Source organism: Mustela lutreola, chromosome 1 (genome assembly GCF_030435805.1).
Source record: "Mustela lutreola isolate mMusLut2 chromosome 1, mMusLut2.pri, whole genome shotgun sequence".
In the NCBI taxonomy this organism is placed as follows: Eukaryota; Metazoa; Chordata; class Mammalia; order Carnivora; family Mustelidae; genus Mustela; species Mustela lutreola.
Window position 1 is genome coordinate 275,629,397 of NC_081290.1, and position 72,089 is coordinate 275,701,485.

The window sequence follows — 72,089 nt, forward strand, 5'->3', positions numbered from 1 at the left end:
CAATGTCCATAATCCCACCCCCTTCTCCCCATGGAGGTTCCTCAAAATGTTGAAAATAGAACTGCCCTATGACCCAGCAATTGCACTATTGGGTATTTACCCTAAAGATACAAATGTAGTGATCCAAAGGGACACATGCACCCGAATGTTTATAGCAGCAATGTCCACAATAGCCAAACTATGGAGACTTTTCTAATTTTTTAAGAAAGGCTTGTATTGCTATGTACTTCCCTGTTAGGACTGCCTTTGATGCAACCCAAATGTTTTGAATAGTGTGTTTTCATTTTCACTTGTTTCCATAATTTTTTAAATTCTTCTTTAATTTTCTGGTTGACTCATTCATTCTTCAGTAGGATGCTCTTTAACCTTCAAGTGTTTGAGTTTCTTCCAAATTTCCCCTTGCGATTGAGTTCGTTTCATTCTTTTAAACTTTTTATAAATGAAACTATATAGAACATGTCTTTTTATTTTATTTAAGTTTTTGTATCTAACTTCCTTCAATCAGCATTGTATATAACATTTATTCATCTTGTTGTTTGCAAATTCCTTTATTCTCTTTGTAGTATAATACTCACTAAATAAATATACCTCAAATTTTATTCATAAAAATATTGAGGGCTTTCTAAGTTTTATAAGTACTATTAATAATGACATTATGAAGAATCTTGCCATATTGTTTGGTGAACATAAATATATTTCTGTGGGTTATATAGTTTGATAAATTTTCTGGTAAATGTTGCGTGTGTTCATATATTTTAAATGTTTTAGAAATGTATACAAAGTAAACTATCTAAGGAAAGCTCATGCAATTATAATAATATAAGACATTATAAGTTTTAAGTAAAATAAAATTACTAAAAATAGAGGATTATTTCACAATGATATAGGTATTTGCCTAGTAAGAAGAGATTACAATTGAGTGTCCATACACTCAAGAACAGGTCTTCAAAATAAGTAAAGAAAAAAAATCCAGAACTAGAAGAAGAAATAGAAAAGCCCTCCATCATTGTGTGGGATTTTAACATATTTTTTCAATTAGGGAATAAACAAGAAAACATGATGTCTAAGAATATAGAAGTTCTAAATGACATAATTTGCATATTTGACTCAGTTAACTTTTACAGAATATGACTCCCAATAAAAATAAAACACACACGTGTTTCTCAGTGCACATAGAGAATTTATCACAATTGATTGTTTGCTGGATTATAAAGCATACCACAACAAATTTCAAAGGCCTCAAATCAGTCCAAATGTTTTCTGTGAGAACAAAGAAACTAATTTAGAAATCACTAATTTATTTCTTAATTTTAACTTTGCTGAATCTTTCTGCTTGTGAGTTTCTCTGGTATATAGAATAGTGTTGGATTTAACTTGGTCGTTAAATCTATTAATATAATCAATATGTTCTGTTTCCACTTCATAATGTATTATGTCAAACTTGATATTTTACATCATATACATGCATATATATATATGTGGATATGACACTCATGTGTATATATTAATGGATAAATGTTTATTTCACCATTTAGTTTGTTTTGTTTGCTCTGTTTTTAGGAAGGTTTGTATTTTTGTAAGGATTTTTACCCTTATGCTAAAATCCTTAAATATTATTAATACTTCTTTGATTTATGCATTTACTTATTACAAGTAAATTGCAATTGACTGATAACATTCTTTAGTCCCCAAATTCTGTGAGTGTGTAAGTGATCAAAAGCCAACACACAATTCCTCTAGCTCAAAATTAATAAATGTGAAAACAAGGATAAAGGTGAGTCAGAACTTACATATGGTCAAGTGATTTATCATCTTTGAACATTTGTTCCCTTATCTCCTAAGGTAAGGTATGTGGAATGAACAATCCTCAAGTTATATTCAAGCTATGAACATGTTTTCTATTTGTTTCTCTTCCTGTCTTTAGAGCAAATACAGAGGTTTTATTGTCTTTATTTGCTTATTTTTTAAATTAACATGTAATGTATTATTTGTTTTGGGGGACAGGTCTGTGATTCATCAGTCTTACACAGTTCACAGTGCCTACCACAGCACAGACCCTCCCCAATGTGTATCAACCAGCCACCCTATCCCTCACACCCTTGTCCTCTCCAGCAGCCCTCAGTTTGTTTCCTGAGATTAAGAGTCTCTTAAGGTTTGTCTCCCTCCCTTGTTTCCTCTTGTTTCATTTTTCCCCCCTTTCCCCTATGATCCTGGTCTAGTTTCTCTAATTCTTTACTGTCTTGATTTAAATTATGGTATCATCCTGCCATCTAGTGGCTATTCTCTTTGTTTCACTTGTAAGGAAAAGAAACGCTTTTTTTTCCACCATAGAAGATTAAGATGTTGATATGTTAAGACAAGGCAACACCTTAATTAATATATCATTCTCTCCATACACACAGATTATAAAATGAAAAATAGACTAATAGCTTTTTTTCAGTTTCAATAATAAATGTAAACATTGAAGAGTACCGTGGTCCCATTTGTAAGAAGGAGGCAAACTGTTATTAGCTTAAAAAAATCAACAGTTTTCATAGAAAGTGAAATATAATTACTTTTATAATGAATGTTATAAATATGATGTTAAATTTTAAGAGGATAATAAATAATATAATTATACAATATGGTACTTACTGTATAAATTTTATATCCAGATACACACTGATAAATATATACATAACCTTATGGAGAGGGAAATCCACAAATACAACAAAGATTAAGAGTATTTATCTCTGGATTGTTGCACAAAAGCTGGCTTTTCCTTTGTACATTTCTGTATTTTACAGATATTTCAGGATACATTGTCTGGTTCAACATTTTTTTTTTCTTTTAGATTTTATTTATTTATTTGACAGACAGAGATCACAAGTAGGCAGAGAGGCAGGCAGAGAGAGGAGGAAACAGGCTCCCCGCTGAGCAGACAGACAGATGTGGGACTTGATTCCAGGACACTATGACCTAAGCGGAAGGCAGAGGCTTTAACCCACTGAGCCACCCAGGCGCCCCTGGTTCAACATTTTTAAAAGACCAATGGAGGGGCTTCTGGGTGATTCGGTCGATTAAGGATCTTGATCTCCATTGTGAGTTCAAGCCCTGTGTTGGGTTACATGCTGAGTGTGGGAACATACTTAAAAAAACAAAAACAAAAAACAAAGAAACACAACCATATGATCAATGGATAAAATGATCAACACAGCCATATGATCAATGGGTAAAAGTTCATGATGAAATGACTCTCCAGTCTTCATAACAAATATATATCACCAAAATATCACATGGGACATTACCTCATCTAATTGCTGTGTTTGTGCCCTCCAGGGCAGTATCAGTGATATTCTCAAGGGGTTGACACCCCTAAGGTCCTAGTGGCATATATGTAGGATAAGTTTGGTCTTAGGATTCAGCTTTTTGGTCTTTCTTTCTGTCTTCTGAGTTTATTTTTAATAGACTAGAGGGGAAAAAAACATTTCCGTGAAATATTAATTACAATATACTGTAGACTTTTTTTTACTAATTTTTTCATGTTTGTTGCTATCTGTTTTTAAGTTGAATTCTCAGCAAGAAGTTTCCTGGAGTCCTTTAATCACAGTGAAATAAGCATCAGTAAATGAATAAGCCAAATTATTCTGCATTCAGGTGAGTTGATTCATTCTTATTTTATTTTATTTTAGAAAGAAAATAATGTGTTCCAATAATCTTTGCAGAAGACAAACACAACGTGTAAATTCAACTATATCCCTGAGACTTAGTTCAGCTAAGTAGAAATACTCAGTTCTTTATCTTTAACCACCTTTATTATTATTCACCAAATTGTTATCACTAAAAAGTACTTTTCAGTTTTTCTGGATCATGATATTATCTGTCTTTATAAACACAAATTAAATTTTAATAACAATAAGAATCATATGTTGTAATATATCATTTGTGATATGTATCATTCCTCAGAAAAATTCCCAGGAGAAAAACAATTTTGAAGCTAAGGCCTCTATTTTGTAATTTTATAGTTTTTAAACTGTCCCTTACGGTGCTAAGTACACATGAGAAAGCATGACAGATGTCCCTGGAAAGGAGGGAGCAAGTGTGCACAGCATGTTGTGCTGTCAGTCAGCTGAACATGGTGCACACTTCTTAGAGCTAAATGGGGGACTGTGAACTTTGACCCGAAGTCTATTAGTATAAATACAAAGTGAGGAAGTGGAGTGGAAAGCCATATGTGTGGGAAAGAGATGCCCTAAAAAATAAATAAGAAAATAATAATAATAATAATAATAATAATAGAGAATGAGCTAAATATACATTAGAAATTATATTTATCTTTCTCTTTTAATGTTTTTTTTTTTAAGATTTTATTTATTTACCTGACAGAGAGAGATCACAAGTAGGCAGAGAGGCAGGCAGAGAGAGAGAGAGGAGGAAGCAGGCTCCCCGCTGAGCAGAGAGCCCTATACGGGACTCGATCCCAGGACCCTGAGATCATGACCTGAGCCGAAGGCAGCGGCTTAACCCACTGAGCCACCCAGGCGCCCTTTTAATGTTTTTTTTAATTTCAGTATAGTTGACCTACCATGTTGCATTGGCTTAGTTTCAGGTGTACAATACAGTCAACACCTCTGTGCTATGCTGTACTCACCACGAGCATATCAGAATATCATACATGAATGGGGCTAGAGTGTATGATGCTGAGTGGAAGAAGTCAGACTGAGAAAGATAAATACCACATGATGTCCCTCATATGTGGGATCCAAAAAAACAAAGCAAATGAGTAAACAAACAAAAAGCAGAATCAGACCTATCAATGCAGAAAACAAACTGATGTTTGCCAGAGTGAAAGGCTGGGGGTATAGACAGAATGGGTGAGGGGAGTGGGAGATAACAGACTTCCACTAATACTTATCTTTGATGGTGATGATTTCCCCTTCCATCCTGAAGTGCTCAGACTTTCTTGCCACGGCCATATGGAACTAATACAGATTTTGGAAGAGGTATATTTGGTTATGGAATTTGCACTTAACCAGTTTTATATTAAATTGAAAAATATATCCAGGAAGTGATGCTTACTGTGTTGGAAGATGAAGTCACGAATATCAAAGGACTCCTAAAAGAGCAATTGGAGAAAAAAGTGCAGGGGTGTGGGAATGATATCTTTATATATGCTTTCCCACACACTTTTAAGTGCAGAGGAGGATAAAGTCATAACAACTGAGTGAAAACTACAGAGACTTTAATTTCAGCTCATAATAAGACGTAGAATTTTCACAGAATTCTATGTGGAATGGTCTACCCTTCTATGCTGTGTGCTATTTCATATTTCCGGAAGTGGTCAGAAAGTGGCTTTGAGAATAATTGCATTGGCAGAAAAAGGCAGTTCAGTCATTTTGGAGTAATATGGTACGATTTAAGAAAAGAATTCAGCGCTTCCTTCCCCCAAGTCCCCATTTTATGCTAATTAAGGAAGTTTCAGTCCCTTGGGGTTTCACTGTTTGTACTTGTTTTGTAGAACTCAAGATGTGTCCCAGTGTATTGTGTATGATGCTGATTTAATAGACAAGCCTAAGTTCTTTAGCATTATTATAAGCTTTCACCTCAATGCATGTATATTATGTCTAGAGTTCGCTCATTCACATGATTGTGTTTTCTTTATTCAGTAAATGTTATTGAATACTCAGTCTTGCTTTAGTGTCCCAAATTTGCTTTCACAAATTTATTTTGCTGTGAAACAGACAGTGTTCAAATGGTAAATGATTTAAAAAGAAGCAAAATACAAGTATGTTACAGATGAAGATGAAATTTGTATTTTTGAGGACTTACACTTTTTGATAATGGCATGAAGAGTATGACTATGGCTATGGCTAAAGGATCACGTGGAGGTAAAATTATTGTAAAAGATCAAGAAATTAAGAGAATAGGGCATTAGAAAGATTATCTTTATGTTTATGAAACCATCTCAAAGCCAAAAAGAAAATCCCTAGCCAAATAATAATCACACTGTATACTTCAGGAAGCAGTGGCCCATCTTTGGAGGTTTTATGGTAGACTAAGTTTGATGATAATGTGATAAAAAGATCTCCGCCATAATAAAAATAGTCTGTACCTATTATAAGTAAGTTTGTTTCTTCACACATTTTGCTAAATACCTGATATTGTAATACACCAAGAAAGGGTAATACATTTTTTTTTAATTTCTTTTCAGGGTTCCAGAATTCATTGTTTATGCACCACACCCAGTGCTCCATGCAATACGTAACCTACATAATACCCACCACCAGGGTCACCCAAGCCCCCACCCCTCACCCCTCCTAAACCCTCAGATTGTTTTCCAGAGTAATAGATTTTTTACAATTTTCCATAACTAGGTAAATGTGGCTGATCAAGTATGTTATTCCTCTGCAGGACATAGCTAAAATATGGGGAGATAATGTGTGACCGAGTAGAAATTCACTGGAAAGGGAATTCAAAAATAATTACAGCAACAATAGTTAAAAAAAAAAAAAAGTCAGTTCCCGGATCATTAATTTTCTTTTGAGTTCTAAGTTTTCACAGTTTTACAGGTTAGGGAGGGAAGAGCTCATAGAAACTTAGGATATGTATTTCCTCCAAGACAAGGGATTCAACACTTACCTACCACACTGGATCTCTTCACAACTCTCCTTAATCTCCATAATCTCCATCGTTTATCTACCCCGTCCTCCTACTCACCTCCCCTCTGCTAACCATCAGTTTGTCCTCTGTAGTTGCGAGTCTCTTTCTTGGTTTGCCCCTCTCCTTTTTTTCCCTGTGATCATTTGTTCTGTTCCTTAAATTCCACGTATGAGTGAAATCATTTGTCTTTCTCTGGTTGACTTATGTCACTTAGAATAATACTCTTTAGCTTCATCCATGTTGTTGCAAATGGCAAGATTTCATTCTTTTTTTAGCCAACTAATATTTAATTGTATATAGATCACATCTTCTTTAACCATTCATCAGTCAATGGACATCTGGGCTTCTTTCATAATTTGGCTCTTCTTAATAATACTGATATAAGCATCAGATCAGGGGGGGTATGAATCCCTTCAAATTAGTATTTATGAATCCCTTGGGTAAATACCTAGTGCTGCAATCACTGGATCAGAGGTTAGTTTTATTTTTTTAAATCTTTGAGGAACCTCCATATTGTTTTCCAGAGTGGCCACAATGGTTGGCATTCCCATCAATGATGCAAGAGGTCTCCCCTTTCTCTGTTGTTTCCTGCATTGTTAATTTTAGCCATTCTGATTGGTATATATTTTTGTAGTTTTGATTTGTATTTCCCTGATGAAGAGTGATGTTGAGGATATTTTCATGTGTCTGTTGGTCATCTGTATGTCTTCCTTGGAGAAATATCCATGTCTTTTACCATTTTTAAAATTAGATTGTTTGTTTTTCTTTGGGGGGGGGCAGTGAGTTTTATCAGTTCTTTATGTTTTTTGGATACTAACCTTTTATCTGATATGTCATTTTTCTAACTTTAAAACTAAAGGTTGAAATCAAGTATTTTCTACAATATTATTTATGGATAATCACTAAGTTTCTCATCATTTACTCATTTTAATCTGTCTTATCCAGATTTTGCTTCTCATTTCTCTGAATCAGTTTTCTTGTTTTGTCCACAGGAACCAAGAAAATGAGAGTGCTGAAGCCACTTTCATTCTCTTGGGCTTCTCAGAATACCCGGAACTCCAGATGCCACTTTTCCTGATATTCCTGACAATCTATACAGTCACTGTGCTGGGAAATCTGGGCATGATCATGATTATCCAGATCAATCCCACACTTCACACCCCCATGTACTACTTCCTCAGCCATCTGTCCTTTGTTGATTTCTGTTACTCTACAGTAGTTACACCCAAACTATTAGAAAACTTGGTTGTGGAAGACAGAACCATCTCTTTCATAGGATGCATCATGCAATTCTTCTTTGCATGTGTATTTGTGGTGACAGAAACATTCATGTTGGCTGTGATGGCCTATGACCGATTTGTGGCCATTTGTAAACCTCTTCTCTATATGATTGTCATGTCTCAGAAGCTTTGTTCCTTGTTGGTGGGCACATCATACTTCTGGGGTATTGCCTGCTCCTTAACATACACATATTTTTTGTTGACCTTATCCTTTTGTGGGACTAACTTCATAAATAACTTTCTCTGTGAGCATGCTGCGATCGTCTCTGTGTCCTGCTCTGACCCCTACATGAGCCAGAAGATCATTTTAGTCTCTGCCACGTTCAATGAAATAAGCAGCTTGGTGATCATTCTTACTTCCTATGTCTTCATTTTTGTCACTGTCATGAGGATGACTTCAACAGGGGGACGCCACAAAGCCTTCTCCACGTGTGCCTCCCACCTGGCTGCTATTACAATCTTCCATGGGACCATCCTCTTCCTCTATTGTGTTCCTGATTCCAAAAGTTCATGGCTCATGGTCAAGGTGGCTTCTGTGTTTTACACTGTGGTCATACCCATGCTGAACCCACTGATCTACAGCCTCAGGAACAAAGATGTGAAGGAGACAGTCAAGAAGTTAATCAATGTTAAATTGTTCTGGGATACAATGTAAAGCCAGAAATGTTCATTAGTTCTTTTTTAGAGTACTGATGAGTTGTTCAATAGTAGTATCACATATAAGTCTATGATAATCTGTCAATTGGCAGTCTGTGATCTGTTCACTCTAATGTTTAATAAAATAACTTTAAAATTGCATATATCTGGGATAAAAGATCAAACTATTTAAACAAAGTTTTTGATTCATAAATTGGAATACAAAGGTTTCTGTGTCAATATACATGACCACATGATTGCTCAGGCCAAATTTCAGTTTAAGTCATGTGAAGTCTGAAATTTTTGAGATGGTTTGAAGAGTTAGGGCTTATCACAATGGAGCTTAATTCTTCTTATAAAAGTAGAACATTAAAAGCTGTTCAACATAAAAATCTAAATTTCTAAAAACAAAAGTTATATTTAATTACACAAGAACTATCTTTGTATTGAAAGATTCCAAGGAAAACAAACATAAATAGGAGCTATAGCTCCCTTAAAATATACATAATACAATGTAAATTATACTGGTAATATAACCAATTAGAAAATATTTTCTATGTACTGCACAAGAAAATAATATACATTTTAGAAATGTATATTTGAAATGTAGCCCATAATGCTAGTTTTTCTAGTTATGTCATTGTGGTTGTACTTACTCATTTTTTCAAAATTATGATGGAATGGTTTTTGATTCATTTTGAGTTGTAAGAAATGATATGGAGAGATCCCAAGATTTTTTTACCCAGCTTCCCCTATGATCATATACAACAACAACCAGGTTATGAGTAATGATATAACATATAGATGCTACCCAGGCATCAATTAGTTATTGATGAAAAGAAACAATTGTAAATTCCAGAGGGTTGTAACAATAGCAATCCTTTAGAAGCAGTGACTTGAGTAAAATGACTCTGCTAAGACCAGAGATACTAAGTGAGGGTCACTAGAGCATCAACGTTGAGCTAACCAGATCAGCCAAACTTGAGTCTACAGGCCTGTATGTAGGTCATTTTTGTTGGACTAGGTGGCTAATGGTCAATGTTGTAAGTAGAGTCACAATAAAGTATGTAAAAAGAAAGCATATTTTAAGTATCTATTTGAGTCTCACCTGTTAAAATTTTATGAGGTAAACAAATCACATGGCTAAGCCCAAAGTCAAGGTAAGAGAATGGTATCTGCCTCTTGTGAGACTATTAGGAGATAAGTCAACAGTCAGGGTATGGGGAGAAGTGAATAATCTGGCTCAAAATCTACAAAGACTGATTAAAACATTTACCTCAATGAACACATTCTTCCTTGATAATGCCAGTAACTTGATGGCTTCTAACAGATAACCCATGACTAGGGTATGTTTCACCCAAGTTTTCTAACAGCTGAGAAGTTTGAGTCACTAGATTGTTTTAAGCAAATAACTAATGGAGAACAAATAAAAGAACTTCCCTTTTCTTTTATGTCTTACTAATCGTGATTAAGGTTTACAAGCAAAGAGAAAGGAGATGTCCATGTGTGGTTGGTCTCATTCAACCATTTAAACATTACTTGTTTCGCTCCATTTTTTAGAGTTTTATTTTCACTTGGAAATTATATGCTCTTTACCATAATGTTTTATGCTGAATCAGGTATCTTATGTAATCAAAGATATATAACAAACTTATCAATACTCATGGTTTAGCGCAACAGTAAAAAAGGATTTACTTTACTTTTTAACTGTCAATCTGGGATCATAAATAAATAATCCCATCTGGTACTTTTAAAGTGTGTGTGCCTGTGTGTGCGTGTGTGTGTGTATCATGGAATATTTGGTATATTCAGCAAGGTCTCTAAGATTAAAAATTAGAATATATTATTTTAAAATGCTGATTTTGAGGTTCTGTAATCTTCCTAGGAACAACACCAAAGGCAAGGGAAGCAAGGGCAAAAATGAACTATTGGGATTTCATCAAGATCAAAAGCTTTTGCACAGCAAAGGAAACAGTTAACAAAATCAAAAGACAACTGACAGAATGGGAGAAGATATTTGCAAACGACATATCAGATAAAGGACTAGTGTCCAGAATCTATAAAGAACTTAGCAAACTCAACACCCAAAGAACAAATAATCCAATCAAAAAATGGGCAGAGGACATGAACAGACATTTCTGCAAAGAAGACATCCAGATGACCAACAGACACATGAAAAAGTGCTCCATATCACTCGGCATCAGGGAAATACAAATCAAAACCACAATGAGATATCACCTCACACCAGTCAGAATGGCTAAAATCAACAAGTCAGGAAATGACAGATGCTGGTGAGGCTGCGGAGAAAGGGGAACCCTCCTACACTGTTGGTGGGAATGCAAGCTGGTGCAGCCACTCTGGAAAACAGCATGGAGGTTCCTCAAAATGTTGAAAATAGAACTGCCCTATGACCCAGCAATTGCACTATTGGGTATTTACCCTAAAGATACAAACGTAGTGATCCAAAGGGGCACGTGCACCCGAATGTTTATAGCAGCAATGTCCACAATAGCGAAACTATGGAAAGAACTTAGATGTCCATCAACAGATGGATGGATCATGGAGTTTGGTATTTTAATTAGTTTTCTGTCTTTTAGTAGATAACAAAACAAAAACAAGAAAAAGGGAAGAGTTGCAAAATCCTTTTAGAACAAGATGTTCTTTTATTTTGTAAACTATCTTGCATATGCAGTTTATTTACATAAATATAATGCAAAATCCTTTTCAAAAAGCCTCAGGTTGTACTTTGAGTCTGAAAGTTGACATTCTAACCATGAAGCTAAAGGTATGTTAGGTAATATGCTAGTTCACTAATGGTTGTGTTAAGTGATGGTTATGGGCTATTGTTTTTTTTTTTTTTTCCAGTGGATTTACATGTTATTCTTCTTTTAAATTTTGGATGCAGTAGGAGGCATAAATGTGACTTTCTCTCCTCCAATGTCTGTAGCAGAATAGGTTAACATTTAATGCTAGTTCCCTCCTTTCTTAATATGTGGCTTAGAAAAGGAACTACAGGAATGACGTAGATGGACTTAGAATATCAGCATTATGAACTTTGTGATGAACTAAAGAATACGGCTGGACCTATAGCCAAAATCAGGATAACTAACATAGCCCCACTCTCCCAAACCTCTGCTGAGGCAAGCATATCAGCATATCACAAACAATAAGTCTTAATGGTTGAATGTAAAAACATACATAGTATAATGCTAAGTATGCTTCTGTATAAACCCATGTAGGAGAAAATATGTAGAACTAGGAAACTAAAAAACCATATCATAGCAACTATAATTATTCTGGGGTCATTGGGATAGATAGGACTATAACTTTTTTCATGATTCTAATAAGTATAACATCTATGGGGTGAATTATTATTATTATATTTTACTTTTGAGAGAGAGTGCAAGCAGGGAGGGGCAGAGGAACAGGGAGAAAGATAATTTTTTTTAAAGATTTTATTTATTTATTTGATAGAGATCCCAAGTAGGCAGAGAGGCAGGCAGAGAGGAGGAAGGGAAGCAAGCTCCCTGAGCATCAATGCGGGCCTTGATTCCAGGACTCTGGGATCATGGCCTGAGCCGAAGGCAGAGGCTTTAACCCACTGAGCCACCCAGGTGCTACGAGAGAGACAATCTTAAGCATGCTCCATGCAAAGCACAGAGCCCAGTTAGGGGATGATCTTAGAATCCTGAGATCATGACCTGAGTAGAAATCCACAGCTGTACACATAACTGACTGAGCCACCCAGGTGGCCCCAGCACAAATTATTTTTTAAGGTATGAAGATCAACATGTCAATGATTTAGAAGAAATTATAGTCCAAGTTGCAGAAAAGTCCCCCCTGATTATTTTGCTTGTAGCTCATGACAACACATGTCATCAGGATTCTCTGGGGTCTGTTTCCCCAAGGTTCAGTACTTAGAATAAAACAAACACCATCATGGAGTATAGTTTCCAGGTCTGTCTAGTCCTGAAGGATATCTCTATACTCCCTCTAAAGTTTCTTGACCATAGCAAAAATGAAATGTCTTGATATCTTTATTAAATGATATTTTATAAGAATCATCAACCCTCTGATCATAGAACTGAAACATTTAAAAAGAAATTTTGAGACATAAAGTATATACAGCTTATTCATACAAGCAAGGAAAATCTGGCTTTTGGTGAGTTGATTGAACTTACACCAACATCATTCTGATGTGAGGGATGCTGGAATCCAGCACATGGTGGGCAGGAACAACCTACCTGAGCTGAGTAACAGCAATGTCTACTTGGTTTATGTTTCTGTTCAGCTGGCTGCATTCTGCTTGCCTTATACCCAGGACCATTGTCCTGAACTTGAAAATGTGTCTCCAATTGCTAAACTAACCACGTTAGGGGATCATAGAAATGTTAAATGTAAGTGTCCTCTTACAGTAGTGATATTCTTTAGGGAAAAAGCTAATGCACACACACACACATGCACACACATACACATTTATATAGCAAATGTGCAAATGTTTAGCATTGCACAAATATTGTTGTGATGTAATTGGAAAGAACATAGAATAAGAGAAAAACGTGCAGATTAACTAGCAGTTTTCTTGGAAGAGCTCCGTGGTACCTCATGAAATGGTGACACAATATAAAATGAGGGTAAAGGAGCCATTTCAGAGGGATGAATGGTGGAAGATTAGAAGACACAAATGCTTGTTTTTGTACAATAAAGATTTAAAACCTTACAATGAATGAAGTGGTATCATAGTGGAAGAAGGATGTAGTTATACAGTGCCTGGAGATATTAAATACATTTGGGCAGCAGTGTTTCAATTTGATTCATTTAGTATAAAATGCCCTCCAAAATATTTACAGTGTTGCATTCCAGGCTAAGTGAGAGTCAACAAAAAGTAATCTTACAGATTGGACTGCAGTTTGACGCACAGTTAGAAATCTTATATCCAGAGGAATAGATAGTGAATATAGTGGAAATGAAGAGGGAGGTACGCTTCGACTATTTCTCTCTTTCCACCTTCCACTGATTGCCTTTCCCACAGTCACAGATATGACATGGCAGAAGAGTCAGAAAGAGCAGACAGCGTTAGGAAAGCAAAGGCAAATTAAGATTATATGTTGCTGGGTTACAAATAGACACAATTGGGAATCCCAGATTCAGAGAAAAATCTAAAATTAAAAGGAGCCCAGGATATACAATTATTTTCCAAATATGCACTGCAAAAGCATCTAAGAACTCAAAATCTAGACTATTCTCATGGAGAATAATTAACAGCATTAGACAATTAAGATGAAAAGAAGCTGGTTTTTGTGGATGCCTTAACCAAGCGCAGGATTTGTTCCCAGATATTTTAAAGTCAGACCTCAGTTAAGACATTCACACTAAACCCTAAATGAACTAACATCGTATTATTAACCACATTTTATAAATGATAGAATTGAGGCTCACAAAACTAGACAATTTGCTAAAGTTGCTTGTCTGATACATGACACAGGCTGAACCTGAACTAATGAGACTGCTCTTTCTCCACTCATTCAAATTAGCTCCTTCTTCTGAATGAGGAAACAAAAAAGGTAGATCATAGAGTTTTGTAAGAAAAGTTTCTGATAAGAAATGGGAAGTAGGAGATGCCTGCCTGGATCAGTCAGTTGGGAGAATGCCTTCAGCTCTGGTCATGATCTAGGGTCCTGGGGTAGAGCCCTGTGTCCACCTCCTTGCTCAGCGGGGAGTCTGCTTCTCCTTTTGCCTCTGCCCCTACCCCTCCTCCTGCTCTTGCTCCCAAAAAAAAAAAAAAAAAAAAGGTAAGTGGGATATTTTATTTTCCCTTTTTTGTGCTGTAAACAACGGTATAGTTATTTTTTTTTAATTCAACACCAATCACACTCCCAGATACCAAGCTAAGTTGCTTAGAAACAATACCCAGACTGCTTTGACAAAATCATGGACATAACATTATCTCAACAATTATTATCTTGTTGATGCATTTTTGTATCTATATACTTTGTGAAATAACAAATATACAATGTGATCCTGACCCTCAAAAGGATTGTGGAATGGGTGAAGAAGTCTCACATTCATTGTAAGTGACCTTGAACTCTTCTAGGTCGTTAAGACATCCTGTGATTCTTTCATTTAAAATTTACGTGGACTATATGTTTAATACAACATGTGCACTCTTCAGAAGTGGAGGTGAAAGACTATTTACCAAAAATTTAACAAATAACCCCAATAATAACATGAATGGGATGGGCACTGGTGGTTGGTAATAAGAACCGAACAGAAAGTCATTCTGGGCAAACAGTGGCCTGAGGAAAGGCAAGAAGTAGTATCATCTTTAGCACAGTCTGTCATCTTTCAGTTAGGCTGAAAGTCCATGCCAGCAGTGGAAAGAAGAAAGGACTCAACAGTGCATGAAATTTAATAATAAATGCACAATCCTCAACTTTGAATATTCCAAGTCTGAGATTTGTTGTTTACTGGCAAATCCTGGACAGAGCTTGGCAAGTCAGTAAATTGACCTAACACAGTTCAACTATGTGACTACAGGACTCCAGCATTATTATTAGATATATACCAAATGAAAGAAGATTGCAGAGTTCATTACCTTTTGGCATGACAAGATATCCCTGAAAAGATTAGTTTAGTTCTTAGTTTCAATATTGGCTCAGACAGGTCAATGCTATACCCAGAATACTGAGAAAGTCCTCCAGAATATGTAGAAATCAGTGAGGAAGAAAATGAAAAGCAAACAAACAAACAAAGCACAACAAAACAAAAGACCAACACTAAAAATGTTTACCTAGAGAGTACAAGAACAAAAGATCTATTTTAATGTCTTCAGATACTTGAAAGTCTCTTTATTAGAGGGTTAGCCTTAATTTCTGTGAATTTTGGAAAGAGTCAGATCCATTTGAACCTTGAAAGCACAAGAAAATATAATAGGAAGAATACTACTCATGATAAACTTTCAAATATAGCATTGACTAGAATGGTTATTGCTTTGGTAAGTTCCACTGACAGACTTGGAAGAGAGATCATGAGGATAGGAGCTTTAATATGAGGAAGGGGCAGTGGAAATTATCCCTAAAGACAGCACATAATAACACATGGAAATAATCAGGCATCCTCTGCCTTTCAACTGCACCAAGTCTTGTCTTAATCTTGGTTTAGAGTCCTCAGAAAGATGATGTGATGATATCCTCTAATGTTCTAGCAGTAACAGCAGTTCATATCTCAGAATTCTTACCGGGCATGAATGTGACCTAATAAAAGCCATCTAAGTTCCTGAATAGAGAAGCTTTTTTTTTTTTTTTATAAATTAATATATATAACTAAATACATGACGCTCACAACAGGTCGACCCAGTTTTCTATGTAATGGAAAATGTGGTCACGTGACTGATGCACTATCCCTGGATTAGTGGTAGCTTTAATGATAAGCTGTTGCTTGTTACAGACAAAGCTAAAAGTTGTGTGGGTTCATGGATGTGTTCAAGGTGATGCTAGCATATTTACTATGTCTCCACTTCCAATTCTAGATTTAATCATGTGAAGACACTTTTTAGATTTAATTGTGTGAAATTTGTATTGTTTGAACTTCTGCTGGCTTACAGAAACAAAATGTTTGTATTTCTTTTTTTTCTTTTTTTTAAATTTTTTTTAATTTTTTATTTTTTATAAACATATATTTTTATCCCCAGGGGTACAGGTCTGTGAATCACCAGGTTTACACACTTCACAGCACTCACCAAAGCACATACCCTCCCCAATGTCCATAATCCCACTCCCTTCTCCCAACCCCCCTCCCCCCAGCAACCCTCAGTTTGTTTTGTGAGATTAAGAGTCACTTATGGTTTGTCTCGCTCCCGATCCCATCTTGTTTCATTTATTCTTCTCCTACCCACTTAAGCCCCCATGTTGCATCACCACTTCCTCATATCAGGGAGATCATATGATAGTTGTCTTTCTCTGCTTGACTTATTTCGCTAAGCATGATACGCTCTAGTTCCATCCATGTTGTCGCAAATGGCAAGATTTCATTTCTTTTGATGGCTGCATAGTATTCCATTGTGTATATATACCACATCTTCTTGATCCATTCATCTGTTGATGGACATCTAGGTTCTTTCCATAGTTTGGCTATTGTGGACATTGCTGCTATAAACATTTGGGTGCACGTGCCTCTTTGGATCACTACGTTTGTATCTTTAGGGTAAATACCCAATAGTGCAATTGCTGGGTCATAGGGCAGTCTAACTCATTGTTTCCATTTTTCTTGCCACATCAGAAAAAGGTTTTTGGTTGTTGTTCTAAGAGGTATTTCTCTTTCAGTACTCTCTCTCTCTCTCTCTCTCTCTCTCTCTCTGTGTGTGTGTGTGTGTGTTATGATCACTGATAAATAAGCAGACTTCTTTTTCCATTTCAATATAATATGCACTACAGATTGCATAACCGACAGATGATACTTGATGTGAAACATACAAAACTACTTTCAAAACACCCCCCCTCAGAAAACAATTTTAAATCATAGAGTATTTTGAGCCTTAAAAATGATGATATGGTGTGGATATAATTGGCAGAACGTAGTTATCTGTGGAATTTTTGACCACTCCACTTAGAGAGCCTCTTAAGTAGACGTTTTATGCATCCCTGATAATGGGATATACCTAGAATAGTAAACATTCTATATATCAAAACAGATTTGTGAGTGTCTAATGATATATTCCACCCCCAGAATTTCCTATTATGTTTTTCTTTATGTATTAAAAGTGTTTAATTTTCCCAAAGCCACTTCTGCCATGGTCATATGGCTACTAAGATATGCTCAGTGTTTTTCAGATTATGCTCTGTGTCTCCTTTGTTCTTATTGAATTGTATTTTATCTTGAGGGCATTGAACGCTCTAAGAATCATGTGTATTTACAGATCTTTTACAGCACATACTACTGGTAAGTCCTATGTTTTTTTTCTTATTTTCCAGATGAGGAAACTAAAGTACTGAAGGATACAGCTTATTGAACATAATCAAAAAGTCAGTAAAGTCATGAAGCAAGATTCCAAAGTGAAGCAGAAGACCCATGAGTACCCACTGACTGCATTGCCTTCCCTGTCCTGATTGTCTTTTACTCTTCCTTCTCAAGTTCTGCTGCTCGATTCTCTTTGCTTCTCCTTTGCTTATTTTTTAAAATCAAGAACCATGGCCCTTGGTGAGGGAAATCAGAGCTCTGTGACCACATTCATCCTCCTGGGTTTCTCAGAATACCCAAACCTCCAGATACCCCTCTTCCTGGTGTTCTTGATCATCTACACAGTCACTCTGGTGGGAAACCTGGGCATAATTGTGGTCATAAGGTTCAATCCCAAACTCCACACGCCTATGTACTTTTTCCTCAGCCATCTGTCCTTTTTGGATATTTGTTATTCCAGTGTCTTCACACCTAAACTGCTAGAAATCTTGGTCATGGAAGACAGAACCATCTCCTTCAAAGGGTGCATGGTTCAATTTTACTTTGTTTGTGCATTTGTGATAACGGAAATGTTCATGCTAGCAGTTATGGCCTATGACCGGTTTGTGGCTGTTTGTAACCCTCTGCTCTACACAGTTGCTATGTCTCAGAAACTCTGTGCCCTCTTGGTGGCTGGAACTTACGCGTGGGGTGGAATATGTTCCTTGACACTCACATATTCTCTTTTGGAACTATCCTACTGTGGTCCCAACGTTATAAATCACTTTGGCTGTGAATATTCTGCAATCCTCTCTTTATCCTGCTCTGACCCCTACTTCAGTCAGATGACGTGTTTGGTCATTTCTACATTCAATGAGGTTTGTAGCCTCCTGATTATCCTGGCTTCCTATTTATTCATAGTTGTCACCATCGTCAAGATGCCTTCTACTGGTGGACTCCAGAAAGCCTTCTCCACCTGTGCCTCCCACCTGACGGCCATCACCATCTTCCATGGGATCATCCTTCTTCTCTACTGTGTGCCCAACTCCAAAAGCTCATGGCTCCTGGTCAAAGTGGCTACTGTGTTTTTTACGGTCATGATTCCCATGTTGAACCCCCTCATTTACAGCCTGAGGAACAAAGATGTGAAAGACACGGCCAGGAAGTTAATCCATACCAAACTGCTTTCTCACTCAATGTAATTTTGATTTTTACACACACACACACACACACACACACACACACACACACTTTTAAATACTTTTTATTCATTGCATTTGCATTGATGGGTATTCATTTTTTTCTTCAAGTAATCCGAAAAATTTATTCAGAAAATTAGTTAATTTATATACAACTGTGATTATTATGTCTCATTGTACTTTAAGAAATCACTTTCAGGGACACCTGGGTGGCTCAGTCTGTTAAGTGTCTTCCTTCAGTTCAGGTCATGATCCCAGAATCCTGGGATCAAACCCCACAGCAGGCTCCTTGCTCCGTGGGGAGCAGGCTTCTCCCTCTGCCTCTGCCTCTCCTCTCGTTTGTGCTCTGTTTCTCTCTCTGACAAATAAATAAATAGAATCTAAAAGAGAGAGAGAGAAGAAATCTCTTGCAGATTAAAAGAAAAGAAAGAAGGAAAATTCTGCTCAAGTTCTACTCTCAGAGTATAGTATGTTAAATAATGGTCCTCTACAGAAGCCTTCATCCTAACTCCCAGAATCTATGAATATGTTACCTTTCCATGTTCCCTCCCTCCCCTTTCTCCTTATTCTTCTCTTCCTCTTTCTCAAATCATGAAATATGACAAACACATAAAGAAGTAATTTTGAATAATTTTTCCTTTCCATGTGTTCCCTTTTCCAAGAAAGTAAAGACAAAACATTATCAGCACTTTTCAAAATATCTATAAGTAGTCTCTAATCACTGCCTCTCTAGCACCACTAGGAGCAGACTTCGTTGTGGTGTTCAGAACTCTTTCTGTTTAGCGACAACTCCTACGAATTGGTTATGAGAGTATAAATGCTAATTTTGCCTCCTTTTGGAGTGCATATAAGTGTAATCTTAGAGTATATATTCAATTTTATCTGGCTTTGGCTCAACATTTGTTTTGAATGGATGTCGAAATTATTAGTTGTAACAGTAGTTCATTTTCATTAGTGAAGAATGTTCCATAAAAAAAAAGTCATAGTTGCTTTATTTATACTACTAATAAACTTTTGGTTATTTCATCTTCTTGACCTTTATGAAAATGCTGTTATGAACACTTTTTCACAGACATCTGCTTTTCTGCACATAAACAAGCTCTCATTCTATGAGATGTGTCCTGTATCTGAAAGTTCTGGATCACAAGGAGCTGATTTCTCCTCTTTTATCAGATGCCATCAAACAATATTCCAAAGTCAGTGGATTAATTTAAATTCTCCCTATATCATGGGTGACTTCTATTTCTTGCCCATTCTTACCAACATTCAATATTGTCACACTAGTTATGTTAATATCTTCAATGTTGATAGGTGAGTAGTGGTTATCTCACTTTGGTTATAATTTAAATTCCTCTTATTTTCAATGTGGTTAAATTTCCTTTATTTTATTTATTTATTTATTTATTTGAGAGAGAGAGAGAATAGGAGGAGAGACAGAGGGAGAGAATCTTCAAGGAAACTCCCTGCTGAGTGCAGAGCTGGACACAGGGCTCATTCTCACAACCCAGGGCTCATTCTTATGACCCAGGTCATAAGATCACAACCTGAGCCAATATCAGGGGCCCAGTGCTTAAGGAGGGCACATGAGGTGATAAGCACTGGATGTTATACACAACTAATGAATCATGGAACACTACATCAAAAACTAATGATAACCTATATGCTGGCTAACTGAACATAAAAATAATAAGAGTTCAATGCTTAACTGACTGAGCATCCCCGGTGAAAATTGAATTTCTTTTAATATGATTATTAGTAGTCATTTGGCTCTTTTTCGTTTGTGACAAACCAATTTTGTTTTTTTTGTCCATTTTTCTATAGGTTGTTTGTCTTCTGTCATAAATATGTAGTTCATTATACCTTTTAAATAAAAGCCCTTTGTTTGATAGATGTACCATGACTGCATTTTCTCCTAGACTGTGGCTGTCTGTCCACTCTCTTGATGATGTATGTAGTGACACAGATTTCTTAATGTTTACTGAAGCAGAGTGTTTATCAGAGTTTAGCAGAGTTTATCAGAGTGTTCCTTTACAGTGTTGTGCTTCTAATGTCCTATTCAGGATATATTTATTTCCTCTAAATGAATGAAGATATTCCCACATTTTATGTGCTAAGTTGTCCCAAATTTCATACATTATTATCTTTGATATTATATTCTATTTTCTCTTGGATTCTAGATCTTATTTTATTCCTTTTACGCTAATTTTTAAATTTATTCTAAGATCAAACTGGAATTAAATTTTGGTGTGATATGAAAAGTGGCTGATTTTATGTTTTAACCTATGGATGCATATTTTCCCAGAAATATTTATTTCAAAATCATTCCATTAGACTGACCTAAAGTGCAGTTTTTTTCACATGTAAATGTCACTATATGTATAGCATACAAACTTTCTATATGCTTCTCTGTTTCATAGTCCGAACTATATGTAACTAATAAGATACAGTACCTAGTAAAGTCACTCCTGAAAAGTTGCTCCCTTTCCTGCAGGATAATTGAGATGTCTTTTGAATCTTACCTTTTCAAGCAAATTTTAGAATCATTCTTCCTTAGTTTTAAGACAGAATTACATCAGAAATATAGATCCATTTTGAAGGAAATGACAATTTGCATTCTTAAGTCTTCATGAGAATCATGAGACTTAAAATCATGAGAATGCTATATCTATCTGTTTAGATTTGTTTTAATTTTTGCAATAGACATTTTACCACATTGTTTTTTTGTAAAGTTCTTGCAAATATTTTGTGAAATTAATCTCTGAGTGTGTGATCTTTTTCATACTATTTTAAATTTCATTTTTAAGATGTGTATCATTTTTAGATCAGAATCTAATTTACTGCCATATTAATTTTACTTTGGGACACTCTACTACATCTCATGAAAATTTTATAATTTTTGTAGATTAGTTTGGATTTTCAACATTTATATCATATAATCTCTGATTAAATATATTCTGATTTTGCTGTTTCCAATATTATTCCTTTTCATTATTTTTTGTTTTTGTCTAACTACCTAAGAAGTTCAGTGTAATTTTGAATAAACATAGTAAAAATGGCCATCCTTGATTTTCTCACTTCATAAGGAAAGCATTTAATATTTCATATTTAAGATGTTTTCTAGGGACACTTGGATGGCTCGGTCAGTTAAGTGTCTGCTTTCATCTCAGGTTGTGAATCCCAGGGTCCTGGGATGGAACCCTGCATCCGGCTGACTCCCTGCTTAGTGTGGAGTCTGCTTCTCCCTCTCCCTCTGCCCTTCCTCCCTGCTCCTGCATACTCTCTCTCAAGTAAAAAAATAAATAAGTAAAATCTTAAAAAAAGAACTATAATGCTGTTTCTGATAGGTTTCTCATACATTCCTCTTTTTTCCAGATTAACAACGTTATCTGCTTTATTTGTCCATGTTTTTGCAATGTTTTAGAGTATAGATGTGGAATGTCATTAAGCTGCTTTCTCTACATCTGAGTTCCTTTAATATTTTCATATGGAAACTTATATTTTTTGGATTCTTTAATGTTAAATCAAATGGTTATTGTCCTGAGAACATGAATTTTAAATGTTATATAATAAATTATTCTATTAGTTTATTAGTTTGTTCCCATATTCTTACATTGTTGTTGAGGATAGAAATTAGCAGAACTACTTTAGAGAGCAATTTGGTTAATACCTATCCTAAGAAAATGCACATAGCAATACCACTTCTGAAAAGTCCTCCTAGAATTACTTTGAAAAGAAAAAGAAAGAGATACACATATTTGTTTGGATATTTTTGAAGTATTATTTATAGTAGCAAAAGAATATAGAATTTGAAATACTCATTATTATGTGTTTGGCTTATAAATTGTAGTATTTTTTTTTTAGAAGGAACATACCATGTAGCCATTAAAAATGTTGTCATTTTATATGTACTCATTTGGACCAAATAAAGTGTTCCAGAAAAATTGAGCAAGAACCACACAGTCGTCCTAACTTAACATCATTGATGTAAGAAGTGCGTATGCATGTCTCTCTGTATATGAATATAGATATTCAGTATTATTTCTTGAGGATTCAAAAGAGTCAAAAAACAAGCAAAAATAGGTGGCAAGTGGAAAAGTTGATGGGATGACAGGCAGAGGGAGGGAAGGAGGGAGATTTTCCTTTTAAACTATCTTTGGAATCACATTAGGTAAATGTGTCATGTAAAGAAAGACCATTACATTTAATTTATCATAAATGGTTTTATTTATTTTTTTATTAATTTTTTATTTTCAGCATAACAGTATTCATTTTTTTTAATTTTTAAAAGATTTTATTTATTTGACAGAGAGAGAGAAATCACAAGTAGACAGAGAGGCAGGCAGAGAGAGAGAGGGGAGGAAGCAGGCTCCCTGCAGAGCAGAGAGCCCGATGCGGGGCTCGATCCCAGGACCCTGGGATCATGACCTGAGCTGAAGGCAGAGGCTTTAACCCACTGAGCCACCCAGGCACCCAACAGTATTCATTATTTTTGCACCACACCCAGTGCTCCATGCAATCCGTGCCCTCTATATTACCCACCACCTGGCTCCCCCAACCTCCCATCCCCTGCCCCTTCAACACCCTCAGATTGTTTTTCAGAGTCCATAGTCTCTCATGGTTCACCTCCCCTTCCAATTTCCCCCAAACCCCTTCTCCTCTCCATCTCCCCTTGTCCTCCATGCTATTTGTTATGCTCCACAAATAAGTGAAACCATATGATAATTGACTCTCTCTGCTTGACTTATTTCACTCAGCATAATCTCTTCCAGTCTCGTCCATGTTGCTAATATAGAAATTGATGCCTCAGAATGTTGGCATGATCTCTCAATTTTATAATCACCAAAGTATCTGTTTCTATCATTCTTTTTTTTATAGATTGATTGGTAGAGATATAAATATATGTTATACAGATAACAGATATAAATATATATTAATATTTTTGTGTTTTGAGTATTTCAATATTTATATATTTAATCTATGTATTTTGGATTGTAAATATATTATATTACAAATATCAGTATATTATTTTGAGAGCCAGATTATACTGAACTTGTAAAAATTAATTAAAATTTCATTGAGAATTCATCATCACCCTTTTATTCCATGATTTTAGAAGGGCTATTGCCTTCTTTGAACTGTAATATGATGCAACACTTTGGCTTCAAGAATTATTTTAACCATTTCTGGCAATGTTCATATTTTACACTCAGCTTATTTCATGAAATTATAAACTTTTGACCTGTTTCCAGGTTTTAGTTATTTTGTTGCTTATAATTAGGTTAGACTTTCAGAAATTTTTCATTGTACTGTATTGTGTGAAGAGTGACAGGGAGTTTTAAATACTACAGAGAATTAATGGTCTGGGGAATGGTCCAATTCCTACTTCTAATTAGCAACACAGGTTTGGAGTACTTAAAATAACTCCCAGATTGTTAATATCCAGAATACAATTATCTTTATGAAAATCACATTCTATGACAAAGTAGACATTAGAATCTCATGCTAATTCCATTTTTATTTCAAGAAACAAGAGATCATATGTATAGAATTCTTTTTAAGTTGTAATTATAATTTGCAAATATAAATGACTAAAACTATACTATGAAATATTTATTTTCTTATTTTCATTTCACAAATATTGAATATATAACTAAGCTAGACACCAAATAAAATAGATACACAAGGAAAACAATCAAATTAAAGCACCACCTAAAGAAAATTGATATAATGAAATGTCTTTAGTCTGTTGTGACATTAGTATCTCTTTACATGAAGGGATGAAATTTGAATCCTGATTATTCTACATACCAATTTTGTGACCTAGAAAATTAGATTTTTTTATGTTTAGTTTTTTTCTTTGTGAAGCATGTGCAGTTTTAGAAAATGTTATGTAGGTTTGGATTCGCTAAATAAATTCTATTTTTTTAGTGATTAAGTGTTTGGAAATGCTAATTATTACCTGTTGCATCGCCCACCTCTCCCTTCACATCCACAGCCACAAATATTAAAAAAGCAAGTGACAAAAGGTGTAGCAAAATGACTCAAAGTGAAAGCAAATATGGATGTTGAAAGGCTAATTGTTACATTTATACTATTTCAGGTGATAGTGCCTTGGCAGCAACGGTTGTGATGGTGGGAAGTCCATGAAATGAGCCTATTAATGTGAATGTTGATATTTTTAATATAAGTTTTAAATTTTTAAATAATTTCCACTCTACAAAATAAATTGTAAAAATATTTCAGAGTTTCTGTACACACCTTACTCAATTACCCATATTGTTAACATCTTATACAATTAACATGATGCATTTGTCAAAGACTTTGCACAGCATAGGAGACAATAAATAATAAAAAGGAAACCTATAGAATGGTAGAACACATGTATGAAACATGTATCTGATAAAGGATTAATTTCCGATACTACAAATAAGGAACTCATACAATTCAATAGCAAAAACAAACAAGCAAACAAAAAACAAAACAAGCAAGCAAACAAACAAACAAAAAACAACTTATAATCCAATTAGAAAGTTGGCTAAGGATTGAATTCAGACATCCTTTCTAAGATATACAAACAGCCAAAAGGTGGGCCAAAAGAAAAAGAAAAAAAAGTTTGATGTCACTTAATTATCAGGAAAATAAATACAAATCAAAACAATGACTCACCTCAAACTTGTATTTATATATATATATGTAATGATATATATGTTACATATATATTGTTATATATATATATGTAATGATATATATGTTACATATATATTGTTATATATATTGTTATATGTATAACAAATGTTGATAAGGCTATGAAGAAATAGGAACCCTTATGCACTGTTGATGGGAATGCAAAATAGTGCAGTTGCTATGGAAAACCATATAGAGGTTTTTCAAAAAATTAAAAATTTAAGTAACATGTGATCCCTGCATCTTGATATTTATCCAAAAGAATTGAATTCAAGATTTCAAAAATATTTTAGCATTCTCATGTTCATTGATGAACCATTCACAATATTCAAGGTGGGGAAATGCCTAAATGTCCATGGATAAATAAATGGATAAAGAAAATATGGTATAGATATACAATCAGATACAATTCAGCCCTAAAAATAAAGGAAGTTCCATAATATATGACCACAAGGATGAACTCTGAGGATATTATGTAAATAAAATAAGTGAGTCACAGAAAATAAATTCCACTTAAACAATATATATAAAATAACCAGATTATTGGAATCAGAGAAGGGAATGAAAGTTGCTAGGGACTGGGGGAAGGGAAGAAAAGAAGTTACAAATTAGCGGGTATAAAGTTTCAGTTTAAAGGATGAGTAGGTTCCAGAGATCTGCTACATAAAATTATATTTGCAGTCAACAATACTGTATTCTATACTTAAAAATCTCTTAAGAAGGTAAATGTCACATCAAGTGTTATTACCATGATAAAATGAAAAATTTGAAAAGAAGCATTAGTACATTACAGGGCAGCTTGGGTGGCCCAGTTGGTTGAGCTTCTGACTCTCGATTTTAACTCAGGTCATGATCTCAGGGATGTGAGATTGAACCCTGTGTGGGGCTCCATACTCAACACTGAATCTGAGAGTCTCTCTTCCTCTCCCTTTGTTTCTCCATCAGCTGCTGTAATCTGTCAATAAATAAATAAATAAATAAATAAATAAATTTTCTTTGTAAAAAGAAGCATTAGTAGTACATTATAATCACTAAAATTTTAACTTTATATAGATTCTTCATTTTTTAAATTTTTTCCCATCAGTGCTTTCTTTCTTGTCTGAGGTCCAATCCAGACTTGGATTACAACCACATTGCATGTAATTGCTGTGTGTCTTCAGTCTAGTCTGGTCTGTGAAAGTTTTTCATTCTCTTCTTGTTCTTGACTCTGACAATCCTAAGGAATAGTGGCTAGGTATCCTGTGAAATGCTTCCAAATATGAGTTTGCATAATGATTTTCTCATTTTAGGATGGGATTATGGGTTTGGGGAAAGAATATCAGAGATAAAACCTTTCTCCTCATATAGTATCAGGAGGTAAATGATATCCTCATTATATCACTGATGATGGTCGCCTTCATCCTTTTGCTTAAGGTAGTGTTGAACAAGTATTCCACACCAATGTGGAATTTGAAATGCAGTTGAGTTAATAACAACTACTTTTGGATTGTTCTTCTTCTCTTTTCTTATTTTGAACTCAACAGTTCATGTGTTCTTCAATTAATACATATTATTTCAGGAGCACCTGGGTAGCTCAGCCTGTTAAGCATCTGCCTTTGGCTCAGGTCATGGTTCCAGGGTCTTGAGATATAGCCCCTCAGGGAGCTCCCTGCTCAGCAGGGAGTCTGCCCCCATCTTTCCCTCTGCCTCCCCTCTCATGCTTTCTCTCATGCTCTCTCTCTCAGATAAATAAATAAAACCTTTAAAAATAAAAAATGCATATTATTTCAATAATTCAATATCTAAAAGCAATTAGTGGAATAGATGTGGTGATGTAATTATCCCCAGTGCTTTAAAAGCAAAGGCAAATACTGCAATGACACAAGAGACAGTGTTTCAACTGTCTGTATGATTTGTGGTTCACTGAGGAACACTCCAATTATAATTCTTTATAGCTATATTTCCATGGTCTTGGAGGCAGATATAAGACCCAGAGTTTGGCAGAGTTTAGATTGTGGATTCAACTCTCGGGTTTTTTTCTTTGTATTTCCTAAGATTTCTCATGTCCTGGAAATAAAATGCCACTTTACTGGCATACTTATTGAAATATACTGCTACTTTATTTCAAATCTCAAGCCTGTTGCTATTTGAAAGAATGTTTTATTATTAAGAAAAAAAATGCCTGAGATTTATTAACCATAAGAAGAAATTCTCAGTAAATTAAGAACTTCTGGTTTCAGGTCAGTTCATTTCTCTTTTGGTAGCTTTCAATTTAGGTGGGAAACATGGAACTCCAGCTCAAATAGACTATTCCAAAAATTATAAACAACCCATTTTGAGGTCAGAGACATTTTTTACTCATGAAGCATAAAGTGTTTCTGAGAACTAAATTTTGTATTACAGAAACTGGCAGCAGTTAGCAATGTGGAAGTCACAGAAAATTATGGGTTATTTATTAATTTTGTAATCCCGTATGCCTAGTCTCAGTATGAATACAAACCAAATCCTACTCCATTAATTTTCACCAAAATCACTTGAAATTGGTAGGGTCGGGATACCAAGTCTTTTTCTGAGTATTCATTGACCTCATAAGTGTTCCACTAAGCCAGAACAGTGTAGCGATCTCTCTAATAAGCCACAATTTTGCTAATAGTTTCGAATGTTGGAGGAAGCTCATTTATTAAAATATCCTGAAGAATAATGCATATTTACAATGTATCTGCCTGGTCTCACTTGCTGTTGGAAAGAATATGCTCTAGGCGCGGGGGTTGTTTGTAGTACATGTTTAAGCATTCACATTGAGGCTGACACTGCTTCTAGGCAAAGCTAGGATGATGGGACAGATAACTCATCTAATTCTGTTGCAGTTCATGTCTGAATCTCGAGACTATTCATTTTATGTGCCTATCCTCTTATTTCCTAATATTGCCCAGGTTTTCCTCATCATAGGAAAGGGCTTACTTCTATTGGTCCAGAAAATGTGTTATTTTCATCGTATCATAGAACGTATTTTGTATGGAGCCATTCACCATTGTTGGTGAATATGAGATGCTCCTGTTCCTCTATGTATATTCAAATTAATTACATATTTGTAATTTTATAATATATAATGGAATGAATGATGTAAGACACATTATTAAATAGCTAATGAAATGTTAATTAATTAAATTTAATTGATAAAATAATATATGTTGGGAAAAATGTCAATAAAAGACTGACAAAACTATCCCTGAAGGCAGTATACCCTTAGTAGAAGTTGGATGGAAGCTAGATGATTATTTCAGGAATAAGAGTCTATAATGCATTCTCAAGTGTTAAGTATATGGGATAGACTAGATACATTTTAAGGTTTATTTCCACTCTCTTTTGTTTTTTTAATTTCTTTTCTGCGTAACAGTATTCATTGTTTTTGCACCACACCCAGTGCTCCATGCAATCTGTGCCCTCTCCAATACCCACCACCTGGTTCCCCCAACCTTCTATCCCCGCCCCTTCAAAACCCTCCGGTTGTTTTTCAGAGTCCATAGTCTCTCATGGTTCACCTCCCCTTCCAATTTCCCCTCAACTCCCTTCTCCTCTTAAATTCCATGGGTATTTAATTCTGTATAATGCCTAGAAAACTTTGAATATATAAAAAAAATTAATACGAAGATTTATGTGGCACCATTTGCAATGCCAACTGATCTTGATCCTTTGTATAATTCTTAAAACCAAAACAAAGTTCTCTGTGCTTCTTTTCTGCCTCTTTTCCTCCTGTTTTACACAATTACTTTTGTGGTCTAAATTTGTATTTCAGTTCAAAGTAATAATACTAATGAGGGTTAAATTTTAAACAGCAGAATGATTAATATGTTTTATATACCAGTGATTCCAATAATTTAGCAGGCATCAAAATCACCTGGAGAACAGGTTAAGTCAAGAACTGTGAGCCCCATCCTAGGGTTTCTGATTCTGAAAGTTGGTGATGGGGTTAGAGAATTTGCATCCCTCACAACTTCTCAGTCGCTCAAGCTGTTGCTGGTTTGGGGACCATACTTTAAGATTCACCATTCTATGGCAACTTCACAGTAGCCAATGAAGCCTTTTCTCTCTTCCTCTTTTCCATTCAGCTCTACTTTTCAGAACTAGCTGTTGGGTCTTTATTCAACAGGAATCATGATGTAATCTGAAGGAAATCAAAGTTTCATACCCACTTTTATTCTCTTGGGATTTTCAGAATATCCAGTACTGCAGGTTCTACTCTTCCTAGTTTTCTTGTCTATTTATATGGTCACCACTGTGAGAAATTTGGGCATGATAATAATCATCAAGATCAATCCAAATCTCCACAGGAACATGTATTTTTTCCTTAGTCATTTGTCCTTTGTGGATTTTGGTTTTTCCACCGTAGTTATACCTACATTGTTGGAGAACTTGATTGTGGAGGACAGAACAATCTCCTTCTTTGGTTGCATTAGGCAATTTTGCTTTACTTGCATATCTGGAGTAACAGAAACTTTAAAGTTAGCAGTGATGGCCTATGACCGTTTTGTGGCATTTGTAACCCCTTGCTGTATAACACCACTGTGTCTCAGAAGCTGTGCGCTCTGCTGGTGGCGGGATCTTACTTGTGGGGTATAGTGTGTTCCCTGACACTCACATATTTCCTTCTTGCATTATCCTGTTGTGAATCTAGCATCATAAATAATTTTATCTGTGACCTCTCTGTAATTGTTTCTGCCTCCTGTTCAGACCCCTAGATCAGCCAGATGCTGTGTTTTATTATTGCCATATTCAATGAGGTGAGCGGACTGATGATTATTCTGATGTCCTATATACTCATTTTTTCACTGTTATGAGGATGTCTTCTACAAGTGAGCGCTGGAAAACCTTTTCCACCTGTGCCTCTTACCTGACAGCCATCACAATCTTCCACAAGACCTTCCTTTTCCTCTACTCTATCCCTAATCCTAAAAAGTCTTGGCTCATAAAGTGGCTTCTGTGTTTTACACAGTGGTGATTCCCATGCTGAATCCCTTGATCTACAGCCTTAGGACCAAAGACATGAAAGATATATTCAGAAGATCAGTTGTTGCAAAATTGCTTTGTCACTCAATATAATAATGCTAGGTTCAGGGGCACCTGCATGGCTCAGTGGGTTAAAACCTCTGCCTTCTGTTTGGGTCATGATCCCAGGGTCCTGGGATCCAGTCCCGCATTGGGCTCTCTGCTCGGCAGGGAGCCTGCTTCCTCCTCTCTCTCTCTCTCTGCCTGTCTCTCTGTCTACTTGTGATCTCTGTCAAATAAATAAATAAAATATTTTTAAAAATATTGTTAGATTCATTATTTTATTTCTGAAAAAAAAACCTGGTTTACTATACTAGAGATTGTTCAAAGCTTGTTGGGAAGTTGATGATTTAAATCACTTTTCAACAGGCTATTAGTTAATATACTTATAGCAGCACATTTTATGATTAGTGATATTCTGTGCATTAATTTTAGTGAAATATCTCCAGACATGTAAACCAAAATTTAAAAATAAAATTATTTTATTGTATTATCTGATATTTGTAAGTTATTTTAAAATATTTTATCACTTAGTGTAATTATATAGGTACGTTTCCAAAATAAAGCTAATCAACCATTCATCAAATACATGCAGATCTAGAAAGTTTCCTCTAGAATTGCAATCAGGCTGCTTCTGTTCTGGAGATCGCTTTAACAAGTGTTCCAGCTCACTGCACCTTATACAGCATCAACATTTTGCTATTCTTATAGCGAATGAGAGAAGATGACTTTTATTCAGGAAAATTTTATTTATTTATTTATTTATTTTTAAAAGATTTTATTTATTTATTTGACAGACAGGGATCACAAGTAGGCAGAGAGGCAGGCAAAGAGAGAGGGGGAAGCAGGTTCCTTCGGAGCAGAGAGCCCGATGCGGGGCTCGATCCCAGGACCCTGGGAATCATGACATGAGCTGAAGGCAGATGCTTTTACCCACTGAGCCACACAGGTGCCCCCAGGAAAAATTTAAATGGACCCAAGCATATCTGGTTATTCAAATTTCAGCAAACATGTCAACATAATTCAATGGAAAAAATATGCTTTTCAACAAGCATTACAGAGACTGGATATCCATAGGATAAAGGAGGCTTAACTCTTATCTCACACCACACACAGTTATTAACTTGAATTCAATGAAATGGATCAGAGTGCTAAGCATAAAAATTGAAACTAAAGAATTTTAGAATAAAACACGAAAAAATAATAGTTTAAAATTTGAGGTGCATTTTTTTTAAGATAAAACACAAAAGGGATGGATTCTCAGAAAACTGACAAAAAGAACTTCACCAACATAAAAATTGGTTATGAAAGTGTTTTAGTGGTAAAGGATCTTGGTTAAAAAACAACAACAACAACAACAACTGTAAAACACAGGCTGGGAGTAAATATTTTATATATATGTGTGTGTGTGTGTGTCTGTGTGTCTGTGTTTGCCACGTATATGTGTAGATACACATTTGAAAAAAGGCTTTGTTTGTAGAACATTTTATAAAAAACTCTTTACGCTCAAAATAGATAGACAAGGAGTACCTGGGTGGCTCAGTGGATTAAGCCACTGCCTTTGGCTCAGTCATGATCTTTGGGATCAAGCCCTGCCTGGGGCTCTCTGCTCAGCAGGGAGCCTGCTTCCCCCCCGCCCCCCACCTCCTCTTCCTACTTGTGATCTCTCTCTCTCTGTCAAATAAATAAATAAAATCCTTAAAAATAAAAAAAATAAAAAAATAAAAACCAGGTAGACAATCTAGCTAAAGGTGAAATTTTAAGCAGACACTTGACAAAAAAAGACATACAAATCATCTATAAATATATGAAAATACAATAAACATTATTAATCATCAGTGAAATTCTGATTAAAATCACAGTGAGCTACCACTGAACACCAATATGAATGGCCAAAACAAATGACTGAAATGCCACGTATCAGTGAGAATGTGGAGCAAAGAGAATGCTCACACATTTCAGATGGGGATAAAAGGTAAAATGAGTTTGAAAACAGTTTAACAGAGTCTTCTGAAGTTATGTGGACACTTCCCACACACCTGGACAATTCCTTCTTTAGGTGTTCATCCATGAGAAATGAAATGCAACGTACTTTAACTAAAGTTTCTTATTGCATGTGAAATAACACAGGGAATGGAAGAGTAAGAAAAGCAGTGTGTAGAGGATATTTTTGATCTTTTATGAACTTGTTTTTACTTTGTTCCTTTAAAAGCTGATTTTTAGGGGCACCTGGATGGCTTAGTCAGTTAAGCTTCTATCTTTGGCTTGGGTCATGCTTCCAGAGTCCTGGGATTGAGTGTCACGGTGGGCTCCTTGCTTAGCACAGAGACATTTTTTTCCCTCTCCCTCTGCCTGTTGCTCTCCCTGCTCGGCTCCCTATCAAATAAACAAATACAATCTTTAAAATAAATAATAAAATAAAATAAGAAGTGATTTTTCTAGAAGGAGTAGCTTTGCTTTCATAAAGAGTTTTTTTCTATTAGCCACTAATTGTAAACAGGAGATGGCAGGAAAGATACGGGAAGTCTTTGTCACTTTAACATAGAGGAATTTATATTTATATATATAAATGAAGTATGGTACTATATAGATATACTAGTTAATGCATGTGCCTTTAATGATCTTCTCATTGTCCCTTTGATGACCTTCTTATACCAAGACTTTGAAAAATGTACTGATGAGGTATAAGTGTTCTGATGTAATTGTCCTTTTGAGAATCAAGGTAAGGGTACAATTTGTTTATAACAGAATGGTTTTCATATTGTTATTAATTCTGAGAAAAGACAGGCATGGCATATATGAGTAAATTGTCAGTTAGTTTTGGCTTTAAACAGAGGAAGATTAGAAGAATGATTTGTCATAATGGTCCTAGAAAGCTTACTGATATAAAAGGGGAAAGAGAGGTATTTCAGAAATTAGTAAAGAAACCATTAAAATTAGCCATCCTGTGATTCATTCCTGTTACTCAAGAGTGGTTGGCTTTTGATTGAGACCTAACCACTATGTATCTCCCTCATATCTCAAAGGGTGCAATGCTTGTGCTCCCCCTACCTCCCCAGTTTTGGACTTTAGTTCTTTCTTTTCCTTCCCAATGCACCCTAATAGCCAGACAAACATTGTAAGGGGAGATGAGAGATGGTCAAGATTTTGTGAGAGGTCTCAATTCTCTGGTGAGATTTTTAATTATTTTTCTTTAAGCACCATGAGATTTCTTTTTTTTTTCCTTTTATTTTATTTTTTTTTTAATTTGACAAATAGAGATCACAAGTTGGCAGAAAGGCAGGCAGAGAGAGAGAGAGAGAGAGGAGGAAGCAGGCTCCCCGCTGAGCAGAGAGCCCAATGCAGGGCTCCATCCCAGGACCCTAGGATTATGACCTGAGCCGAAGGCAGAGGCTTTAACCCACTGAGCCACCCAGGCACCCCAGCAACATGAAATTTCTATAGGGCATTTCAATCTTTCTCTCTGGTTCAGATACCCAGCCTCCCACAGCAATCTAGAACACAACAAATGCCCTGTAGGGAAAATGAGTCATGAGTTTAGGGTTTCTTTAGTTTTCAATTTATCACTAAATTCTTAAATAAATTGATCAAATAAATTTCTCTTGTGTCCACAAAGTACTGCTAGATTGTGTTCTCCACGTTGTCCCTCTGCAAGGGCCAAATGTGTTCAGCCTGTGCCCCAAACCAGCAAAAATGTGATTGTGAAGGAAAAAGCTGGTGATTGCCAGGAAAAGAAGTCATAAGAAGATTTCTTCAAGCAGAGGGAAAACAAACAGATCTTGGGAAATAACCACAGACCATGGAAAACTCAACCACATAGTTGCCCTTGGCAGGTGAATATGGCTTAAAGCACATAGAAGGCAATCATTGATTTGGCAAATGTATTATTTTCCTTTCTAATAAGATTTATTTATTTTTGAGGGAAAGACAAAAAGTAGGGGGAGGGACCAAAAGGGAGAGGGAGAGAGAGAGAGAGAATCTCAAGTAGACTCCCCACTGAGCAGAGAGCCCAGGGTGGGTCTTCATCTCATGAACCTGAGATCATGACCTGAACCAAAACTAAGAGTTGGATGCTTCACTGACTGAGCCACCCAGGTGTCCTCCTTTCTAATTTTCAAAGGAAATCAGGAACAATTCACATTCCCTAAGTGCAGAGATGCCAATGGTGAGGAGCAAGAGAGAGTATGGAACAGATGCCAGTACAAGTGGAAGAAAAACAATGCAGACCCTGTGATTCTGGAGAAAGGCCACGTCATCTACAATAAACAATTCTACTCTTTGTGATAAAATGGGCTTGTTATGTTAGGGGTTCCTGGTAAGAGTTAGGGGTTCTGGCAAGAGTTCTTCAGGTTGTCAGGGGCCCAAGGGAAGTGTTGAATGAATCTAACTGGGTGGTATTTGGGCAAAGTAGAACCAATGGATTGCTTGACATCCGCTGGTTTTAGAAAGAAACACACTTCCAAAATACATTTGTCAGTTTTCAGAATGTATGGAAACAAAAAGATTATAATATTCAATTATGTTAACATAACCTTGGAAGAATAGATTGACTATATTTGGAAAAAAAAACACAAATTAGTTTCAATGAAGTAAATCAGTGTTTCCACAGACAAAAAAAAAAAAAAAAAAAGATAATTTTGTGTTAAATGAAAAGGCTAGAATCCAAATTCAAATTATGTTGTTTATACATCTCAAGACAACACATTTTGCAGAGAAAAAGAGGAAAATCACACAGCAAATACTAACAGCAGTTATCTCTGAATGGTTGTATATGAGATAATTTATCCTTCCTGTGCTTACTGTAGTCACCATATTTTCTAAGTCAAATTGTATATTTTCTATAATTACATTTTAGAGGAAATTCATGAGGTAGGTTTGATGAAACATCGTCTCCAGTGATTTGGAAGAAATTACATTCCTGTAAAATAACACCCAAGCTAGAATTCAATCTACTTTCTGAGTGTTTTTATGTCAAAAAAAAAAAAAAAAAAAGGTTCACTACAAATTCTCTAGGGCCTAAGTCCCTGAGGTCATGGAGTCATACATAAACCCGACACTCTGTTCCTAGGACTCAGATTCTCCCTCAGATTCTCACTCACCTAGGACTCAGATTCTCACCCTCTCTCTCACGCATGTCTGAGTTTTTCTAGACACTAAGAAAAATATATTCCGGTCACATTAATTAGAAATTATAGTCTACTGCTGCAATATTTACAAACATCTTAAGATTTTTAATAATGTTTGAATTCTAAAGGGGAACTTTCTTGGATACATTAATAAGAGGAAAAGGATCTTCAGGTGAGTTGGGCTCAGACTGATCTTTTTCATGTCATCTTTCATTTATATGGGGGACATTGAAGTCCTACAGTCTTTGAGATAGGGAACACTCTTCATTAGTCTAAATGCCACGATATCTCTGGGGACCATCTTTTGGCAAGCTCACATTATTGAGCTTTGATTTCTTCCCCCTTCCCTAGGTAGCGTATCATCCTGATTTTAAACTTGAGGATATCAACCTGTGTCTAGAGTAGCATAGTCACACTGAAAATTTAAGAGGAATCTTATAAAATCTGCGATTGTCCTCAACATCTCAAGATCTTATAGAAGGATAAGAATAGTATGTACAAAGTAATAGTAAACACAACAGATCGTGAAACTTTGATTTCCTGAGAGTAATGTCTATAGGTATACCAAGAATGTGGAAAATATTGCTAGAGTGAAAGGGGACAGTTTCTTTGTGATAATAGTTTTCATTTAATGCTTCATATACTGCAAGTGTGGCATCAGCACACCAGAAAAAAAAAAAGAGGTTATTTCAGGTCAAAGAAAAGAAAAAACAAATAAGCCACAATAAATGAGCATATGCTGTTGATTATCAGTCAGGAATCATGGCTTTAAAGAAGGTTGGATGCTAGGAAATGGCTAGGGTCAGGCTTTAGGAAAGCTGAGCAGAGACATTGAAACTTGATAAATGAGCTGATGGAAAGAACTAATTTCAGAGCTAATGACTGTCCCAATAGCCGCAGTAATCACAGGAAGAAGAATCTGATGTTCTCCCAGTGCAAGCTAGCAGCGCTAAGGGATGTTGGCTGTGCCTTGGCTGCTATGTCCCCCAGAGTAATGATTGCAATTTGCTAGGTCTCTGTATGTGCCAACCTGAGATTAGATAAGGAAGACAAGAAAGAGTTAGACAATAATGAGAAAGCGAAAGGGGAAACAGAATTTACTGAAGGACAGTAATTGGCAAAATAAGATGAAGAGTGTCAGAAGAAGATTCAGGAAAGAAAACTGGGCTTCCCCATGTGCACCAAATGGCACCCACATGTCTACTGCAGCCCACTTTGACCCTTGATTCATTTTTTATACTTTTAATAATATAAGGGTTGAAAATAATATTAATTAGTCATCGCCTTAAGAATTTTTTTTTTTTAAAGGTGAGAGTGTGTAAGGCCACATCTCCACAATTTTTAGACTCTGCTAAGTATATGAATATCATTTCCTAATTTAATGTTTGGACACCAGTGCAATATGTATAATTCCATCATTATTATTGACAAAATTGAAGCTCAGAAAATTTTAGTCAGTCACCAAAGATCATATAATAAGTGACAAAACCTGAAACTGAATTTAAATCTAGGTTTCAAGCACATGCTTCTTTCATTAGCTTTTTGTCCCTTTCCCACAGATTCTTTTTCTGCACATAGAAAATATATTTTCAGGAGTATTATCAAATAGCAGTGAGCTATGAATAAAATAATAGTTTCTTTCTACCTTGATCTGGTCAGATAAAATTAAAATAGTGTCTTTGTTTATGAGATTCATGCTAATAGGCTTTTAAAAAAATCTAAACATTTCAAACATGTAGCTATTTTTATTGTCGAATGATTAAAGACACTTTTTTTTTTTAGGTTTTATTTGTTTATTCATGAGAAACTTACAGAGAGAGAAAGGCAGAGGGAGAAGCAGGCTCGCCCCTTCAGAGCAGGGAGCCCGATGTAGGGCTTGATCCCAGGACCCCGGGATTAGGACCTGAGCTGAAGGCAGAGGCTTAACCGACTGAGCCACTCAGCCTCCCTGATTAAAGAGACTTCTGTGGTTATAAACTGCTTATAAATACAATATGCTTTGGTTTCTCAAAATAACAGGTACAAATCAACAAAGATTATATGACTCACAACAAGATAATCACATATGTAGCTTTAATCGAAACCAATGTCCCTACTAGAAATTTATAGGGTGATTATGTAACCACAGGTGTTTATTGTCATATTCTCTAGCTTGAGCAAAACACATTTTAAGTTAATCTTCAATTCAGATACTCTATGAGTATTTAATATTGTTTATGTTTAGTAAAGTTACCAGGTTAAAAACTAATACAACATTAAAAGGTATAATTATGGAATCTAGAGGAGTCTGCTGAAAGCATCCATGACACTAAGTGAGAAAATAGTTAAGTGGGAAAGGAAACACAGGAGTGGGGGAACAGCATGACACAAAGGCAAATATATTTATTTTACCAGGTTGTTACATTGTATTTGGAACCCTGAGGGGATTCTTGTAGCCATTGGATGGATTCAGTGGAAAGCTTAAGGATATGCAGCTAGCGCTATGTTCTATCAACATCTTATGGTGGCTTCTAAAGGCTGTCTTTCCTATAAGTTTCGGTTTGAATATCCTAGCTCGAGACATACTATTGCCTCTAATGTTTTACTTCTGATCCTTCCTTTATAAACTTGATTGCTAAATTTATCTTCATGGTTATGTCAGTGCTCTGAAAAAGCACAGATCTTCAGAATGATGGAGCTGTGAAAGATATGTGTTTTCTACAACAATGTACAGTAATTCTCCATCTGTTCCTGAACTTAATTTGTGCTCTGTCACTCAGAATCAACTTCTGTACCCAGCTCATTACTAATAAGTTGTGTAACCTCAGTCAAGTTCCTGACCTTATACACGCCTCCCCATCCTTAAGTAAAATATGAGGCCACTTATTTTATAACAGGATTTAATAAAATCCTGTTATTTGAGGATCTGAGTCAATATATTTTGGTTTTAGCACAATGCCTGCCACATGGTAAATGTCATAAGTAATGTGCTATCATTATTATCACTGTTACTATTTTTATTTTATTTCAGGCTTTTCTCCAAGCACAGTCATGTTGTTAGCAGAAGGAAATTGGAGTACTGGAGCCACGTTCACCCTGTTGGGCTTCTCAGAGTACCCACACCTCCAGATTCCCTTGTTCCTGGTTTTCCTGACCATCTACACAGTGACTGTGGTGGGTAACCTGGGCATGATCATGACCATTAGGGTCAGTCCCCAACTCCACACGCCCATGTACTTTTTCCTCAGTCACTTGTCCTTAGTGGATTTCTGTTATTCAACCACAGTCACACCCAAACTGTTGGAGATCTTGGTGGTGGAAGACAGAACCATCTCCTTCATAGGCTGTGTCATGCAGTTCTTCTTAGCTTGTGCATGTGCAGTGGCAAAAACGTTCATGTTAGCCGTAATGGCCTATGACCGATTCGTGGCCATTTGTGACCCTCTTCTCTACATGGTTGTTATGTCCCCAAAGCTGTGCACATCCTTAGTAGCAGGGCCATACATATGGGGTCTAGTCTCTTCCCTGACCCTCACCTACTTTCTCCTGACATTATCCTTCTGTGGGTCTAACATCATAAATAACTTTGTTTGTGAGCATTCTGTCATTGTCTCTGTCTCCTGCTCTGACCCCTACATCAACCAAATGCTTTGTTTCATCATCGCCATATTCAATGAGGTGAGCAGCCTGGTCATCATCCTCACGACTTATATTTTCATTTTTGTCACGGTCATAAAAATGTCTTCTGCTGGTGGGCGCCAAAAAGCCTTCTCCACCTGTGCCTCCCACCTGACTGCCATCACCATCTTCCATGGGACTATCCTGTTCCTTTATTGTGTACCCAACTCCCAAAACTCGTGGCTCATAGTAAAAGTAGGTTCTTTGTTTTATACAGTGGTGATTCCCATGCTGAACCCTCTGATCTATAGCCTCCGAAACAAAGATGTGAAGGAGAGTGTAAGGAAGTTAATGAATCGCTCAATACGATTTTGTCAGAGTTTCTTATTTGCAAAAGAGATTTGATTTATTGTATTGAGAATTGTCTGATGTTTCTAGTAGAGATGATGAACTCAAATTATTTAGTCAATTGACTGAATTTTAAAATCTTTGGTTGTAATAAACCAGTTATTTGATTATTTTATTTCTATTCACCCCAAAGTTTGGTAAAAGAGCTATGAATCATATGTGAAGTAACATAGTATTGCAGATTGAATAGAACCCCCGCCCCCAAATATCCATGTCTATCTAAGAAGCTCAGAATGTGACCTTATTTGAAGATAGGATATTTGTGGATGTAATTAAGATAAGGTTTGAGATGAGATCATGCTGGATTAGGTCAGGCCCTAAATCCAACAAGTATGTCCATATAAGAGACAGAAAAAAGGGCACATAAGGAAGGCTATGTGAAGATTGTGTTTTGTGACTACCAACCTGATGGCTCTAGGAGGATGTAAAGAAGGATTTTCCCCTAGCAACATCAGAGGGAACAGGACACTGATAGCACCTTGATTTCACGTTTCTGGTCTCAAGAACTATGAAGAAATGCATTTCTACTGTTTTAAGCCACCACATTTGTGGTAACTTACTACAATTTTTCTAAAATCTTATTTAACAGTAAATATCAAGCCATAACATCCAAGTCTCTTAAATTGCATATTGGAATGGTACATCATTTTAAAAACATTTTTCAGTTCGGGGCACCTTGGTGGCTCAGTGGGTTAAGCCTCTGCCTTCAGCTCAGGTCATGATCTCAGGATCATGGGATCAAGCCCCACACTGGGCTCTCTGCTTGGCGAGGAGTCTGCTTCTCCCTCTCTCTCTCTGCCTGCCTCTCTGCCCACTTGTGATGTCTGTCTGTCAAATAAATAAATAAATAAATAAATCCTTTAAAAAAATGAAATATTAAAAATAAATAAAAATAAAAACGTTCTTCAGTTTTATGTAAGAGAATTTTAGGGTTATGGAGAAATTCTGAAAACTGATAAGTAACTACGAATGAAAATATGGAAGATTAGCAATGACTCTGGAGTCGCTTTTTCTAAGATCTGGCCAACCTCTTTGCTCCTTCTCTTGTACTTTTATTATAGTATAGGAAATGATGTGAAACATGATGACTTTGAATACCAAATAAAAATCATTTTACACAAATTTACAAAAGGATTACCACAGGGATCAAAAACAAAAAGGGGCACCTGGGTGGCTCAGTGGGTTAAAGCCTCTGCCTTCGGCTCAGTTCATGATCTCAGGGTCCTGGGATTGAGCCCTACATCAGGCTCTCTGCTTAGCAGGGAGCCTGCTTCCCCTTCTCTCTCTCTGCCTGCTGCTCTTCCTACTTGTTATCTCTCTCTGTCAAATAAGTTAACAAAATCTTTAAAAAAAAAAATCAGTTATTTATCTCACATGTCTCACAACCTGGTGTGTCAAAACTGATTTTGTAAATGCTATTTACTAATAGAGTGAATATTGTAATACATTTCAAGCATAGTTTGTATAATTCCACTTTTGCTTTTAAAGGTTAATCTTTAGTTAATTACACATTTTACCTGCTGGCATAGCTTCATCTACCAGACAAATATGGAATGGTTATAACTATTTTGACTAAAATGTTCTCTAAAATTGATTATTCAGGGCCACCTGAATAATGGGTGGCTCAGTGGGTTAAGCCCTGGCCTTCAGCTCAGGTCATGATCTCAGGGTCCTGGCATCCAGCCCCCTGTCAGGCTCCCTGCTCAGCAGGGCATCTGCTTCTCCCTTTTCCTCTCCCTCTCCCTCTGCTCCTCCCTGGCTTGATTCCTGCTCTCTTTTTCTCTTCCTCACTCTCTCAAACAAATAAAAATTTTAAAAAATTAATTATTCATTTGTTGGTCTTAACGCACTGATTGAATTTTGAAAAAAAAATCAAAATGTTCTCTGCTTCTTTCTTGCTAATCATTATTTGTATCACACAAGGTTCCTAGGATATGCACAGTATAGATATGCAACATTGTTACTGTAATTGAATGATAATCACATCTCCAAGAACAAGTGTGTTTATCTTAAATATGACTTTTTAACTTCATCTTATGCTGTAAAAGTAACACAAACCTTTGTCTTACATGCGAAAGTAAATAATTGTAAAAAATAAATAAGTATCCTACTTCTAATTTTCCTCAGTTATAAAATCAGAGATTCCATATAACTTTACCATATTATTCTGACCAATTACTAATATACTATATTGCACACTTTCCTGATAATGCAACTCAAGTTTTGTTCACTCTGGGAAATGAAACAACTTTCTGTTTTAATTCTACCAAGGAGAACTGTGATTCTCTTTCTCCATGTCTGTGTGGTATTGTGTTTATAAAGGATACAAAATATATATACTTCCTCTTCTAAGACCTTTATGACAAAGTAACCATTATCAATCATTACCCTTCAGAACTAATTGATTTATTACATATGTTGTGGTACTTTGGCTTGTGAATGGAGAAAGGGTGAATTATCTTTGGACTTAAGTTGTTTGTGAATAAAAGAGGAAAACAGGTGATCAGCAACCATGAAGAGAAAGGCAGAAAATATATGTGAGTTTATTCACTTATTTATTTTTAATTTAGTGGAATATCTAGCCAAATCACCAGAATTCCCATTAAACCAAAAGTATCAAAACCAGTGATTTTCAAACTTTATTATTCACACAAATTATCTGAGATGCTATCAAGTGCTGATTTGGATGCAGCGGGCATGTGAGGGACCAAGATTCTCCATTTCTAATAGACAGCCAACTGATGTTGGTGATCCTAGGCATTGGACCAGACTCTGGGTAGCAAGACTTTAACCAACAGATTTTAAATGAAGTTCAGTTGGTGTGGACTCACATCTGTGTGTGGAGTCCATAGAGTGCCTATAGAATGAACTTGTTTCTCTTTTCTTCCATTGACAACAATTTGAATAATTATTAAAATCATTTTGATCATGTTAAATGAAAGATTTTAATTATGAAATTTTATTAACTGCACAAACTTTATAACGAGCACACTTCTGTGAATATATGCAACACTTAAAGAAATAAAGTTTTCATCATTCTTGAGCGTCTAATATACTCTCCTTTTAAAATTCATCTGAATCATTTAAATCTTTGCAGACAAATTTCCTGCAAGAGTGAGCCAGGTGAAGAACAGCAGGATAGGAAGTCAGAAAGACAGGAAACATGATCAAGCAGAGCTTTGTAGTACATTTTAAGAGCTTTGGCTTTTATTTTGTGTGAAATGGGGAAACACCACAGGGGTTTACAAGAGTGATTTGGTCTAACAAAAATTTTAAAAGAAAAACCTTGGCTGATGTTGAGAACAAGCTGTGAGATGAGAAAAAGGGTAGAAAAGGTAGAAATTGTTTAGGGGTCTGTTTAGTGGACAAAACGTGAGGGATTCTATTGTTCTCTCTTGTGTTATAAACCACATGCCATTCTCTCTCTCTAGAAAGAGAGAGAATCAAGCCTTAATGTGAGGCTTGATCCTAGACCCTAGGATCATAACCTGAGCTGAAATCAAAGTGCCCCTGACTGCAGGATTCTTCTGCCAGTCTCACTTTGGCTCGTCATGTGGCTGCAATCACTTGGGAGCTCTGCTGGGGCTTAAAACTGTAAATGAAGTCACTCTTTTGTTGGGTGACTTGGTGCTGACCTGGTTGGAGTGCCTCAGTTTCTCTAGAGTCTCTCATCTCCTGGTAGGTTACACTGGCTTCCTTATACGGTGATCTCAGTACAGTGTGTAAAGACTGGAAGCAGAAGCTGTAAGGCATCTCCATGCCTCTACTCCAGAACCTACTTGCCATCATTCCCACTGCATTTTTTATTTGATTATTATTATTATTTTATTATTTTTGGAGGGGGTTAAAGAAGTCACACTTCCAGCTTCATGGATCCATCACTGTGTTCCCTAGTAGAAACATTATTCTTCTAAACTACCGAGGCTCATGGTTTCTTACTGGAAATAGAGGGTTAGCAGGTGGATCATTAAGGATAATACGTAGAAGAGCCACTTTCATTCCCACCCTGCACCCTCCAGTTCTGGGTCCCACAAATTATTGGAGAAATAGCAATGTTTCCTGGTTTCAGATTTAATGCACATAACTCATTTTGGAGGTGATTCTTCTATCCCTATCAAGTATCGACAACAAAGCTAGCCCATAATCAAGTATTTAAAAAAAAAAAAAAAAAAAACTATTCCAGTGTTCCAGGCATACTTTTTGAATTTTTAAATATTAGATGAATTTTCCTTCAATGCTGTTTTTCAGGAACACCCCAGGGCAGGATTATAGAGCTATAATGGTGTGTGTGTATATGTATATGTATATGTATACGTATATGTATATGTGTGTGTGTGTGTTGCCAGCGTGCTGTGTAGAATCGTCTGAAAATAAGGTCCAGCATTTTCTTCCATATTTGGGTTGTCATAGTGATGAAGTTCTAGAACCTAGGTGAGGTTTGGTGGGCTGAGGTCCGGAGCCGATGACCAAGAAAGAATTCTTGAGACATCTTTGGTGCAAAATGGTGGTTTATTAAAGCACGGGGACAGGACCCGTGGGCAGGAAGAGCTGCTGCCCCGGGTTGTGAGGGATGGCAGGTTATGTACCCTGCTGTTGGGGGAAGGTGAGGGGAAGGGAGGTTTCAGTGGAGTTTTCATATGCTAAAGAGGGCCTACAAGGTGCCAGGATGTTCCAGGCCTGCTGGAGGCCTTGCCCTTGCTGCTGGATCAATGTTGTCTTTAGACCAGCCATTAACATTAAGATCTTTGGGAGACTTTTTGGTGGAGTCTCACAATCCTGCTATCAGTCGTCTTTGTTAGTGAGATTTAGGACATTTGTAAGCCAAGGGAGACTCCTGTCTAGCAGGATTGTGAGCTCTGCAAGTTAACTATTTGCTTATTGTTCATGGCAGTCAGGGCTGCCTGAGGGATGCTACACTTATGGAGGGGAAAGGGTGAAGAGGGGGTGCAAGGCGCCAGCTTTTGCTTTGTCCTCAGCCAGCCTCCTGCTCCCTCATCAATAGGGAATATGTCATGAGGCTACAAGCTCAAAGCTTTGAAGGAGAAAGCAATCCTGGACTGTAGGTATCTGGATCACTTGCTCCTGCATTCACTTCTGTCTTCAGGAACAGGAGTGCTGTTATGTTATGTGTTGGTGAGTCAGACAACATCCAGTTTGTGATTATGGGTGTGGACTTCATGGTAACTTGGTAGCCTATTGTCAGATTATTCAGTCTCTATCAGGGTCCTTGAACAGACCAGAAGCTCTTTTTAAGAAGGTGAATACTTATTTGCAAAAGGAGTCAATGCTTTGTTTTAAAATCCCAAAAGTCTGATTTGTAATTCACTATAAAGTCTCATCCAAAATTCTACAGAATTTGTTATTTGCAAATATACATCAGTGACAATTACATATGCTGGGTCATATGACCCAAATAGTGCAGCAGCTGGCATGGAGGACTGAACTTAATAGAATTTTCTCTTGATCTGGGATGTACTCAAAATGGAAAGACTTTTGGGTAGCTTTTTTGTAACTTGTCTAAAATTAGTGTATGTGCCCTGCAAAATCAAGGAGTCCACTGAATTTTGGTGTAGATGAGGCAGGATTAGGAAAATAATACCTCACCTTGGTTTTATTCATCCAGAGGGCATTTTAATTACCTGCCACCAAAGCCTGGTAGTCAATTTGAAGCTGCAATTTTTCCACGTAATTTTGAGGAAATTTTAATCATTAAAAATTGTACATGACACCTGGCATTTTCCTTAATTACCTGTTTTGATGCTTGTGAGGAATGAGTTGCTTGTGATTCTCCAGAGTTTGAGTCCCTAGGGCTAAAGTGTTTGGTACAACAGCCTTGGTGGCCCAGTCATACTCAGCTTATAGAGAAACAGGAGGGTGGTGGCCTGTTTCTCTGTAGTAGGTAAGTTTATTCAGGTTTTCTATGAAACTGTGGGATTATTATTTTCCTGATATGGTAACTAAGGTCTTCTTTTATTTTACTTTTCATGTTAAGTCACAGTAAATGCTATCCAATTGTGATCCCAACAATATTAAAGAAAGGTTAATCCTCATGGAAATACTCAGCTTTAAGTCTATTTCCAGCCATTTTACAAAGAATAGAATGAACTTAACAGCTGGAAATGGATATTTATTCACATCCTCTTTAAATGCACTTGAAACTGGCATTTAAACTTTCACAAATGAGTTGGTTTTAAGAGATTCCTACCTAATAAATCTTGGGAACCACAGACTTATATACATAATGTCTGGGCTCTAAGGGAAACGAAGCCTTCGGGTGTAAACCTAATAAACCTCTGTTCAGAAATCAAAAGGAAGCATTGTCCTTCTAAACCCCTCAGGAGCTAATCCATTCAGCGAGAGAAGTAGCCTTTACTAAACAAAAGGTGTTAAAAGGGGATTGTAATGCTATTTTCCTAGATTTCTCTAATATTTTGCTTTGCCTTAGACTAGAAACATATCTTCTTAATGAGTTTATTGATTTGTGTATACAAGCAAGTTATCGCAGCAATGTAAATTCTGGGGCAACCATTGCATGTTTTTTAAAACTCTTTCACTAGTTTATGCATTTATATGCAAACACTATCAGTTACATACATGTTACCCCACTAGCTAATGTGTGAATGTACGGACTACAATACGGTAATTCTTTTTTTTAAGATTTTATTTATTTACTTGTTTGAGAGACAGTGAGAGGAAGAGAGAGAGAAGGAGCACAGAGAGGGGCAGAGGCGGAGGGAGAAGCAGGATCCCCGCTGAGCAGGGAAACCAATGTGGGACTTGATTTGAGGACCCTGACACCATGCCTGAGCTGAAAGCCGACACTTAACTGGCTGAGCCACCCAGGCACCCCTGGCAATTATTTCCTAAGGAAACACAAAATGCAGTAGAAATTCAGAGACATTTCAGAGATTCAGCTCAGAGACCCAGTTATATCCATAGGAGATCTGCATGAGGCATGTTCTGTATGAGAGAAACTAAGACTGATAACTCTAGCTTCATTCTCTCTCTCTCTCTCTCTCTCTCTGTCTCTCCCACCATTTGTGTGTGTGTGTGTGTGTGTGTGTGTGTGTGTGTGTGTGTTTGCATGTACCATAAAGCATCATGTACTTTTGTCACTAACTCTCCAAAGCTTCTTTGACAGAAACAACCTCTTCCTGTACCCTGCCCCCCTCAACGCCTTTCGAGGGCATTGTGGTGATGGCGGTAAAAAATCTGAGTGTGGAGACAACCTTTGCCCTCCTGGGTTTCACCGATTACCCAGAACTTCATATACCTCTTTTCCTTGTGTTTCTGATCATGTACATTATCACTGTGGTAAGAAATCTTGGGAGGATAGTAATCATCAAGATTAACCCCAAATTCCCCATGCCCATGTATTTTTTCCTCAGCCACCTTGCTTTGGTCGATTTTTGTTACTCTTCTATCGTGACTCCCAAGCTGCTTGGGAAACTGGTCATGGCAGATAAAAGCATCTACTACTTTAGCTGCATGTGCAATACTTCCTGTCCTGCACCGCTGTGGTAACCGAATCCTTCCTGCTGGCAGTGATGGCCTATGACTGCTTTGTGGCCGTCTGTAACCCTCTGCCTTACTGGTGTCTGGCTCATATCTCTGGGGTATGTTTGGTCCCCTGGTACTCCTCTGCTATGCTCTGTGCTCTCCAGCTAAACTTTTCTGGACATAACATAATCAACCATTTTTTCTGTGAATATACTGCTCTCCTTTCTGCCTCGAGCTCCGACATACTCATTCTCCATCTGCTGCTTTTGGGCTTTGCCACTTTCAATGAGGTGAGTAGACTACTGATCATCCTTACTTCGTACATTTTTATTTTTGTGACTGTACTTAATATCCGCTCTGTCAACGGGCATCGCAAAGCCTTCTCCACCTGTGCCTCCCACCTGACCGCCATCACCATCTTCCACAGGACCATCCTTTCTCTCTACTGTGTGCCCAACTCCAAGAACTCCAGGCACACTGTCAAAGTGGCCTCTGTATTTTACACAGTGGCCAACCCTATGCTGAATCCTCCGATCTACAGCCTGAGGAATAAAGATGTGAAGGATGCCCTCCAGAAATTAATAGACCCAAAAGTCCCATTCCACTGAACTAATCTCAACAGATGTTTTTAATCCCAATGAACAATGGTAACAGAGGCTTGTAAAACCTTTAGCATACATTGGCATGAGGTTTTTTAAATGATTTTAATGTTACTGTATTGTGAATTGGTAAGCTCAAATCTCCTGAAGATGCAAGGTAATTCTGGATTTTGATTCATAAAGTTTCTATTTCTTCAAATTGCCTAAAAGCAAACACATAAAATATTACAAAGCCCAAGAGATGATTCTGTGTGGGGAATAAAGGTACTGAAGGATCATGTTAACTTGCCATAGAAAATGCCTTTCTGATTTGTTACTTTTTATGAAGACTAGTTACTTGCTTTGCTTTTTTTTAATTAACGTACAATGTATTATTTGCTTCAAGGGTACAGATCTGTGAATCATCAGTCTTACACAATTCACAGCACTCACCATAGCATATACCCTCCCCAATGTCCATAACTCAGTCACCCTGTCCATCCCCCTGCCAAGCAACCCTCAGTTTGTTTCCTGAGATTAAGAGTTTCTTATGGTTTGTCTCCCCCCCAGTCCATCTCGTTTCATTTTTACCCTCTCTACCCTCCATGACTCCTGCCTTCCTCTCAAATTCCTTATATCAGAGAGATCATAGTTACTTGTCTTTAAAGTTATGTGTGTGTAGTCCCTAAAGCACTGTCTTTTTGGGGAGATGCAGATGGATATGCTGTGTGATAAAAGGAGAGGGTACTGATTCTTTTCTGACACCTTCATCCTTGGGCTTTATGAATTCTATGAACGGATGGTCTTACACTTCAAACAGCTTGTGTTGAGAAGTACACAGGGCAAGGACAATTCTATCTGTTGTGTAGATAATGACACAGAGTTTCAAAAAACTAGTCTAGAAATGACTGAAATGATTGATCTATGATTAAAGGGTCTCAACTCTATGGACTACAAATCTAGTGTCCTTTCACAGTATTATCAAGGCTATTAGTCTGAGAGGTCACAGACGTTCATTTTCTCCTAGATTGTCTGGGACAATCTCTAGAGTCATTTCAATATTCTTTCATTATGCTTGGATAGGATTACTCAGAAGGCTGCATTCTCAGTATTATCAGGTTTGGAAATCTCTACAAGCACTATCTAGTCTAGTTCATATGTATTAGGCCTGGGGTGAAGGCAATATATGTTCTACTGGGGCGTACTGAAGAATCATATTTTGAAGTTTCTGTTCTAATGTTTATATGAATGACTAAACAAGAACAAATATCTGGTAACAAATACCTTAAAAATTAAATGGTAATAGGAAGGCTAAATTTAAAGTCATTATTATTAAAAGCAGTGTCATATTGGGACAAATAGAGAACCATATGAAGAAAAAGATAAAACTAGATGTCTTCTTTATTTCACACACCAAAAGAGAGTTCTAAAAGCAAGTTTGAAACTTGGATTACATGAATATACAAAACTTCTTGGCAAAACAACTTAAAGGAAATTAAAATGACAAAATGAGGAAAAAGTCACTACTTATATCACATATAGTAGAGAAGAAAATGACAGTCTTAAAGGAAAGTTGACATGAAATATAATTAAGTAGTCTATATAAAAGGAATAAAAATACCCTTTAAATATTTGAGGATTTTTTTTTAACCTCAAACTAATAGAAATACAAAGGAAATCTGCCTTGAGGTATCACTTCTCACCTATTAGAAGGACAGAAATCCTAAAGTTTAATGATATATCAGGTAAGTGAATCTGCAGGGAAATAGACATTTTATACATTGGGGTCAGGAAAGTCACATGTTTCAAGTGATAGGAGCTACAAGCAACCTTACATACACACTCATCCTCTTCTAACATTGATGGTTCTAAGAATCATTCCCAAAGACAGAGTAGCAGATAAAGTGTAAATAATATACTCACTAGCATTATTTATAATAACAACATACTGGGTGCAACACAGCATAAAGGTGGCTGAGTAAACTATGTGTCACAGTAAAAGTATCTGGTCATGAGGAAAGAGAAACCTTTCTATTTATTGCTGTGAAGGACATTTTCCATGTTCTCCAGTTCATTTTCTTAAAGGAATAAAGACAAGATGTAGAATATTTTTTCTAGAAGAGGGAAAGGAAACAAAATTAATAAAGATAGGAAGAGTTGAAAGAAAACTTTGAGAAATATACTTTGTAGCTTTTTAATTTTTTTTAAGATTTTATTTATTTATTTGACAGAGATCACAAGTAGGCAGAGAGGCAGGCAGAGAGAAGAAGGGAAGCAGGCTCCCTGCTGAGCAGAGAGCTGGACACAGGGGTGTGGGGGGGGACTCCATCCCAGGACTCTAGGCTCATCACCCCAGCCGAAGGCAGAGGCTTTAACCCACTGAGCCACCCAGGCACCCTTACTTTGTAGCTTTGACTTAGAGGAAATTAGATATTGGACATGTCTTAAAAGACATATATTTAGATAAAAAGGTAAAAATAAATATTTAAAACTTGAAAACAGATAATAATGAATCTATTTATAATACTGGAAACATTATCAAATGGTGTAAACATTTTTTCTAAAGGACAGCACTTTGAGTATACCTTCCCACTATATACGATGTTTATTTTAGTATACATAAGTAACTATTAAAACACCATTGAAACAAAAGTTATCAGCATGAGGGAAAATTACAGCTTTAAAGTATGGAAAGGTAAGTAAAAAAAAAAAAAAAAACCTTTTCATCTTAATTTGAATTAGAAATCTAGATAGAAACTACTTCTTAATTTTAATTTTTATTTATTTGTTTACTTTTGCCCTTCTAAATAATACCACCAATAATGACAACTCAGTAGCAATGAGTGTCCTTATTCCCTAAATTTCTCTGAAAGGAAATATTTGCTTTGTAAACAGAACTGGTTTTTTGTTGTTGGTGGTGGTGGTGGCTTTTTTGTTTGTTTGTTTGTTTGTTTAGACAAATAGTTGAAATCTGAGGCAGAGATTAAATGAACGTTGTACAACTTAATTTTCCAGAAAGCAAGAATAGTATTAACAGCTAGTTGGATCATTTCAAAGAGACATAGGACACAATTTGAAATGGCTCCAACTAGCTTATAGTTGACATGCAAATAAATATTGAATGCAATTAATTTAAAGCCATAAAATGTGTTTAAGCCTAAAAATTAAAATCTAGATACTTTTAAAAAACGTCATTGACTACTATTAAGGGTTATTGGGGGATTCAAGGCATTACTCTTAAAACTGGTAAATAGATAAATATTTATTCTGTCTTTCCTTTATGAATTGTATTTTGGGGTCACCTAATGGTCTATGAGGGGAAATTCAGAAAAAATGAAAATAAATAGAAAATAGGATGGAATTAGAAAATCACTATCTCTGCAATCTGAATAAAAATTATGGATCAAGGCAATGGCTTCAATAAGTATTAAAATCATTAAGCAAAGTGTTGGTGGGAAATGCTAAAATGAAGTAATCTAGCTAACACTACCTGAATTCAGAGATCACACTGAGAATCACTAGGAGTCAGACAATCAGTTAACAGGTGCTTTGAAATTTGATGCAATGAGAGTCATCAGAACCACATATGAAGAATTCTTGCCTAACGGAAACAAGAGAGACCTAGAACTAGTAAGATTTCTTGGTGTATCATTTTTAAAGAGCTGGATCAGGAACAAGTCAAAGGACACCAAACAAAGCAGTAAACCAAATGAGGGACATGCAACATTCCACAAATGGTCTAATTTTTGCACAAGATTACCTGAACACACATACATGTAGGTGCACATGTGCCTGAACACACAAACGCATGCACACACACACAGAGAACTGTTACATAAGATATGGAACATAATGTTACATAATACACTGTTTTCATAAGAAAGGAAACTTATTTATAACAGCTAAATGTGTGTGGAATTTTTAAGAATATATTTTTGTGAGGTGCTATTTTGGCAAGGGTACATATTTTCACATTTTTGTTTCCTTTATTATTTTCAAAAGACTTAATTTTTTAAGATTTTATTTATTTATTTGTCAGAGAAAGAAAGAGCACTCACAAGCAAGGGAGCAGCAGGCAGAGGGAGGAGCAGGCTCCCCAATGTGGGACTCTATCCCAAGACCCTGGGATCATGACCTGAGCCAAAGACAGATGCTTAATGGACTGAGCCACCCAGGTGTCCCAAAGACTTAAAGTTTTAAAATTTCACAGATAAGTCTTTTTAAAGTTTTATTGTCTCAGATTATTTCTGCAGACCTGAAATTACTCAGTGATTTTTTTTAATGAAAATGTACTACAGAAGTACTCAACAAACAGCATCTGATATTTTATCGTTCTAAGAAATACCAACATAGTGGCATAAATAGGGCTTTAAAGGACACCCACAGATATACCTAAGTAAGTTTCCTTCTTTTTCATTCTGCCATAAATAATGTCACCCTGAAATATCCAAGTTATAATTTTGCAAGCAGGTTTAGACAGCAGAGAACATCACCTCAACTGCAGAATTATTGAGATGCATAATAAAACTGAATGTATGCTTTTTCAAGTTTTTATTTTAAATCCACTTCCATCCAGTGTAATGTAAGTTTCAGGTATATAACTTAGTGATTCTACATTCAAATAGACTACCCAGAGCTCATCGTAAGTGCATTCATGAACACCCACCACTTATTTACCGCCCCTCCCAGTAACCCTTTGTTTGTTCTCTATAGTTAAGAGTCTGTTTCCTGGTTTGCTTCTTTTACCTCCCAACTGTGTTCCTCTGTTTTGTTTCTTAAATTCCACATATGAATGAAATCATGTGGTATTTCTCTTTCTCTGGCTGACTTATTTTGATATTTTGATTAGCCTAATACCCTCTAACTTCATCCATGTCAGGTGTTGGTAAGGATGCGGAGAAAAGGGAACCTTCTTACACTTGATGGGAATACAAACTGGTGCAGCCACTCTGGAAAACAGTATGTAGGTTCCTCAAAAAGTTAAAAATAGAACTACTTTTTGATGCAGTGATGACACTACTAGGTATTTATCCAAAGGATACAAAAATATTGATTTGAAGGCATGCATGCACCCCGATAGGTATAGCGGCATTATCAACAATAGCCAAATTATGGAGAGAGCCTAAATGTCCATTAATTGAAGGGATGAAGACGATGTGGTATAAATATAACTCTATGGTCAACTAATCTTCAACAAAGCAGGAAAGAATATCCAATGGAGAAAAGGACAATCTCTTCAATAATAAGTGGTGTTGGGGAAAATAGACAGCCGTATGCAGAAGAATGAAGCTGGACCACTTTCTTACACCATACACAAAAATAAATTCAAAATGGATTAAAGATCTAAATGTGTGCCAGGAATCCATTAAAATCCTAGAGGAGAACACAGGCAGCAAACTGTGACCACAGTCACAGCAACTTCTTCAACTTCTTACTAGACTCATAGCTGGAGGCAAGGGAAACAAAAGCTAAAATGAACTATGGAGACTTCATCGAGATAGATCTTCTTCACAGCCAAGGACTCAATCAAGAAAACTAGAAGGCAGCCTATGGAATGGGAGAAGATAATTGTAAAATGACATGTCTGACAAAGGATTAGTATCAAAAATCTACAAAGTACTTATCAAACTCAATATCCATAAAACAATCTAGTTTAGAAATGGCCAGAAAACATGAGTAGACATTTTTTCAAAGAAGATATACAGATGATTAACAGACACATGAAAAGATGCTCCACATGACTCATCATCAGGGAAATACAGATCAAAACCATGATGAGATAGTACCTCACACCTCTCAGAATGGTTAAAATTAACAATACAGGAAACAACAGATGTTGGTAAGGATGCAGAGAAAGAGGAATCCTCCTATGCTGTTGGTGGGAATGCAAACTGGTGAGGCCACTCTGGAAAACACTATGGAGGTTCCTCAAAAACTTAAAAGTAGAACTACTCTATAATCCAACAACGGCACTATTGCATATTTATCTAAAGGACACAAAAATATAGATCCAAAGCGGTACATGAACCCCAATGCTTATAGAAGCATTATCAAAAATAACCAAACTATGAAAAGAGTCCAAATGTCCATTAAATGATGAATGGATAAAGAAGAGGTAGCATATATATATACAATGTAATATTACTCAGCAATCAAAAAATAAAAAAATGAAATCTTGTCATTTGCATTGACATGGATGGAGCTAGAGTGTATTATGTTAAGGAAAATAAGTCAATCAGAGAAAGACAAATACCATATGCTTTTACTCATAAGTGAAGTTTAAGAAACAAAACAGCTGAACATCTGGGAAGGAAAAAAAAAGAGTGAAGCAAACCATAAGACACTCAATGATAGAGAACAAACTGGGGTTGATGGAGGGAGGTAGGTGGGGAATGGGCCAAATGGGTGTTGGCTACTACAGAAAGCACCTGTTATGATGAGCGCTGGACATTACATGAAAGTGATGAATGCTAAATTCTATTCCTGAAACCGGTATTATACTACATGCACACTATGTGTTAACTAACTAGATTTTAAATGAAAATTTGGGGAAAAAAGATGTGGTATATCTATATAAAATTTTACCATGCAGTACATGATCTTGAAAATTTCAAGATTTTTGTTGTAATAAACCTGACTAGAGATAGGAAGTTCAGTGGAGTGGGCATTTCTTTAGGTTTATGTTTTGTTTTATTTTGACTGCACAGTTTCAATAATTACTTCTGAAACATTCTTATTCTCTGTGAACTATCTCCTCTCTGTAGTGAAATTCCTCATAGTTCTGGTAGTTTGGCTCTATTTCCAGTTCCCTTGGAAAGTCATATTTATTATTCATTAAAGATTCATGGTGCACTGACTTTGTTGGTCATTCACCTAGGAGCTTGGAATATATTAGTGAGCAAAGCAATGAATGGTCTCTGCTTTCCTGGAAGTTTTGTCTTAGTAAGGGGAACCAAACAATATACAATAAAAGAAATAAATAAGGGTTAAAATACAATTGAACTGTGTGAAGTAATTTAAACACTCAATTAGGTAATGGAGTAAGTCCTGCAGGAATATAGTTAAGTTCCTGGAAGAATTCACTGAAAAGGTACATTTCAATAAAAACTTAAGGGAAAGCATTTCAGCGTGCAGGAAAGCGGAGTAGAAAAGACCATAGAGAAGGAGTGGGTAATATTAAAACAACAACAACAAAAAGCAAGGGACAAAAGCAAGGAGGTCAGACTAGCTGCAGGAAGCAGAGGTAGGAAAAAGTAATAGAATAGGACAAGATTTCAAAGGGGCTAGGTCATTTTCTCAACTTGATACTTAACTTTGTAAATATATCTGCTTTAATTCTCAATGAATCATAAAGACCTAAAATATAGATCTTCACACTTACCCAACAGGTTAGAGTGGATGGTAGAAAGAGGCTCATGCCCAGCATATAGTTGTCACTCAGTATTTGGTAAAGATGATTTTTATAATACCATAATATTGATAATTGTAAGATGGTATGGGAATAATCAGAAGTTGAGGAAGTGATCTTAAAACATAAATTTTGGGGGTGCCTGGCAGGCTTGGTCAGTTAAGCATCTGCCTTCGGCTCAGGTCATGATCTCAGGGTCCTGAGATTGAGCCCCTTATCAGGCTTTCAGCTCATTGGGAAATCTGATTCTTTCTCTCACTCTCCCTGTCCGCTTTCTCTCCCTCTCTCTCTCTCTCACACACACATTAAAAAAAAAAATCTATAAAAAATAATAAATTAAATAAAATACAGATTTTTCTCTGAAATGTTCCCAGTGCTTCTCCAGGTTTGTAAGAATTACATCAGAGAAACGTGATTAATTTTAATTGTGGATTTCATGACCTCAAGAGAATGGGCAAGTCATAATCCCTTGAGTTCGTATCCCAAAGGTTGTACTACAGATATAAGCATATATCCATCCGTTCCAGCCAGGAGAGGCCCTACATGTGCCATCATCAGGTTTGTTTTAAGATTCTAGAGACAGATTGATATTAACTTCAGGGTAGGGTATCTATAAAAGAACATGGGAGGTGGAAATTTACCCTTTAGATATAGACAGTTCTTGAGAAATATTTAGTCACTGCAAGAGTAACATATCTAAACATGCAAGGAAGGGAAAGTGCATTTATTCACACAGTTTTGTGTTAGAGGGACTTGCTCAGATGAACAAAGAGTACCTGTTGTGGGAGAATACAAGAAATGTGAAAACTGGGGATGTGCATTGTCTTGTTTCTATAATTTACTGAATAAATAAGCAAGGTAGAATAGAGAAGATTTAAATAAAATGAGAATAGCAGAGTTGGAACAGACTCTATTGTGAAAAAAATTGAAAGGGACCAGCTTTAATTAAGATTATAAAACAGGAAACACATGTGTCTAAACAAAAATTACAACAAAATGGGGGAAAAATAGGTAAGAAGATTACAGCTCTTATGTTTATTGGATTATTGAATTCAGTGATACAGGATATTTTTACCAACAATTTAATAATAGCATTTGGGGTACCAGGAGCATCACATTAAATGTAACATTGGTTTAAAATAACTTCTTTTTTTTTTAAGATTTTATTTATATATTTGACAGACAGAGATCACAAGTAGGCAGAGAGGCAGACAGAGGGGGGGGCGGAGAGCAGGCTCCCTGCTGAGCAGAGAGCCCCTGTGGGGCTCGATCCCAGGACCCTGAGATCATGACCTGAGCCGAAGGCAGAGGCTTTAACCCACTGAGCCACCCAGGTGCCCCGTATTTTTTTTTTTTAAGATTTTATTTATTAGAACATCAGTCAGAGTCTGATGTGGAGGGATGGACACATGGCTGGGATTCCAATCAGGGCTCTAGTCACAGATGTGTAGACTGATCCTTATTTACATGTCTTAGGAAAAGTCAAGTTTTCTCCAGCTTCTGTTTTGTCATCTCTAGAATAAGGAAGTAGACATTATTATATTTATCATCTATTCTAATTTTATTATTCATCAAGCAATGCAGAAGGATTGACAGGAGCCCAGCAGTTGAGAGGATTACTCTGGAAAAACTGATTAAGATTTATTTTGGATATCAGATTTACTGAGTCAGAAAGAAAAAGATTAAAGTGTTATATGAAATGAAAAGTAAAGGCACAAATATAAATTGTTAGGGGTGTTTATTCTTATATATTTTTTTAAATTTAAGTTTAATTAGCCAACATATAGTCCATCATTAGTTTTTGGTGTAGTGTTCAACAATTCATTAGTTGCTTAATACCCAGTGCTCATCAGATCACTTGCCCTCCTTAATGGCCATCACCCAGTTACCCCATCTCCCCACCCTCCTTTCTACAACCCTCAGTTTGTTTCCTGGAGTCCAGAGTCTCTCATGGTTTCTCTCTCTCTTTCTCTGATTTCTTCACATTCAGTTTTCATTCCCTTCCCTATGGTCCTCTGTGCTATTTCTTATATCCCACATATGAGTGAAACTAATTGTCTTTCTCTGCTTGACTTATTTCATTTAGCATAATCCCCTCCAGTCCCATCCATATCAATGCAAATGGTCAGTACTCATCCTTTTTGATTGCTGCATAATTTTCCATTGTATATATAAACCACATCTTATGATATATATATATAAAATCATCAGCTGATATGGACATCTCAGCTCCTTCCACAGTTTGACTATTGTGGACATCGATACTATAAACATTGGGGTACATGTGTCCCTTCTTTTCACTATCTGGTGTAAGGTGGTATCTCATTGTGGCTTTGATTTGTATTTTCATGATGGCAAGTGCTGTGGAGCATTTTTTCATGTGTCTGCTAGCCATTTGTCTATCTTCTTTGGAGAAGTGTCTGTTCATGTCTTCTGCCCATTTCTTGACTGAATTATTTTTTTTGGGGGGGGTGTTGAGTTTGAGAAGTTTTTTATAGATCTTGGATACCAGCCTTTTATGTGTTATGCCATTTGCAAATATCTTCTCCAATTCTGCAAGTTCCCTTTTAGTTTTGTTGACAATTTCCTTTGCTGTGCAGAAGCTTTTTATCTTGATGAAGGCCCAATAGTTTATCTTTGCTTTTGTTTCCCTTGCCTTTGGAGACGTGCCTTGCAAGAAGTTCCTGCAGTCAAGGTCAAAGAGAGTGTTTATTCTTCATGTCACAGTATGAACCTATGACAAAAAATTAATTTGTTTGGAAATTTGTCATTTTTGTACTGTTTTTAGGACCAGCAGAATCAATCATCATATTATGCTAGCCATACCATTTATGAATTTATAATGTTCAAGGACAGCTAAATGTGCTATAGGAAGATTTGATTTAAAATAACCACAAATCCCTTTATCTCATATTCTTCTTTGTAAATGTTAAACATTACAGTTGAGAACTTACAAATTTTTAAGTCAGTAATTGTATTGCTTTTTTACTTAAAGAAAATTTTAAAAATGATTTTCATGTTTTAAAAGGGGGCACCTGGGTGGCTCAGTGGGTTAGGCCTCTGCCTTCAGCTCAGATCATGATATCAGGGTCCTAGGATTGAGCCCCACATGAGGCTCTTTTTTCAGCAGGGAGCCTGCTTCCCACTTGTGATCTCTCTCTCTCTCTCTCTCTTTGTCAAACATATAAATAAAATCTTTAAAAAAATAAAACCTTTAGCATACCTTGCATAATAAACACATAGCACAGAGAAACTGTGAAAAGATATTTTGCTTCCTTTTCTACTCTTGCTACGGGTAGCTAAGCAAACTTCTCATATCCTCACTCTCCTTAATAATTTTGTTTTCAGGACCAATTCAGATTCTGACAAGCAGAAACCATCATGTTACTGTCAGAGAGAAATAAAAGTGGGGCTACATTCACCCTCCTGGGCTTCTCAGATTATCCAGAGCTGCAAGTCCCCCTCTTCTTGATTTTTCTGACCATTTATAGTGTCACTGTTGTAGGGAATATTGGGATGATAGTCATAATCAAGATTAACCCCAAACTGCACACCCCCATGTACTTCTTCCTCAGCCACCTCTCATTTGTGGATTTCTGCTACTCCTCCATCATTGCTCCCAAGGCCCTGGAAAACCTGACTGTAGAAGACAGAACCATTTCATTTTCAGGATGTGTAGTTCAATTCTTTTTCTTTTGTACCTTTGTGGTAACTGAATCCTTTTTATTAGCTGTGATGGCCTATGATCGCTTTGTGGCCATTTGCAACCCTCTGCTCTACACAGTTGCCATGACAGAGAAACTCTGTGCCATGCTGGTGGTCGGATCATATACATGGGGAGTAGCATGTTCCTTGATACTCACATGCTCTGCTATCAAATTATCTTTTCAGGGTTTCAACATAATCAATCACTTCTTCTGTGAGTTCTCTGCATTGCTCTCTGTGTCTTACTCTGATACTTATATCAACCAGTTGTTGCTTTTCATTTTTGCCACCTTCAATGAGGTCAGCACTCTGCTCATCATTCTCTTGTCTTATATATTTATCATTGTCACCATCCTCAAGATGCGTTCGGCCAGTGGTCGCCACAACGCCTTCTCCACCTGTGCCTCCCACCTGACTGCCATCACCATCTTCCACGGGACCATCCTCTTCTTCTACTGTGTGCCCAACTCCAAGAACTCCAGACACACAGTCAAAGTGGCATCTGTGTTTTACACCGTGGTGATCCCCATGTTGAATCCCCTGATCTACAGTCTGAGAAATAAAGATGTCAAGGGTACAGTTGGCAAGTTAATGGGCACTAAAGTCTTTTCTTTTTGAGCATATGATTTTAGTAGCATTTATCCCTGAGATGTAAATACAGTGTGCCCATAAAGGTTGATTGTAAAGGTAACTTTAAAATTAATGAAGAGTTAAGGTACAATGGGAAGGATGTGAGTTTTGATTCAAAGAGACTACCCTTATCTCTTGCTCACTGGGAAAAAACAAAAACAAACAAAAAACAAACAAACAAACAAACAAAACAGCCTCTCTCATCTTTAGTTTTTAATCTACAAAATTGTAACATAATCTAGCTCTTATCTGATTGTGAAGACCAAATGATAATATATATACCATGTAGTATACTTTATATGATCTCAATAAAGATTAATTTCATTGCCCTTTCTTATAACATACCTGCAGTACACTTGGCTCTCAATAAACATGTGAATTTATCTCACAAAAATCCATGTAGCAGTTAAAATGAGACACAGTCTCCATCTTCAAGGAATGCAAAATCCAGTGTTGACAGTAAGGCAGTGAAGAAGGCAGCCATGGTGTTTGAAAGAAAGAAAAGTTCAAGTCCATTCCAGGGTTTTAGAGTAATGCCTTCAAAAATAGCTTTTGTCTGATCTTGGCTTTGGATGACAGGATGGACAGAGTTTTAGGAGACAACAGGGGATGAGTGGTAGATGAAAAAGACACCCAGAAAAATACCTCAAACTCAGGGAATTATCAGATGAATCCATCTTAGGAAAATCCATGTAAGATAATGAAAATCTGAAAAATGATTATCTGTAACCAATTACATCCATGGAGTTCTTGAAATGTGTGATTATATGCAAGAATACAAACACAGGCTGTGGTTTGTACCCCGTTGGGTTAGGAGGCATTCTACAGCCAGTAAAGGAGCAGAGCTGGGGGAAATCCTTGTGCCAATTCTGTTTAATGGCGTCTGGCATCCAGCAGGGAGATGCTGCTGTCCCAGCACGATCAGAAGCTCTGCTCTTCCTCACATGGTCATATTGGTGCCACAGATCAAAAAGCAGCATATGGCCTCATTTTATCTGTGACTTTTGGGTGTGACTTTGGGCAAGTTAGAACAGTCTTGGCCTCAGTCACCGTATTGTAAATGGGCATAACTATACTGATCTCACTTATTTTTATAAACAAAATGTGTTAATAGTTGTATTCAGGGGCACCTGGGTGGTTCAGTGCGTTAAGCCTCTGCCTTCGGCTCAGGTCATGATCTCAGGGTCCTGGGATTGAGCCCCACATCAGGCTCTCTGCTCAGTGGGGAGCCTGCTTCTCCCTCTCTCTCTGCCTGCCTCTCTGCCTACTTGTGATTTCTCTCTGTCTAATAAATAAAATAAAATCTTTAAAAAAAATAGTTGTATTCAGAACAGTACCTAAGACAGAGAAAGTGTTCAGTGTATGTGAGCATTTATTACTGTTCTCAGGAGAGGAGGCTTGTTATTCCCACCCATTTCTGGCATTTGACAGAATTCTGGTTTGACTTCAGACCACATGCCTTCCAAGAAAGAGCTTTTGAGTATAGCACAGGCAAAGTTTATAAGGCCTGTTCATATATTTTATGACTACATAGATTTCATGATGCCCAGTCCTCAGAGCAATGCTTGGATCCAGCATGCATTTCTCTGCAATTTATCATGAACTCTGGAAGGAACCTTACTGAATTGTAATATGGGATATTACAAGCTGGGAGAGCCTTTCTCCTTTTTTACACTTCATAGAGGTCATTAGTTGTTTGAGTGTCAGAATAGTATGGTTTTCTTGATATCTGATTTATATGCTACAGATATCGTTAATTACTTTGGAGACCTTAGGGAACATGAGTCCTAGAAATACATACACACAAAAGCATAAACCTTTCCACGATAGCATCTTCAGAAAGGGAGGAAGTAATATTTACACAGAGGTTAGTTGCACTTCACTAAATGATATTTTCTGGAATCTGGAAGATATTTCTCTCTTTTCTTTTTCTCATAAGGTAAGTTATTATAGCCATGTATATGAGAATGAGGAACTGTAGAGGAAGACACTAGTATTAAACATATTTTTAAAAAACCTGTGTTAGACAGTGGACTCTGAGGAACTAACTGAGGGTTTTGGAGGGAAGGGGGGTGGGAGGTTGTGTGAGCCTGGTGGTTGGTATTGTGGAGGGCATGGATTGCATGGAGCACTGGGTGTGCCGCATAAACAATGAATTGTGGAACACTGAGAAGAAATTAAATAAATAAAAGTTTAAAAAAAAAAAACCTGTGTTATGCTCTTTCTTAATCAGATAGTATTTTAAGAAATGCCATGTTTATATTATTCCCTTATGAAAACATCTTTTTTATTTGTGTATTGAGAAATAGTTTCAATGAGGAATGGAAACAGTCTAATCTGCATGACCAAATACCTTGTAACAGGTGCTGGAATAAGAGGGAAAAGAGTATAAGCAAGTAGGGAAGAATGTCTGGCCCCCTGCTTTCCTTTTCCCCTCGCTCACATTGACTCCATCCATGGAGTCTGGCAAAGACCACATGGAGATACCCCTCCTGGTCACTCTGATGCTGAGAATAGCAGGAAAGGGTCCTCTGGACTGTTTGTGGAGGGACACAGAAGTAGGGACCACCTCTGAAGCAGAAAGGAAAGGAATTATTTCATTCTTGGGCACCACACTTAGAAATGTCCTTCCACAGCAGGTGTCCTAGCCTCGAAACTATGGACCTTTTGAGCCACATACTATTTTTATGTTTGCATGTGTTCTTGGTATGTGTGTGAAGGGAGGCGGGGTTTGGGGCTGCCTTGGGCATCTTAGCATGTCCAGCAGCAAGCCTGGTCTCTAGCCACTAGATGTCACTAGCACTCCTTTCTATTGTCAAAACCAATAATGTCTTCAGAGAGCCAAATGTCCCAGAGGGATCAAAATCGCTGCTGGTTAAGAGGCACTTCTCTATAAATAGTAATCAACAGCCTGATTTTTCACCTTTAGTCTTGAAAATGAGTGGGGTTTTCAAAATTATATGCTACGTTGAACTGAGAAAGAGACAACTGACTTCTGTTGGCTATTGAAGAGAGAAAACCATATTATCAGAATAATTATTTGTTTTCAAACTGAGATTTCTTAAGGCACATATGCTTTAACTCTTTGAAATCATATGAAAAAAATGATTTTAAATTTCATACCTTTTTTTAAAAACAAACAAACAAAAAAGAAGAAATGCCTGACCTCATTGAATTTTAGTGTAGACTCTGTTTGTTCCAGGAATAATCAACGTGTCTCCATGTCGTGAATTAAGGCAAGTTTCTACATTTTTTTTTAAGTGATTAGAATAAAATATTTAGGTTTGATGGATTTCATGAGTGTTAAATACTCAAAGCAACTTATGTATACATGTATATAATATTCTATCTGTGCCATCTGGCTTACTGTTTTTATTGTTTTTGTTTTTTTTTAAGGATCAGCCCTTCCTTTTTTTTTTTTTAAGATTTTATTTGTTTATTTGACAGACAGAGATTACAAGTAGGCAGAGAGGCAGAGAGAGAGGAGGAAGCAGGCTCCCTGCCGAGCAGAGAGCCTGATGCAGGACTCCATCCCAGGATGCTGGGATCATGCCCTGAGCCAAAGGCAGAGGCTTTAACCCACTAAGCCACCCAGATGCCCCTGGCTTACTGGTTTTTAACTTGCATTTTATCATAGCTATTTGTCAGGTCATTAAATGTTCTTCAAAAATATCCCCTTAATAGCTGCATAGTTTTGCATAATATATAGGTACCATAGCTTTGACCATTTCCCTCTTGTTTGACACTTTCTTTCTGAGTTTTACTATCACAAATAATGTTGCAATGCACCACCAAACATTTAATACTTTCATGGTACATTTCTGATTAGTTCCTCAAATAGATTTAAAGCAGTGAACATATTTGTCAAAGGTCATTATAAGGCTTCAGAGTCATAGTTATAAGAAGTTTGAATCCAGGGCCAGTTCCGTGAAAAATGGCGGGCATTGAATAGCATAATTAACAAAATCACTATGCTAATTTTACAGAAAAAATGCCGGTTAGTACCATAAAAGCTACTTCTCTATTTAAAACATAGTGATAAAAAAATGAACACTTGGTGAATTAACAATCTTAAATACATAGACTTTTCATTATTTCTGTGGAAAACAGAGAATTCTGTGTATTTTAAAAAATTATTTCCTGAGATCTCAATATTCCCAGTACTCATTAAACATTCTGCCAGGAAAGAGGGATTTGAGTTTCAACAATATGGCTAATTAAATAATGTTTGATGTCTTTCCAATGATTCAATTTCTAGCTCTGAATTGTGTAGGCCTCGTTTAAGGAGTCATATAAAGTGTTCGGGATGTGTATGTTTTTGTGTGATCTGTGAATTAAACTGGTGTCTTGTGCATCTTTGCCACAATGGCTGCAGGAAAGCAAGGTCCTATTTCTTCACTGAAAACATTACCTAACATACTTGTTATCATATTTTTTTAGAAGACAGTCAAAAATTGAATTTGGGATCATATAATGGAGAGTAACTATTAATATTTTCTCCAACCTCAATAAAGTGGAAACATGAAGAAGGAAAACTGTACCAATGTGACAGAGTTCATCCTTCTTGGATTAACAGATGTTCCTGAGCTGAACGTGTTCCTCTTCCTGCTGTTCCTCCTCATCTATGGAGTCACAGTTTGGGGAAATCTAGGCATGATTGCAGTAATTCAGGTCAGCTCTCAACTTCACACTCCCATGTACTTTTTCCTCAGCCACTTGTCCTTTGTGGATTTTTGCTACTCCACGATCATCGTGCCAAAGATGCTGTCCAATATCTTACACAGGGACAAAACCATCTCCTTCCTGGGATGCATGGTGCAATTCTATTTGTTTTGCACGTGTGTGGTAACTGAGGTCTTCCTGCTGGCTGTGATGGCCTATGACCGCTTTGTGGCCATCTGCAACCCACTGCTGTACATGGTCACCATGTCCCGGGATCTCTGTATGGAGCTGGTGTCTTTCTGCTACCTCTCTGGGACGGTGTGTTCTCTGATCCACTTGTGTTTAGTTCTTGAGATCCACTCCTATAGATCAAATGTGATTGATCACTTCTTTTGTGATCTACCCCCTCTCTTATCCCTTGCTTGCTCTGATGTCTCTGTCAATGAACTGCTGCTGTACTTCCTGGCCACCTTCAATGAGATCACCACCATCGTGATCATCCTCACTTCCTACTCACTTATTCTCATCACCATCCTGAGGATACGCTCTGCAGAGGGAAGGCACAAAGCCTTTTCCACCTGTGCCTCCCACCTCACAGCCATCCTTGTCTTCCATGGGACTATTCTTTTCATTTATTGCCGGCCCAGTTCTGGCAACAGTGTGGATACTGACAAGGTGGCCACGGTGTTCTACACCATAGTGATTCCCATGCTGAACCCCCTCATCTATAGCCTGAGGAACAAGGATGTGAAAGAATCTGTCAGGAAAGTGTTGAGCTCCAAAATGTTTTCCTAGAAAATATTTTCTTAACAGAACTCAGTGTCCCAAAAGTGGAGGCTGGTGGAAGGGTAAATGGGTAGCCTGTAGTGTTTGAGTGGAGGGAAAAGCCAGGAAGTAGAGAGTTCTGAGTGATTCCTTTTATTTCACTTGCATTTGTCCCTCTTCAAGCTTTCCATCACTGAATAACCACTACTACCAGTACCCGCATTTCTGCGCATCACACATTTTTTTTTTTTTTGCTTGCTTTTATTTTGTTTCTCCATTCTAACTCTCCATTGTGGATAAAATACTGTCACATGTCAGTGGGATTCTAATCTACTTGTAGAAAACATACATATTTCCTTTTCTAGCTAACTTATGGAAGGAGCCCTCTTGCCCATCAACTGATAAATGGATAAAGAAAATGTGGGATATCTGTAAAATGGAATATTACTCAGCCATCAGAAAGGATGAAATACTGCCCTTTAAAATGATTTGGATGGGGATAGAATGTACGATGGTAAGCGGAATACGTCTGTCAAGGAAAGACGAATATCTGATGATTTCACTCATATGTGCAATTTAAGAAACAAAAGAGGTGATCATAGTGAGGGAAGAAAAGAGAGACAAACCAGAACACAGAATCTTAACTATAGAGGAGAAACTGAGGGTTGCTGGAGGGGAGAGGTGGGGCGGATGCCTTAAATCTGTGAAGGGTGTTACGGAGGGTGCTTGTGAAGAGCACTAGGTGTTGTATGTAAGTGATGACTCACTAAATCATACACTTGAAATTAATATTATACTGTGTGTTAACTAACTGAAATTTAAATAAAAACTTGAAGAAGAGGGGCGCTTGGGTGGCTCAGCTGGTGGGCGTCTGCCTTCCGCTCAGCTCACGATCCCAGGTTCCTGGAATCAAGCCCTGCATCAGGCTCCCTGTTCTGTGGGGAGCCTGCTTCTTCCTCTCCCCTGCTGTTCCCTCTGTTTGTGCCCTCTTGCTCTCTTTGCCAAATAAATAAAATCTTAAAAAAAAAAAAAAAACTTGAAGAAAAAAGAGGTAAAAATGCATTTTCAGGGTACATGATGCACTTCTTTTTTAGTCATCTCTGTGCTTATTGCATTAATTCCATCTGCTATAATGGTATGTGATATGACAGCTTTGTAGCCATCCCCAACCCTTTCTCCTATGCAGTTTCTGTGTCCCAGAAACCCTGTTCCATACTAGTGGCCATATCACATGCATGGGGAGTAGAATGTCTTTGATCCTCACATGTTCTGCTTTCAAATTATCTTTTTGTGGTTGAAAATCATCACTTCTTCTGTTATACCTCTCCACTAAAGTCTTTTTCTTGTTTTGAATCTTATCTCAACCAGTTACTTCTTTTCACTGCCACGACTATTAATGAGGTGAACACACTGCTCTTCATTCTCCTGCCTTATGTGTTTTTCATTGCCACCAGCCTTCAGATGCATTCAGCAACTGGGCACCCCAAAATCTTCTCGACCTATCAGCTTCACACATGACTGCCATCAGCATTTTCCACAGCACCATTCTCTTCTCCTTCTGTGTGCCATAACTCCAAAAGCCCAAGCACACAAAGCGGTATCTGTGTTTGCACAATGGTGATCCCCATGTTGAATCCTGTTATCACAGCCTGAGAAATAAAGGCATCAAAGACACAGTCAGATAATAAAAACACATTTTTTTTGTTCATTTTGAATGTATGTACTGGTAAAACTTACTTCTGTTATTATAGACCATTTTTCTGTGATCGTTGAATAACCTGTGTATCAAGCTCATTTTTTATAAAAGATTTTATTTATTCGTTTGAGAGAGAGAGAGCACATGCATAAAAGCATGAGCAGGGGGAGGGTCAGAGGGACAAGAAGACTCCCCACTACGCTGGGAGCGTGTACTCTCTCCCCCATGACCTTAATTAAGGCCATGACCTGAGCTAAAGTCAAACACTCAACTGACTGAGCCACCCAGGCACCTCAAGCTCATTTTTTTATTAAAAAAAAAAAAAAAATCACTTCACATTAAAAAAAATCACCTCAGGTATTTACAATGGAAAGTTATGAATTTTAGGTCAGAGAAATTATACCTGGCCCTGATAATATGAACCAGACCAGCTGATTTATATGAGCCAGTTTTTATCATCTACAAAAGGATATAATATGATGTAGTTCATAAGGTGGTATGTGGGGGAAGATGAAATGTAGACAACAAATCTGGCATGCTGAATGTGTGCAGTAAATTCTAGTTCTATTCCTTTTCTTCCTTGCTAACCGATAGGTTGTAGAAGTTAAATAATCACTTTTGTATTTTAAATTTAGTGAAGTAGATCACAAGGAAAGATATACATTGTCTCATGTTCAAGAAACTCACAAGCCAGTATTATTATCACAATATGGTTGGTGGGGAGACACAGTTCAAAATCATTGGTGGATATCAGAGATTGTTTCATCATTGCATGCATCTTTTGCTTGACCTTGAAGGGTGGGCAAATTTTTAGGAGAAATAAGAGAGAAACACACAAGATTTATTTGGGAGTAAAGAACATGAACAATGTCATGAAATGAACATATATAGTTAAGTCAATGATTCAATAATATTTTTGAACTACTATTTTGTGCCATAAGCCTACAAGGTAACATGATAGGCACTTGAAGGAATGAAAATTTGCATAAGACAAAATTATTATTCTTAATTCTTTCAGAAAATTCTAGTGTGGAAGATACAAATATTGACAAGAATTTTAGAAATATAGACTTGTTTCTCAGAATATTAGGAATAAAATATATTCATGTCCTATGTTTTATGCTACCTTTCAATCACCTATCAATCAACATAAATATATTATTAATTTATATGGCCATTTGATAAAATTCATATCTCAATTCCCTTCATCAGAACTCCTTAGGTTGTCTTCATAAAATAATTAAGTAGATTTCTTTTAAATATTGAGAGCCATTCAGGGGCCCCTGTGTGGCTCAGGCAGTTAAGTGTCTGCCTTTGGTTCAGGTCATGACCTCAGGGTCCTGGAATAAAGAAAGCCCTGTCTCAGGCTCCCTGAGCAGGGTGGTGTCTACTTTTCCCTGTCTCTCGGACCCTTCCCCCATTAATGCTCTCTTTCTCTCTGTCTCAAATAAATAAACAAAAATTAAAAAAATATTGAGAGCCATTTGTTTTTCTTAAATGTCATTTGAAATTAACTGTTATTTTTAATTATAATCTATATAAATAAGTTGTCAAACTTAGATTATTATAACTATTAGGAAGGATTAAATTTCTCTAGTACTAATAATATTTATTATAAGACAGCCTCATAGGTACAGGTCCCTACTTTTCGAAAACTTTATGACATCATATTTATCTTTCTTCTGTCATTAATTTTGCTTGAAAATGTATATATCCTTTGTTCTGTATTCATCTTTAAATAAATTCCAAATTAGTTCAGTAAGTTATTGAGAGAAAAAAACTAGCTGTTTTTGTTGAAGGTAATGTATAAAGTGCACGGTAGTCTTATATTGGTTCATAAAGTAATTTGGGATGGTTATGATTTTAAATTTACAGTAATGGATTAAAATCAACCTGATTTCACAAATTTGGATATATAATTATATCCCACACTACTTTACATATTTGAGTGTATTCACATACGTGAAACTGCCTTCCTTTACACAGTGTCACTTACTTGATTTTAACTCACATAGAACACTTGTAGAAAAGTAGCAGAAATATTATATTGCTTTGACTGGAGTGAATGATGAAAATGAAAACCAAACTATAAAATTTTAATAGATTCCTCCTAGTGTTTACAAGGAAATATAGGTATTCAACTAACTATATATTAGAAAAAAGGAAAACTCTTGGGGCACCTGGGTGGCTCAGTGGGTTAAAACCTCTGCCTTCGGCTCAGGTGGTGATCCAGGGGTCCTGGAATCGAGACCTGTATCAGGCTCTCTGCTCCGAGCCTGCTTTCTCCTCTCTCTCTGCCTGCCTCTCTGCCTACTTGTGATCTCTGTATGTCAGATAAATAAACAAAAGATATTAAAAAAAAAAAAGATAAAAGGAAAACTCTTGAAACTTGAAACATAGCATCCACATTTAGAAAGTAAAAAAAAAAAAAAAAAAATTAAAAAGAACAAAGTTAATAATATGATAATAAAGACCAGAGTACAAACCAATAAAGCAGGAAGGTGAAGAGCAGAAGAGATCAATGAGTTTGTACCATGAAAAGATTAATATAATTGACAAAATTTTAGCTACAATTACTAAGAGAAAAGGAAACAAGAAACAAAATTAATACAAGTATCATATGGTTTCACTTATTTGTGGAGCATAACAAATAGCATGGAGGACATGGGGAGTTAGAGAGAAGGGAGTAGGGGGAAATTGGAAGCGGAGGTGAACCATGAGAGACTATAGACTCTGAAAAACAATCTGAGGGTTTTGAAGGGGCAGGGGGTGGGAGGTCTGGTACCAGGTGGTGGGTATTATAGAGGGCACAGATTGCATGGAGCACTGGGTGTGGTGCAAAAATAATGAATACTGTTATGCTGAAAATAAAAAATAAATAAATAAAAGAGAATTGATGAGAGTTAAGTTGAGTAAATTAAAATGAGTATAATGAACAGTATAAATAATTTCATGCCAACAATTAGGTCAACTTAGATTAGACAAATTTGAAAAAGCTCCATTTACCAAAACCCATAAGGAAATAGGAAAGCTGAGTAGATATGTAAGAATAAGTTCAATTTGTAATGAAATATTCCCTCCACCCCTACCAATATCCAGACACAGACTTCTTCAGCAGTTGCTTTTACTAAATTAAGTATATAAGCATTAGTACCAATTGTTAATAAACTCATAGAGAACATACAAGACATGATGCTCTTTTTAGTTCATGTGATTATGCCAGTATTCCCCTTTTACCAAAGCCAAACAAAGGCAAGGTAAGAAAGAAAACACAAACCAATATCTCTCATGCATACAAACACAAGAATTCTCAAAAAATATTATATCCAATAGTAAAATAAAATAAATGCACTAAAACATATAAAAGGATTATGAACCATGATCAAGTGAGATTTACCCCAGAAATGCAAGGTTGGTTTAATATATGAAAAGCAATGTAGGGACACCTGGGTGGTTCAGTGGGTTAAGCCTCTGCCTTTAGCTCAGGTCATGATCTCAGGGTCCTGGGATCTAGCCCCGCTCGGGCTCTCTGCTCGGCAGGGAGCCTGCTTCCTCCTCTCTTTCTCTCCCTCTGCCTGCCTCTCTGCTATTTATCATCTCTGTCAAATAAATAAATAAAATCTTAAAAAAAATGTAATACATCACTTATATACAATAAAAAGGAACAAAAACTACATGGCCACCTTATAGATACAGAAAAGTTATTTGATACCAATCAGCACCCATTCAAGATAAAATTTACCAGTAAGGTAGAAATAAAGGAAATTACTTCAATTTATGCAGGATGTCTACTCTCAGTACTCACAGACTGAAACATCATAGATGCGGCAAAACAATGCCAAGTTGAGGCCAGGGTTCCCAGAGCCACCATGTTAGCAGGCCAGCTCCTCTGAAAAGAAAAAGTGAAAGCCAGTGACACCAATCCAATAACCCATCCACCATGCCACTGCTGCCAGGGCCAGCCCCAGCAAGAGTCCATGCCCACTGCTGAGCCTCAGCATTCAGACCATAAGCAGCTGCCCAGCCATTCAAGGCCAAGACGGCAGTGGCCATAAGAAAGATACATTTCAATCTTACCTCTCACCATACATGGACATTAACTCGAACAGATCACAGACTTATATTTGAGAGTAAAAATGCAGATTATTAATCTGACGAAGGATTTGTGCCCATAATATATAAAGAGCACATACTAATAGAACATAGAAGACCAAGTAAAAAATTTTTAAATAGGCCAAATATTTCACTAGCTATTGATAGAAGTTGTAATCTGAAACAGATTGTGTAAGATGGAAAGAAGGAGAGATGCAAGCCATGAGTTAGTTGCAGGTGCCCTGAATGAGGAACTAAAACATGAACAATGGCCTTAAGAACACCACCAGTAATCACAGCTCTTTCTTTCCTTTGGCCCACAGATTTTTACTCATGGGGCAACTCCAAAACAGAGAGCTGGTGAGGATTTGTCTTTTCTTTTGTTAATTGTGAAAGGTAATTTGGGAATGGAGAACCAAAGGGAAGGTCTCCTCAGCCTTGGCTGTTATCTTTGGCACAGCAATTTTAGGAACATATTATGTGGTAGTTGAGTGTGCACAAATTTATTTGCTTTAGATTACTTGCTGACCACATATACCTTTAAAAATGTATGTGTACAGCCAGCGATACACACAAACAAATAGAATCCTGTGGCCTAGATTGATGTTATGAAGTCAGAAGAAGAACACATTTAGACAAGAGAATGGATGTAGTCTTATTCAATGGTTTCCAGCATTGGACATGTACTGAAAAAATGAAACCTTAGAAATCTCTCTGGTTTGTTCTTGTGTTCATACATTCCTATGAGTGGAAAAACCAGAGGGCTGTGATTGCTTTCATTGGCTATTTATTTTGAGGTGATCCAAGTGGCCACTATCTGTGTCTCAATCCTCTCCTTTGTAAGATAGTCATGAAACCCAAACTATTTCCTGGCTAGTTTACTAGGAAGCTAAAAGGAATTAATACTTGCATAATATTTAGAACAGTTTCCAGCACCTACCAAGGGCTCAGTAAGTGTGATCTATTCTATAGTAGACAATATTTTTGTCTATATTTATGACAACTAACATCATTAATTTTACAGTGTGTAGAAGAATTCTGATATAGCATTAGTCACTGTGTCCTACAAGAATATAGGGGATTCTTGGGGCATCTGAGTGGTTCAGTGGGTTAAAGCCTCTGCCTTTGGCTCAGGTCATGATCCCAAGGTCATGAGATCAAGCCCCAAGTTGGGTTTTCTACTCAGCAGGGAGCCTGCTTCCTCCTCCTCTCTCTTTCTCTTTCTCTCTCTGTGATCTCTGTCTGTCAAATAAATAAATCTTTAAAAAAAAGAATATAGGGGATTCTATCATGTTATGAAAAAGGAAGAATTCCTAAGAAATCTTCGTGTTATTTCATAATTGCCTTATGAGCTGTATCCCACACATATGACACTTGTGATAACATAATACCATGAAATACAGAAAGAGGCATGTTTGGTTTTAAAGAGTCATTTCCTAAATTGGATAATTTAAAAAATGAATTTCCTGATGATATGCCATAGAGATGAATCTTATTTCTGCTATATCACATGTAGTCTAGATTT

The 72,089-nt window shown here is 36.6% G+C and overlaps 6 protein-coding genes and 1 pseudogene across 7 annotated transcripts; all 7 read left to right on the forward strand.

The window, feature by feature from the left end:
• Positions 1 to 4,673: 4,673 nt before the first annotated feature.
• Positions 4,674 to 8,574, forward strand: LOC131822603 (olfactory receptor 5D13-like). 2 transcript variants are annotated; one of them, XM_059158891.1, is made up of 2 exons: positions 4,674 to 4,692; positions 7,640 to 8,574. In XM_059158891.1, exons 1-2 carry the CDS (start codon positions 4,674 to 4,676, stop codon positions 8,572 to 8,574), a joined length of 954 nt encoding a protein of 317 aa, XP_059014874.1. The 2 variants fall into 2 exon arrangements, with proteins under 2 accessions (XP_059014874.1, XP_059014876.1); XM_059158893.1 differs by lacking the exon at positions 4,674 to 4,692 and having other exon boundaries at positions 7,630 to 8,574.
• Positions 8,575 to 17,740: 9,166 nt separating this feature from the next.
• LOC131822604 (olfactory receptor 1165-like) lies at positions 17,741 to 18,691 on the forward strand. Its single transcript, XM_059158894.1, has one exon. The coding sequence runs from the start codon at positions 17,741 to 17,743 to the stop codon at positions 18,689 to 18,691; it is 951 nt and encodes a 316-aa protein (XP_059014877.1).
• A 10,815-nt stretch (positions 18,692 to 29,506) lies between these two features.
• Positions 29,507 to 30,451, forward strand: LOC131822605 (olfactory receptor 5D13-like; annotated as a pseudogene).
• An 8,102-nt stretch (positions 30,452 to 38,553) lies between these two features.
• Positions 38,554 to 39,525, forward strand: LOC131809405 (olfactory receptor 5D13-like). Its single transcript, XM_059136490.1, has one exon. It carries the CDS (start codon positions 38,554 to 38,556, stop codon positions 39,523 to 39,525), a length of 972 nt encoding a protein of 323 aa, XP_058992473.1.
• Positions 39,526 to 42,040: 2,515 nt separating this feature from the next.
• Positions 42,041 to 47,636, forward strand: LOC131809461 (olfactory receptor 5D14-like). Its single transcript, XM_059136611.1, is given in 5 exon segments — positions 42,041 to 42,065; positions 46,658 to 47,014; positions 47,017 to 47,109; positions 47,112 to 47,176; positions 47,178 to 47,636. Coding segments are annotated over 5 exon segments (999 nt in total).
• Positions 47,637 to 58,395: 10,759 nt separating this feature from the next.
• Positions 58,396 to 59,337, forward strand: LOC131822606 (olfactory receptor 5D18). The gene has a single exon (XM_059158895.1). The coding sequence runs from the start codon at positions 58,396 to 58,398 to the stop codon at positions 59,335 to 59,337; it is 942 nt and encodes a 313-aa protein (XP_059014878.1).
• A 4,533-nt stretch (positions 59,338 to 63,870) lies between these two features.
• Positions 63,871 to 64,806, forward strand: LOC131822607 (olfactory receptor 5L1-like). The gene has a single exon (XM_059158896.1). The coding sequence runs from the start codon at positions 63,871 to 63,873 to the stop codon at positions 64,804 to 64,806; it is 936 nt and encodes a 311-aa protein (XP_059014879.1).
• Positions 64,807 to 72,089: the final 7,283 nt, after the last annotated feature.

Bases quoted from the DNA above. Each gene is read 5' to 3' on its own strand.
- LOC131822604 (XM_059158894.1), top strand. From the start codon at position 17,741: ATGGCCCTTGGTGAGGGAAATCAGAGCTCTGTGACCACATTCATCCTC.
- LOC131809405 (XM_059136490.1), top strand. From the start codon at position 38,554: ATGTTGTTAGCAGAAGGAAATTGGAGTACTGGAGCCACGTTCACCCTG.
- LOC131822606 (XM_059158895.1), top strand. From the start codon at position 58,396: ATGTTACTGTCAGAGAGAAATAAAAGTGGGGCTACATTCACCCTCCTG.
- LOC131822607 (XM_059158896.1), top strand. From the start codon at position 63,871: ATGAAGAAGGAAAACTGTACCAATGTGACAGAGTTCATCCTTCTTGGA.